The 72,089-nt window shown below is 37.4% G+C and overlaps 1 protein-coding gene across 1 annotated transcript; it reads right to left on the bottom strand.

Moving 5' to 3' along the window:
• Positions 1-40,967: 40,967 nt before the first annotated feature.
• On the bottom strand, positions 40,968-51,167 carry LOC139737436 (uncharacterized). The gene is made up of 6 exons (XM_071648112.1): positions 51,140-51,167; positions 48,467-48,639; positions 47,947-48,052; positions 43,512-43,612; positions 41,808-41,978; positions 40,968-41,021 (listed from the first exon to the last, which is right to left on the bottom strand). Exons 1-6 carry the CDS (start codon positions 51,165-51,167, stop codon positions 40,968-40,970), a joined length of 633 nt encoding a protein of 210 aa, XP_071504213.1.
• Between the last annotated feature and the right edge of the window lie 20,922 nt (positions 51,168-72,089).

A 72,089-nucleotide genomic window follows, 5' to 3' on the forward strand; every position in this document is an offset into this window, starting at 1 on the left:
AAATGGATTTAGCTTTGCAATCTTTTTAAAGATTGGGACATTTTCCAGAAAAAAAAAGGAGAGATTGAATATGTGAGTATTGAAAGTGGATTAGCATTTTGATGTCAAATACTATGTTTGGGAACTGATGTGCTTTTCTATCCCAGCAATTTGCGCTACTAGAATACAGATAACTCCTAATGTAAATTATTTCTGTCGATTTTTAGGCTTTAAAACTAATAATAGAGACATACGCTCAGGAAGGAATTTCAACAAAAAAAAAAACGCGTCATCAAATTCATTCGCCGTATACAAGGACCAACATTAATTAAGAAAAGACTTAAATGTATTAGCTACATATTCCCGATCAATACTAACCTCATTTATGCCGTAATTTGGTTATTGTTGTTTGGCTCTTCTTTTTCAAACAAATCATTTACAATTCCCCATGTTTCCTTTATACTTGATTTGACTTGTTCAAATTTTCAGATTGATAATTTCTTCGTGAATTTCTTATAAGAGTAGTTAATTCATGTACTTTCTCAAAATACACTCAGTAAACTCATTTATGCAAATCTCATAAAACTTATTTCTTGTTTGTATTGAGGGTAATATTGATTGTGTTATCCGTGGCATCTTCCCATTTTTTTTCTTGAGTTTTACCTGTGGATGATTTTCATCTTGATAATATCATACTTTCCTGCTGGCATTATCATACGAAATATTCACATCAAACTCAACATCAAACAACTGTTCAGGTATCGATATAAAGTTCAACATCTGGTGAATTCATATCTGCCAATAAACAAACAATCATTTTCCGAACATTTCAAGTATTTAATCACGCATGACGCATCATCTAATATATCTTGATGTATCTAATCACGTAGAACATTAAACTGGAGCCTTGGTAAGAAATTAGAGTCACTTCAGTCCTACTTCAAAGACACTTGATCCCAAAAGTATTACTTTTCAAAAGTTCAACGTTCTCCTGTATACGTTGGCAAGAAAGACTAAAAATTCCTGGGAAAAAAAAAAAATACTTACTTGAGATATCAGGGTTTCTGCTCGACATCCTCTGTTGACCGGTGCTCTATATTCAGCGTTGACTGTGCGAGGATATTTTTCGATTGCAAAGACCTGTGCTGCTTTTCGCAATCTGTTCTTCTTCCTTTGTGTAGAATTCGCTTATTATCCTGTTATTAACACGAGCTGTAAACGGAAATAACAGTGACACCTATATAAAAACAATATGGTTATCCCATTGGCTGGCTGATCATTAGGTGACATGACAGTAATTAAACGTACCATTTACACCTCATGAATGCTTTTTGTGGTTTTTTTTTTTTTTTTGTGGTTTTTTTTTTTTTGGTTTTTTGGAGCACAAATGGAAATTAGACTGGATGCCAAACGCTGAACCTTGGTTTTCCGTCAGCCCGATGTTTTTTGTTTAGTTTTATTTTTTAATAGTTTTACCCTCTTTCGAGGGTTTTGACTCCGAACCTGGATGATGCAAATGTTGCATCATTAACCGTTTTTTAGATACAATGTATTCAAAAATCGACCATAAGATATTGATTCCTAAACTTAGTTTGTATAGAGTACGAGGTCAAGCTCTGCTCTGGTTCACAAGTCTTTTTTTTTTTTTTGCAAAACCGTCAACAATATGTGATTTTTCAGTCTCAAGAGTAAAAGAAACTCAATATCAAAGGGATCGCATCGTTTTGGTTAAGACCTAATTTCACGTTTCTAACATTTTTGGTGAGATAACGTGAGACCGCTGATGAAATATGAACGAACATGTAATTCCCAGAGGAATTTTACCGTTTATTTGATGAAAATTGGTTTTGAAATGGCTGAGATGTCCAAAACAGGTCAATCCTAATAAAGGTGGGGTCCCTCTTTTATTACAATCGCTTTTATTTTACCTTGTTTTTATATGTCACAGCCATTCCAAAACCTATTTTCATCAAATAAACTTTGAATTCCTCGTAGAATCTCGCAAAAAGTTACAAGCCCAATCCTCTTCTCCATGCACCAATACTATACTTTCCCTTTAAATGTGGCGAACCTCAAGGTTCCATTTTAAGGGTCTCCGTTGTTTGATATTTAAAAAAAGAATATATATATATATATATATATATATATATCATAAATTCTTCTCCACCCTTAGATTTTATGCTTTTCACCGATGTATTCATTATTTCATCAAACCATGAATTATTTTATCATTTGAATCGTGAATTTTCAAAGATGTCGCACTGGTTTAAATCAAACAAATTATCTCTGAACGTCAATATTCCGACAAATTTTGATCATAAAAAAACACACCTCACAGGATCAATTCTCTTTGCGAAAAGCAGGCCATTAGATTTCTAGGTATTACAATTGATTCTTATTTAACATTGAAGGAACAAATATCTTGCCTACAAATGACCCTATCAAGGACCATAGGTGTACCCTGGAAGCTAAACGATCCTTTATCATATGTTTATCTCATACAGATCCTTTATTTCATCGCTTGAATACCTTGAATCTCCAAGACATCCACATTCTACAAACGTGCATATTACTCTGCAAGTACGCAACAAATCAACTCCCCTCATTATTCCATCAAATATTTCACTTAAACTTGAATACACATACATTTCCAACTCACCGCTCGACAGACCATCACCTTGTGAACCAAAAAAAAAAAAAATGTTTTAGCTCAGAAGTCAATCAGACATTACGGTCACGACGTTTGGAACAACCTACCTTTTTAATCAAAGCAGTGTACTTCACTTTTTTTTTTCCTTTAAGACTCATCTAAGAAAGTATCTATTATCGAAATATGTTTCGGGTTCCAATCCCGATAGGATTTTATTTTCTTTGCTCAATATTTTCCACTAATGAATTATATTCATTTCTGGTCAGTTTCCTTCTGTTTGCGTCTGTTACATATTCCTAAAAAGCTGCATCACTTCGGTGATCCCTCGCATTTATCCCAAAGTTTAATCATGATTCGGGTGTATGCCAGGTTCAAGTGTGTATGTGTGTGTCACACACAAACACACTACTATCTTCTGACCATTCGAGCATTGTTGGACGGATACTGAACTAGGGCTTTCATAGCTCGGTAGAGCACCGGGCTAGCAATCCGGAGGTTTCGGGTTCGAATCCCGAGGAATCCCATTTTCTTTGCTCAAATTTTCCACTAATAAATTATATTCATTTCTGGTCAGTTTCTTTCTGTTTGCATTTGTTTCAGTAAAGCGCATACGTTACACCTAGATATACGCGTATTAACATTCATACTCTCTTGCACTGTCACCTGCACACACGACGCACTGTCAATTGCACACACCTACACTTCTATTTACCAGTAGTCAATGGTGCTGCGTTTTGTTTTTTGTTTTCCTTCTTCTTCCTCTTCTTTAAAGCACCCAGTCACTGTTTTCTTTAGGGGGTGGGGGTGGGAAGGGGGAATTGGTATACAAGTTTAAGATAAAGAGTTCTTTGTGTAGGTTTATAGATGTTGTCTATTCGTATATATCAACGTCATCAACGTCAAGCTCGGCTTATGATGATGGTCACCTGCATTGATTTCTCCTGTTTTTTCGCATATAAAGTACTGAGTATGCCTGAACATGTTGCTTTGATTTATATATTGATAGAGATTGATGCCAAAAGATGGCCGCCAAAAAGTGAAATTCCTATGTTTCCCTGTAAATGATAAAAATGTTCAGAAATTTGATGGCTTTAACCTATTCAAAGGTGTTATAGAAAATCATACAAATCTGGATTAATCAACACTTGTATACACTTCGCTTTGGAGATATTCAAAATGGCCTCCAAATATTGAAATTCTAATATGAGTATTTCCTTGTAAAGTGTGAATAAATTGGAAATGAACTGATACTTAACCTTCGAGAATGCTGAATCCGAATCTGGTTTTCGCAAATCTTTCCTCGTTGAGTTAGTTGAAAAAAAGAAATAAAACATGACCGCCAAAATGGACATCAAAAACCCTGAATATCTCTAAACACTCAAATATTCCAGACTCGCATCAACCATATTCGGATGCAGCATCATCAAAATGGGTAATATAATCAATTTTGTATTGATTTATGCACTATTTATGATTGCCTTTTCACAAGGCCTCATGGCTGAAAAAGAGACTAACTACGAGGGAACGAGTGAACGCGGCGAGGCCCAGTGTCGTCTAGCTGGTGACGTTCTTTTAGCCTAAATCATTCCTTGATTGCTGGTCAATAGAGGGCGCGATTCTGGCGACCTGCTGGATGGTGTGGCAGTCGACTAAAAATAGTCTAGAAAGAAACCTCCGAAAAAAAAGGCGTGGAATAAAAATAGAATTTGCCCTGTCTCTTTCACGTTGTTGCGGTATTTTTTCTTCATTAATTGTGAAGTATTACGTCTTATCTTACTTTAAATATAACAAAAATGATAGAAGTCAATGGAACTAACTTCGATTGAAAATGATATTCATGAAGGTTTTCGCACATGGAAACTACTCCAACATTACTTCCGAATGCAAACAAATCACTATTGGTATTAAATTCTACGTGATATTTATTTTATTTTATTTGTCTGTTGTTGGTGGTGGGGTTTTTGTGTAATTAATGGCATTACTCTATTTATTTCATTTTTTTCCTTAAGAAACCCTATCAGTTCATATCAAATTTGGTAAGATATTTGCTTAACCTCAACAAAATTGCAGTCAAGATAACAATCTCTATCATGGACCACCATAGACTTTATACAGGTATATCCCGTCGTTTTCTCGCGTAATCACGCCGTCATAGAAGGATTCCAAAAAAACCCAAATGCCCAGGGAAATGTGGTGCATTCTTTGCACTCATGAAATTACAAGATGTCAGTCATACAGGTTTAATGACGTAACGACCGCGAACATGGAGGACGCATGAGTCTTGAGCTCTCCCACCACCACTGGTTCTTCGCCAACTTTAAGAAGCCAGCAACTACAAACGTATGTACTGAACGTACATACTGAACTGTCTTTACTTCAACTTCAGGCGTAAGAACATTTGAAACCAAATTTTTGCTCGCTTCTGATGGAAAACTCCTACAACTTGAGAAGTAAATCTCACCAAACAGCTATGCCGAACGATAACTAACGCCCTGCACAGCAACGCGCAGCTACCACTGCAGCAGCCGGTGACAAAGGCACGTTCACACTCGCTGATGTCATGAGCTCACTCAAGGATTCGGAAACCAGAGTGTGTGCCAAACTCGAGCAAATGCATGCGGACATAACTGCGGTCAACCAGAAGGTAAACGATCTACAAGTGGCTGTGCAAGACAACTCGGCAAGAGTCCTAGAGATTGAAAACGGCAAGATACCGGAGGTAGAAGCTAAGCTTCAAGCCAGAATTGCTGACCTGGAAAAGAAGATCATGGCTGCCGAGATTTACCAGCGGAAGGCCAATCTCCTCTTCTATGGTGTGCAGACCACGGCCAACGAGGATGTCGACATGGTTATTCGACACACGTTCACTCACCTCGGCATTCCCAAGGATGACGCCGATACCATCAGCCTTGTGAACGTCCATCGACTTCCGCAGCGCGAGGGAGACGACAGACCCCCACCGATCATCGCCAAATTCGTTTACATGTCTCAGCGTAACCGCGTCCTCACGGCATTCGAATCTGCTAGCAAGACGGGTGGAAACGCGCCTACCACCGGAAAGAGGATCACCGTCCGAACTGACCTCACCCCAGCCCTAAAAGCCAAACGGAGCAAGCTCGCCAACACTGCGTTCACACTTCGCAGGGAAAAAAACTGTCAACGAAGATAGCAGTCGTCGGCACCAACGTGGTCTTGTTTTCCAAGGAAAAAGGTACGAGGAAATGGGAACCATACAGAGATTAGTTCTCTTAAACTTGTCTAATGTGTATGGTAGTGAATAATACAAATCTGTTTTTTTCATCTGGTATAAATTCATTATGATCATCTAAATTCAGGTTCAGTATCATCCTTTTTATTATTATTTTTTGCTTGTTGGCATTGATAACCTCCTTTACGAGAGAAATTTTGTGAGTAAACCCATGCGTTTGTATATTTGGTTAAAATCCTGCTCCGAATTTGTCGTCTGAATATCATTGCCGACTTTTCTCTTTTCTCAATGTCAGAACATGTTTCATACGCACATATAGAACAAGCGGAAAGAATGTAAATCAATGCATTTCTCTGGTATGTGGTTTGGTCCCATGTCAATGAACGTGGTGGTGGCGGGATTTCATTCCAGCCCAACTCAGGTCCTGTAGTTCTGTTTACGTCATTATATCAGTCACACCAGATGTGCGCTCACAGTTCCATTATTCTGTAGCTCTTGCTTTCATCATATCGTTCCATTTATTCATAGCGTTAGTCAGTGTATACACAACACCGAGTCTGTTTCTCTGTAAACTGAGAATTCATGAAAGTTGTACGCCACATTTTTCTCATGCCTCCCTTTTTGTATCACGTCTTGTCGAGATCATTGTTCTTGAGCTTTGGTATTCCCAAGTCACCCGTGCGACGCATCATGCGACTTATCATGTACTAAGTATTCAATTGTATGCCATGTCTCCTCCGCACAAACCATATCCAGTCTTTTCCCCTTACATAGTGATTGTTGTCTTGTTAATGAACTGGATGGTGGTGGGGTTCTGTTCCATTTCCCCCCAAATCCAATGTTGTAGCTTTTTATCGGTCACACCAAACAAATGGTTACTATTCCTTAAAGGGAAGGTAAACCCAAAGAACAATGTGGATTGAGTGAAAGCAGCAGCATTAGTAGAACACATCAGTGAAAGTTTGAGGAAAATCGGACAATCGATGCAAAAGTTATGAATTTTTAAAGTTTTGGTGTTGGAACCGCTGGGTGAGGAGACTACTAGAGGATATGACGTATGAGTGGACAACAATACAAAGGAAATATAGAGGAAATTCAACAAAAATTCAAATTTCTAGAATCATGAAAGAGCAATGGACCAACCGCTTTCAGAAAGCAGGGGGAATAATTGCTACCCTTAACATATGTCAATATCAAGTTGATGGAATTTGTAATTTTCATGAAAAATTGATTTTTGCAGAATTTTCTTTATATTTTCTTGGTATTGTTGTCCACTCATACGTCATAACCTCTAGTAGTCTCCTCACCCAGCGGTTCCAACATCAAAACTTTAAAAATTCATATCTTTTTTATCGATTGTCCGATTTTCTTCAAACTTTCACTGATGTGTTCTACTAATGTTGCTGCTTTCACTCAACCCACATTGCTCTTAGGGTTTATCTTCCCTTTAATCTTGTCGCCTTCGGCTTCATTAAAAATTCCTATGTATTCACAGCTACTGTATTCTTAAAACTGAGTTTATGTTTATGGAAATCGAGTCGTCAGTTCAGTGATAGTTCAAAATTGCATTTTTCTCATGCTTTCTCTTTTGGAACATGTGCATACTGTCGTGTGCATTGCCCTACGGCTCTGATGGTGCCAAGTCACCCTTGCGATACTCCTACTATGTGCGTCTTCATATGCATTTCAGATTGTAACAAATTGGTTGAGCAAACTGAGATATCTGATGTTATTGTATTCTCTTCTGAGGATGATCCCAAGCAATGTTACACCACCTTATTACCTTACCCATGTATGTCTGTTAAAAATGTTAGGTAGTGTATCCAACGATATTGATGATAGCAATACTCTTAATGATGATATGCCTAATTTTGACCTCATTCATGATGACCATGACGCTTCATTCCATCCGAAACTAACATCTTGTTATATTCTACCGCAACACGTAGCACAGCTTAAGTCTTTCAGAGTGTAGTATACTTTCTCAGTTTTGCATTATAATATAAGGAGTTTGATTAAAAATTTTGACCAGTTACAATTATTTCTTGACACTTTGAATGTAAAACTGTCAGTTGTGGGATTATGTGAAACTTGGCTGACTGAAAATTTCACTTCCCTTGTACAATTAGATGGTTACACACTGGTAACAAATAACAGAGTTTGTAAACGAGGTGGAGGCGTGGCATTTTATGTGAAGAATAATTTGAAATTTGAAATGATAACCCAGTTAAATTATATGTCTGATTCAATTGAAAGTATTTTCATTGACATAAGTATGCCAGGTGGTAAAAAGGTATTGATAGGAGAAATTTACAAGCCCCCAAATTGTAATTATTCTGACTTCATCTCAAACGTACAAATTATTTTAGATTCGCCCTATCTCCGCAACAAACACGTGTACATAATGGGAGATTTTAATTTAGACTTACTTGATTATGGTAAGCCACAAACACGTGATTTTCTTGATACTATGGTATCATCCTCTTTCACTCCTTGTATCACCAAGCCTACAAGATTATTCGGAGCCTCCGCAACACTGATTGATAACATATTTTTAAACAGCCGTGATTATGATGATCAATGTATCGCTGTTACGGACATATCAGATCATTTTCCCGTTATAGTTTCTTCCATTTCTACTATACCTGAATCGCATAAACAAAAGGTGTGTAAAGATTTATCGCAATCACGAGTGTTCTCCGATCATAATATCCAGCTGTTCAAACAAAGTTTATCCGAAATTGATTGGAATGAGGTTTTAAACTCCACTGATCCGAATGATGCGTACGACAGATTTATGAATATTTTGGTACCTTTATATCACTTGCATTTCCCTTTGAGAAATCAAAGAGGAAACTACAAAACAGTTCCGCGCTCACCCTGGATAACAAAAGCTTTACTTAGATCCATAAACAGAAAAAATACTTTATTTCACAGATATAAATCACGTAATACAGCTTTGAATAAATCAAAGTACATTAAATATCGGAATGCTCTCACGTCCCTGTTACGTAAAGCAAAGAAAGATTATTTTTGTTCTCTGTTTGAACAGCACAAGTCAGATGCAAAATCTACCTGGCATGTAATAAATAGTGTTATTCATAAACGTGTAAATAAGGGTAGTATTGATAATATCCTTTGTGAAGGGAAGAATTTAACAGATGACGTGGAAATTGCGCAAGCATTCAACTCTTTTTTTGTTAATATTGGTCCGAATCTGGCCCGCAATATTTCATCTGTACACAGACCCTTTCATTCTTACCTTTTAAATTCCAATCCACAGTCCTTATTTTTTCTCCCAGTACTTGAAACAGAGGTCGTAGATATTGTCAATTCTTTTAGCCCCAAGAAGAGTACAGGTCATGATGGGATTTCTAATCACCTCATGAAATGTATTGTAAACGAAATACTATCACCCTTAGTTCACATTTTGAATTTATCTTTATTGACTGGTATTGTGCCCATTAAAATGAAAATTGCTAAAGTTATCCCAATCTATAAGAAAGGCAGAGAGGATGAGTTAGGAAATTATCGACCAATATCGCTTCTGTCATCCTTTTCTAAATTACTTGAGAAGGTGATTTATAATCGTTTAATCAAATTTCTAAACGATTGTGATATTTTAGCTGATAATCAATTCGGGTTCCGGCAAAAACATGCAACCACCCATGCTATATTACTACTGGTTGAGAAAGTTGTAAGAGCTATAGACACAAAGTTGCATACAGTCGGTCTGTTTCTGGACTACTCCAAGGCCTTTGACACAATAGATCACGAAATTCTTTTGTATAAACTAAATCTTTACGGTATTCGTGGAAAGGCCTTGGAGTGATTCAGAAGTTATCTTACCGGTCGATCTCAATTTGTTTCCGTAAATAATCATGAATCTGATATAAACTCGATTTGTTGTGGTGTTCCACAGGGCTCCCTCTTAGGTCCTCTTTTATTCATTTTATACATCAATGACTTCCGTAACTCATCCTGTCCTCTCTGCTGTCTTTTCTTCTGTTCGCAGATGATAAAAGTCTCTTTTATTCTCACTCAGATCCTTATGTTTTGCTCGATTCTCTGAATAATGAACTTAAGTTGGTGTTTGAGTGGATTCAGGCAAATAAATTGTCGCTTAACATAAATAAGACCAATTATATGGTTTTCAGTAACACAATAAAATCTCTTCCAGGTTTAGTTTTAATGAACGGTTTACAGTTAAATCAAATAGATTCAACAAAATTTTTAGGTACTTATATTGATAGTAACCTTTCATGGAAGGTACATGTTGATTATTTATGTAAATTGTTGTGCAAGAATGTTGGAATTATTCACAAATTGAAATATCTCTTCCCAAAGCCAATATTGCATTCTCTTTATACAACTTTATTATTACCTTACTTGAATTACGGAATATTAGCCTGGGGGAATTGCTCAAAGACTAAAATTGATTCGTTATTTTTGGTTCAGAAAAAGGCCTTGCGGATTATAAATCGAGCACAATTTTTTGATCATACTGATGAATTGTTTGTTTCAAGTAAATTGTTAAATATTTCTGATTTGTATTGATATCATGTTGGAATTTTCATGTATAAGTTGAATACTGGTGACCTTTCTAGTATATTTTTTTCATTGTTTGTGAAAAACAGTGATATTCATACTTACCCTACAAGACACAGTGAATTCTATCATTTTCTCCTGTTCGTACAGTTTTAGCCCTTAAGACAATTACATCTACCGGCCCTTCTTTCTGGAATGAGTTAGATTCGGTTCGGTTGCACTCAAGTTCTTTAAGCTCCTTTAAGAAAAATCTCAAAGCCAATTTTCTAAAATCCTATGTGTAATTATTTTGCCGTAATCACTTAATTTTTTATTTGCATATACTTAAATGATGCCTCGCTCGGATGACCTCACCAGTTTGATTAACTTGCTACTTTTTTAAGCATTTATACCATAAGTTAATCATAAAACATTATATACTATACTTTGTACATCCCGTAAACATTGTAATATTCTCGATATTTTGAATTTTGCATGTTACGTCACTTCTGACTTTGATATACTGTACTAAAACCCTATGTTATATTTTTGGAACCCACATCCTACAAGCTTTGCTTTTTAGTGGGTTCCTCATATTACACGTTAATTATATGTCCTTATACATTTGTGCATTATTGGTTCAAACTGACCATTGTGTGAAAAACTTCTGCTTCAAATCAAATGGAATATAAAACTTGTACGAAATGTGGAATATGGAACGTGAATAAAAAAATTTAAAAAATGATGATGGCACAGGTACTAGTAAAGAGAACTCGATACAATCTGATTAACATTTCAACACAAATGTAGATGAGGACATTCTCTTCTGGCTATTCTGAATGCATGCCTATGTATACAATTTGAAGCTATCATCGACAAGCTAACCAATGTGGATGATGTACAAAAACGACATGCAGTCAGTGTATTACGAAACTGAAGCACAACACTCAAATTCTATGACCGTGTCCAAATAGCCAGAAAAGACACGCGTTGCTCAACCAGAGCGTCTTACACTATTTTTGCCAGCAATATCTTGTTTGAAAGAAAGCCATTATTGATAGCGTAGATACTTATTTGTTTAGATCTGTCAGAAACAAACAATAGCACACTGGAGAAAATGCAATTCTAAGCAAAGTGATCTACCAGGTTGTTGCATTACCTAGACATATACTTCGGGAATGATGTCGTAACCGTTGACAAACCATATTTCCACCAAGAAAATCCTATTCAAATTCATGCTAGTCAAACTATTCCCTAGGGGAAGAGTAAATATCATATATATGTAAAATCGATGAGGTTGATTTTCCAAAGTGACCGAGCATGTCTGACTTTTTTTTTAGTTTACATATTCCTTTTTTAACAAAGAAAAATATCAATACAAAAACTTACTTTTGAAGATTACGAAATCTTATATCTATAACTATTGTCAAAGGAGTACACTCCCAACATATTAAACAGCTGGGATGATCCAAAATATACGTTATCGTAACACATCTGTATACGGATGAAACTTTCCATCGATGCACTAAAATTGATTTCGTATGATTCAACACTTTTTCCTCCAACTACAACTGCATACTGTTTTCTTCAGCGTGTTCATTATAACGCGATGATGTAAAGAATATGCGGAAAAATAGGGCTACTGTAGGATGCCATCAAAGGAATGGATTCTCTTACAGTACGGAGACTCACACCTTGAAGAAGGACCCTTGATGATACAAAAGCTAATAAGCATTTATGTCCATATTGGATATTTCTCGTATTCAAATGCAAGATGACAACCGCATTATGGTTATTAAGAGCTAATTAATGATATTCAACATGCCTCACTAATGCCATATACATCTAATACTAGTGCATAACAATGAATGTAATGATAGAAAACTTACCTCAGACGGGAAAACTTAAACCCTGTGGTGTTACCTAATGGCCTGGCATTTTCACACAAAGCGACCGCCCCAAGATACCAGTTAATTTGTAGTTTCATCAGAGAGGTGTTCCAGAATGGAGAAAGAAATACTGCTCCCCTCAGAAGTCATGCTTAATGCTGACAAGTTACAGGTGTGGTATCAAGGTGACTGACAGGGCTATCGTTCTTTAACCCCCTGTGTGCCACGTTAATCTCCGACTTGCCCACATAGGTTTGTGTGTGAAATATTTTGTGTACATTTTACTCATTGACATAGAAAGGCTTAATACAGCAGAAAAGACTTCCCCTGCTACAGTCTGCTCTCTCCTTTCTCTCTCTCTCTCTCTCTCTCTCTCTCTCTCTTGGAATGTACTGGTGGCGATGAATGTATGCGCTTTTGAAATTAAAGCATCGAATCATACTGCACTTTAAAGCATTTTTAATACTAAAAGCAGATAAATATTCTGGAACACGCTTTAATGGGGTACACAATTTTTAAGATTAGAAATACCCAATTAAAATAAAAGGTTGAAAAAAACTGACACGCACAAATGAAATGTGCGTATCAATGAGTTGTTGTTTTTTTTTGTTGTTGTTGTTGCTGGAAAGGGCATTTTTTAAATTTCATTTTGATTTACATATCAAGAGAAGCAAAAAACACGTGTTACTCATTTTGAATTCTTTTCAAAACATTTGAAAATAATTCGAACTGATATTCAAATTTAGTGTTGAAATGCAGCTTTTAATTGTATGAAATGTAAAACATTTTCTTCATTACTAATGGCGAGAGAGCGGTGCCGGGAATGACTTACAATTGTAGAGAAATGTTAGACATCCACTGTAATGCTTTCCAAACCAAACACGGGTTGGCATTGATAACGAAGAGTTCTCACTACATCTATAACATCTCTCTGGCTGAATGCACCTTGGAAATTATTACCTTTACAGTTTGCTTGCTTTCATATTCTAACCCTTTCTTGCACTACAGTAAGTCCATTTTTACGCTGATTTAAAGCTCACCATCTGCCGAATTCATATGTGCCAAAAACAACTGTTGTTCAGTCATGCTTTTAGTCATACATGGCTTATCACATAAGATATTTAATGCTTTAAAAAGTATGTACTTATCCGATTGGCTTATTGCTCAGTTGGTTAAATACAGCTATAAAACAAACAAACAAAAAACATCGCATGATCCGTTAATTGAGCGAGGTAATATTGTTCGGCTGAAGTCACTAATTCCCACTGACTCCCACGCTGACCTCAATAGTCGGGTAGAAATTTTCCAGACCCGGAAAGTTGTTAAGCACAAGGTTATTTGTTGATTCGTGTTCTACAAGGTCAATGCAGTAAATTTTGCTTGGTTGCTGCTTTGGCAACCTTGGGCAACATTTTGTTATTAGCCTATTAGCATAATTGTGTAAGTTGCATATGTACAATATGAAATATAGGCCCATATATGTAATACTAATCCAGAGAACTAGAAAATACTGATAATACAAATTTCAAAAATTTTATATGATCAGAAAGCAATTGTAAAAACAGTTTTCATATTACAATGATGTAAGTTATCTTAAACAGGCAAATTGGCGTAATAAGCTAATTTGCATATACACAAGTCTATTAACTGGACAGGCATCATGTTGACTACGTATAAGACGAGAAAAAGTTGTTTCGTAAATGTTGTTTGATCGTGCTTTGTTACATTACCATTGTAATGAATTAGGCTTGGTTGTCACCTTACCATCCTTGAACAATTATCTTCATAAGACTTTTTAGCAAACTCTGCTAATTAGCATAATATGCTATATAAACTTATAATACCATATTTTTTTCATGAATCCCGGGAACATGTTGAATACCATGGATACAACTTTTCCAAGGTTTCCTGTGAAGTGGGATTCACTCATACCTTCAACAGTTTCATTTTGAGCTGATGTGTGTGTCTTAAAGCTCATGCTTACCTTTGGATACAGTGATTTTACAAAAATCAAGATATCACATTTGATGCTTATATTATGTAGGTCTGTTGTATCACAAAACATCCTACCACATAAATTTTTTGCAATAAAGTCTAAAATAATAAGGAGATATCAATATTTTTCTCATTAAACAATAACTGTAGACGGTTTATTTCTGAAACATTTTTATGATAACTATTGATCACATTTTGTGCATTTAACAATACTTAACATTGATTATACTGATTCAAATTTTTACAGTGGTTGTTTCTTTCCCAAACTCACAGTTTAGAACTACTTTAAAGCACTAATGTTGGGCTTTTGTTTCATCTGCAAAGTGGTAAAATTATGCCTTTAAATGTCATATTTATCATAATGAGCTAATGTGCATATGTACACCGTTCTAGTAGATGGTATCTATTATGATAGAAATTTCTATTTTGAGATGATGCAAGTATCTTGAATTGGTAATTAGCGTAATGAGTTGATTTGCATATATATATAATAGTCCTGTTGATGGTACCATTACATAATGTTCGTAACGTGGAATTCAATAGAAAGGTTTTTGTGAATCGCGCTCTATAATTATTAAAGTATATTAGGTTTGGTTGCCACCCGAGCAGCCTTGGACATTCGGTACCTTTATTAGTCTAAACAGCGTATTTATATTCAGCTAATTAGTGTGATATGTAATATGTTGCTAATTGTAATCCAGAAAGCCTAAAAACGTGTTTAAGACAACTTTTCAAGGGTTTCCTACGAAGAGGGATCCACTTATTACTTCAACAGTTTCCATTTTAGGATGATGCCAGTGTCTGAAATGTCACAATATCATCCAAATGAGGTAATGTGTATAACTATGAACAACGGTCTAGTAGATGGTACATGAAGCCACATATATGACGTTGAAAAGTTGCTTAGGTCAAGTTTTTCGTTGTTGCTGTTTTTGATTTGTGTGTTAAATAGTAATTGAAGTAAATTAGGTTTAGTTGCCACCTTGTTAGCCTTGCAAATTTACTAGTTTAGTCAGCACAATCAGATCATTACCGTCATAAGTAACTTGTTGCTAAGTTTGATCAAGGACGGATTGGCTGTACGCGCAGCACTCGAAATTTAGCTCCTACAGCAAAATGTCTGAATGCGATGATCCCGCCGTGATTTACAAACATTAAGATCGTCAAGAATCACAACAGAGCAAAAAAAGACCCCTGCAGACATCACATGAAAAAGAAGCAATCTTGCACAATGAGGATCCCCTATAGAGAGATGCTATTGTGAACTATTATCATTCCATTTCTCATGGGTGGGCCTATTTGAAAGTAACGGCATGTAGCCCCATTTGCCCGAAACGTAGTGCGCCGTGGGTAGATACAAGATTCCTCATTAGCACCTTGACTGCCTTGGCAATTTTTTTGACAGTCTAAAAATCTGACACGGCATCCACGGCAGCCACGGCCTGTCGCGTTTGCCAATCCCGTCTCACCGCGTTATTCCAAGTACATCCCGTTTTGTCCACGGTGGTCTGAAACGGGACTGCAGCGGTTGCCGGGAACATGGTTATCGCGCTTGGTGTGCAGTGTACAGTAGGTGCATGTTTTGACGTGTACGAAGTGTATGGTTGTAGTTATATTGTACGGCTGTAAAGTAACCTTGCAGGAAGGCTGCTTTCCCGTCTTCGTGAACTGTCTGGAAGGCTTGTGAGTTGTGAGTGAGACAAATCCACTTCTTTTAAGCATAATCATAAGCATAATGTGAATATCACGAGGTTTCTTCTTAATGATAACACTATAATTAAGTCTCGAAGGATGAGACTATTTTCGAAATCATTGAGGAAAAATCAAACACTTCAAAAGGTTACAACCGTAATGCGTATCCGTACCAAGAGCAGTTTGTATAATTCAAGGAAACCGTAACACACAAACCCTTGTGGCAGTCGAACTGTGGCTTTCTGATCACAGTTTCAGTTTAGTTTAGCTTCCAATCTCATAAGTTTACTAATTGATGCTTATGTCACTGCTTTCTCTACCTGAGAATCTATCATCACCTTTATAATACATGCCTGTTTGGGTAAAAACAAATCGTGCACTTAGATCTATATGCAAGGAAGCAATAGAGCCTTCAAGTATACCCAGCTGCTCTTTCCAGCAACTCTAGCAAATCACTGTATATACCAGAATATGGGCACAGTACCTCAAGTTCTTTTGAAAAATGTTGTAGGGAATCTCATAGGAAATTTCTTACCAACAGCAAGTATAGGTAAATGATGCTAAACAGATATAAAGTCCATGCATGCTGCTAAAGATGTAATTATGTGGAGCTGCATGTCTATTCTCAACAAGTGACAGCATTACCTTGGAGTACCAGCCTTGCGTATCAGCTCATTACAAGGTTTTTAAATGATAATTGTTTTCATCACTTTGTCCTTAAGTCACGCCAGTTATTGATGCCATCATTAATTTTACTTGATAGAGGTGTATGATGCTATACTAAGGTCATCTCCCTCACAACCTCTATATGCGGTTTGAGATTGGATTCATATTGCAAGAGAATACTAGATTGATATTGTAGTCAATGTAGGCCTACATCAAAGGATGCCGTTATTTCAGGTGAAAATTGCATTTCAAAACTTTAAAAAAACACAAGCTATTTCCTATTGGTGACAAAGTTTTTAGAGACAAGTAATAATTCAACGGACAAACAAATGAGTATGAAAACATGACAGAGAAGAATGCTATTAAAGGTGTCATTATGACAGTGCAGCTGCAGGTCTGTTCTCAACAAGTCACAACCTTACCTTGGAGTACAAGCCTGGCGTATCAGCTCATTTCTATTCTAAGGTTTTTAAAATACTAAATGACACAATTTTCATCACTTTATACCCTTAAGTCATGCCAATTATGATGCTATCATCAATTCTACATGAAAGGGGTGTATAACGTACGTTCTCTGCCTCACAACCAACGTGGTTTGAGATTAGATTCGTAATATAGGCCTACATCCTTTAAGAATACCATTATTTCAGGTGGTAAGAAATCTTTATTAAGAAAAGCTTAAGAAATCTAGCGATTTTCATCGGTAACAGGGCGTTTAGATGTAGGTAATCATTCAAGAAACAAATATAATTTGGTTTATGCTCCCGTTTTGGTTTATTTGGTTTATGGTTATTTATGGTTATTTGGTTATTTGGTTTATGCTCTGGTTTATGCTCCCGTTATATAATCACTGCATCCGTATTTGTATTAACATTTTGAACTCATTATGAAGTTGATTGTAGATAATGTGCACGTATATACTTGTGTACCTATATATGCCATATTTTCACTCAGTTCTTATTCTTTGGATTCTTGTTTTTTGTTTTGTTTTTTCACTTTTTCTTTTTATTCTCTTATTTCTTTTTCCCTTTGTACTTTGATATTTTAGCATTCAAATCGTTTCGTAATTATTACTTTGTGTCCTATCTCCATTGATTGCATAGCAAATTTACACCGGTATTTTTTCATGGAACCTGCGTTTACAAGCTTTGCTTTTGTGGTTCCATCATATTTCACAAGTTATAGAGAATAGTCGTATGTACATTATGTATGCTGACACACTTTCTGTTCATGTCCCGACGTATGACATATTCTGTATCTGGCTTGGTTTGTATTCTTTTTTTTTTTTTGGATGTATTTTGATGTCAAGTGAAATATGAAAATAAACGTGCTGGAACTGTTCACTGTGTCTCGAGTGCAAGACCAGTGCAGTTTCAGTTATTCTATTCTATTCCATTCTATTCTATTCTATTCTATTCTATTCTATTCTATTCTATTCTATTCTATTCTATTCTATTCTATTCTATTCTATTCTATAATGAGTATGGAAATGTGAAGGGAAGAATGAGAAAATAGACACGGATTATATTCAAAGAATATTCTATAAGATATAAAATCAAAACACAGATTGAATAGGAAGTATTGCATATGATATACTCATTGAGGAAGGAATAGTGAGCATCAGAATAAAGCTTTTATTCCCATATTCCATTGTTTTGTAATAGCCTTCCTTGTAATAATGTGAAATCCTGTCATGTCTATACAATCCTGGGATACAAAAGAGTGCAAATACGTTTTTTTTTTTCTTTCTAACAGAATGTCTGTGTAAGGAGCTTTCTGTTGATCAAGGCACAAGATTTCAAGTTTGATATTGCCATGCCATCTAATCGCTTGGTGATATGCGACGAGCAAGAAATACATCCTTGAAATGATGCGTTGTATAGCTGATCAGTTCGTCTAATTCAGTTGGTGTCATCAGTACGCAAGTGCTATCGATCGCTTGATTGAAGTAAAGGAAAGTGAAATTAAATGAATAAAAAACGAAAACACGTGGCTTTTTTTCAATTACAAAATGTAAGCTTCGATAAATATAACTATGATGTAGTCATCATCGAAGTGAGCTGTCATTTTTAAATCATTTTTTTTTTCAGTTTTTGTCATTGTAAAAATACTTAGTGGATGGTTTGCACAAAAGTGAGAGGGGCTCGGTAACTGGGAAAAATATCAAGAATGTTTAACTCTTGATGGAAAGCTGTTTTAGGTGAATGAATAACAACATATTATAGATTGACCGTAGGTTGAACGGAAAGAGCAGGAGCGTCACCAGCTTTTTTTCAAGGGGGTGCGTTTTGACACTAAATATAACCTGTGAGATTTTTTTATTTGTTTTTGGCTCCTGTATCATCATGTATTTACGTATACACTATATGGGATTGTATACATACATTGCTAGTAGCATGTATTCATAAGCATAAGTTGTTTTCAAAGTATTTTTCTACATTACCTTTACAATGTACACATATTTTTGATGTGGAATTGTGCAATCTGGTGCACACTTGATAGAGTATCTTTTTAAATACCATACTTTGAGACATTTCTAGGGAATTTAACAGAGTAAAAAAAAATCGCCGTGAAGGACTATGATTATAACATACGGGGGTACATTATGTGACGGTGTGAGATCCTCGGCGAGGGAGGGTGTGGGAGAGGGATACCCCCTCCGACGGTAGGGACTTTTTGTAAAAAACAAGGGTGTAAAATTCGCGTTTATAGAGCTTTTAAATCAAATTTCTAAGGAATTAAAAATCACTGCAAAGGACTATGATCATAAGTTATGAAAACTATTCATTTTTACATAGTTGAAAAAAAATCACTTTTCCCCTAAAATCATATTTTCCCACTTAACATAGTAAAAAAAAAAAACCTCACCCTGATGGATACCAGGGACGTATTGTGCGATCCGTGAAGGAGTATAATTATAACATACGGGGGTACATTATGTGACGGTGTGTGATTCTCGGCGAAGGAGCGAAGCGACCGAGCGAAGGAGGGACTTTTTGTAAAAACCGAGTATAAAAGTCGCGTTTACAGAGCATTTTTAAATCAAATTTCTAGGGAATTAAACATAATAAAAAAATCACTGCGAAGGACTATGATCATAACTTATGGGGGAGCGAGCTACTTTTACTTTGCCATTCGTCTGATATGTATTCATTAAATTAATTAACTGTTCGAGCAATACAATTTGTTCTTATAATTATGCGCATAGAAGAATAGAAGAAAAGGACAAAAAAATGCAAGGTTCACCATAAGTATGTTCACTGGGCACACTCGAGGACGCGAGGCCACCATCTATACGCTAAATTTACTCATGATTAAATATTAGTGTATAGATGTGATAATGTATATTGTTAGTTTATTATTCGCCCTGTTATGTGCGAAAAATTTCGCATTTTCAGTTATGAAATTGACAACTTTTTGAAGAGAAAAATGCCTTTACTGTCATTTTGGTCTTTAAATGATCAATCAATTATTTGTTACAGGGGGCACTTGGGGGGGGGGGGGGCAAGTGCCCCTTCTGGAAGATTTTGCATTTTCAGACCTGAAAGTCAACGTTCTAGTGCACACTTCTGGTGAAATTTCTTTTTTTTTTTCCTATAAAAATAACGAAAAGAGGAAACAGATAACTGCTTGACTAACTCGTGGCATCTCAGCCCTTGCTTACAGGTGTGCAACATCACTGTGTAGGCATAGTAATACATGGAAGGTGACTGGGGGAGGGTGTTGGAGGGGTAGCCCCTTCCCACATAGTCTGAGAGCTGGCTGCTTGTCAATTTACCCCACCAATCCCAAAAGGTTTGACCCCTCAGAGTTGCTGGGGCCACCCTCCTCATTACAAAAATGCCCGTCAGCCTGGTCCTTGAGGGCGGGTTCGGCCCCCAAGGACCCCCCCCCCCCCCCCCCCCCCCCCCCGAAAAGGCCCTCCGGCGGGTGTAATTTACCCCATGGAGCCCATGGACCAAAGTTGGCGTAAATGAATGTCATATTGGTGTACATAATCAAAACATAAAAACTGACAAAATATCTGGTCGGGAAAGGGGTTACCAGACTGCTGTTTGCAGGCACAAAACCTTGTTTTTGGTCAAGGAGTCTGCGCCAAGACTACACTGTCCCATAGGCCCTGGACTGTATCGTCTCTCCACCTGTCCAGTCTGAGGGACAGTGCCAGTTAGCGCATGTAGTATTCTTTGCGCAGACTCCTTTATGCCCAACGAGGGTTTGTGCCTCCAAACTACCCGTTATACCCTGGGACCAAGGGTAGTTTGCATGCACAAATTGACCACACACACACACACACACATACTCACACACACACACACACACACACACACACACACACACATACATACACACACACACACATGTTCACACATGACTCTATGTATATACCATAACACTAAACATGTTATTTAGGTTTCTCAATAATACAGCCATGATTTCCTGCACATAATTAATTTCAGACCTATAAGATGTTCATACCTTTTGAATGTTTTACATTGATACTATCAGTTAACCTTCAAGCAGGACCTGGTACACTAAAGAGATTTTGAAATTTGTGTGAAATTGTATTGTGTTTTACTGGCCACAAAACCTGCTTACGCTTTGTTATGTATCCACCTTCTAAGTAAAAAAAAAAATGATATATATATTATACACATATATTTTTGGAAAATGCTGAAATAAACCCTTTGTTGTGAGAAGACTTCAGTTTATGCCTCAAATCATGCATCATAATACTGTATGATAGACTAATAGAATATTAAATTATGTTTGATGTTTGTATGAACAAATTCATGCCAAATACTGCTCAGTTCAGGAATCATAGCCTGCGGCTGAAACAGTCATGTGCAATGCTTATCAGGCCTACATTATGTAATTTATGTAAGCTTTAGTGTTCCATAGAGTGTGATGCACGGCTTGATGTGTAATTGCCACGGCTTTGAATGGCAAGTAAATCATAAACAGGAACTACATTGTAACTATTATGGTATGTGACACCCTGAAAGTATTATCTTTTTTTTTAGGGGGGGGGGGTAGACAAATTATCTCATAAATGAGGAGTTGAAAAAAATTCTGATATAAAAGAGAACACAAGAACACAACGTGTAAATGCTCTCAACGTGCATGCTATGTTAAAGAAAAGAAATTAAGCCAACATTTCATTCAGCTGGTAATTCTAAAACACATATGTTTCAACGTTGTATGTATATGTTCAGGGTTAATAGCACTCATACTATGATGCGCTGTTTGCAGTATGTGACACCATAGGTTGAGTCTTGTTTGGGTGGGGCTGGGGAACGGAAGATGAAGTATCTCCAGAAATAAGAAGTTGACAAACGTGCTGATATAAAGAGACCACAAGACCAAGTTAATACTCTCAGCCTATATGCTATATAAAAAGAGAGCTATTTCATTAAGCTGATGATTTGATGTTTCCCCTTGGTGTGTACTGGTAACGATCAATGGCAGTGTTTGCAGTATGTGACACCATTTGTGTGGGGCTGGGAACTATTATAAATAGAACGTAACTATCTCCAGAAATAAGAAGCTGACAAAAAAAAAAGTGCTGAAGAAATAAACAGAACACAATACCAAAGTAAATGCTCTCAGCCTGTTTATTTTCATTACAGAAAGTTAGCATTCTATTGTGAAGCCTGTTATTTGATGTTTCAAGGAAGTTCAGCAATACAAAATGTTGGCATGGATGCTGTAACCCTTGCCTATTTTATACATCAAAGGGTGGTTTTTATCAGCCAAACACACAAGAAGTTAGTAGTTTTAGGTTTTCAAAAGAATCTTATATGAGGATTGAGATTAGTTATTGGTATCTAAAAGAGGATATCAAGCAGGAGAAAGAGAAGTAATCCAAGCTAAGTCCGACTTCTTGACATAAACTTTATAAGAGGTATGTTTAATGCACTGCTGATGAAAATGTTTACTTAAATGTGTTATACAAGTGGCCTTTAGTGCTGTTGTGGTTGGTCTGAAACTGAAGTCTACTCTCAACAAAGGTTTTATTTCAGCAGTTTCTGAAAAGCTCTACTTGTGTCTCATAAGGTGAATACATCATGCAGAAAAAGTAGGATGTGTGGCCAGTAAAACATAATACAACTTCACACAAATTTCAAATTTCTTCAATGTTCTTTAAAGGTGTATTAATAGTATCCATGGAAAACATTCAAAAGGTATGAACATCTTATAGGACTGACATTGATTATGTGCAATATATTACAGCTGTATTATTGAGAAACCTATGTTTAGTGTTATGGTATATGCATAGAGTCATGTGTGAACATGTCTGTGTGTGTATGTGCGTGTGTGCGTGTGTGTGTGTGTGTGTGTGGTCAATTTGTGCATGCAAACTACCCTTGGTCCCAGGGTATAACGGGTAGTTTGCAGGCACAAACCCTTGTTGGGCGTAAAGGAGTCTGCGCCAAGACTACTACATGCGCTAACTGGCACTGTCCCTCAGACTGGTGGGACTACAGTACAGGGCCTATGGGACAGTGTAGTCTTGGCGCAGACTCCTTGACCAAAAACAAGGTTTTGTGCCTGTAAACAAGCGGTCTGGCAACCCCTTTCCCGACCAGATATTTTGTCAGTTTTTATGTTATGATTATGTACACTCATATGACATTCATTTAGGCCAAGTTTGGTCCATGGGCTCCATGGCTTTAAAAAGTATACCCGCCGGAGGGCCTTTTCGGGGGGTCCCTGGGGGTGGAACCCGCCCTCACGGACCAGGCTGACGGGCATTTCTTCTTTTTTTTTTAAGAGGAGGGTGGCCCCAGCAACTCTGAGGGGTCAAACCTTTTGGGCTTGGTGGGGTAAATTGACCAGCAGCCAGCTCTCACACTAACGCGGCAGAGCTTTTGCATTTTTAGAACTGAAACAGAACAATCTGATGCACACTTCTTTGAAATACTCCGAAAAATTTTTAGTCCCCAAATGTGCCTAGTCTTGTTAATCTGTGGGTAGGAACCGAGCGGGGAAAACATAGATTAAAGATAATGAGGGAACTTTTGAATATATTTGAATTCAGGTGACAGATATCAAACATGCTTTTTGATGAAATATTCTGAAATGTGTCTAGGTGTATGGAAGGAGACCTGATGGGGGAGGGTGTGGGAGGGTTATCCCCCTCCCACGCGACGGAGCTTTTGCATTTTCAGAATTGAAATTCAACAATCCGTTGCACAATGAGTGAAATACCGTACGGCTACAGTACGGTCGATAGATAGTAAACACTGTAAAATAGATATGTATAACATCAGTGCTGCCAGAGCCCGGGGTGCGTGCAAAATAAAAAAAAATAATAATAATAATCGTAACAAAAAAAAAAAAAAATTAGCGTCCGGCGTTGAGGTTGCTCGCAGACTGAAGTGGTATTTTTTCTTTAGCGTCAGAAGGGGGGTGCGTTCGCACCCAGCGCACCCCCCCCCCCCCCCCCCCCCCCTGGTGACGCCCATGAAGAGTAAGAAGATTAAATATAGATTGATATTTCAGGATTAGAAATGTTTGTCTGTATCATATTCATCTATCATTTCCATGCCTTTTTTTCTATCTTTCTTTCTCTCTCTTTCTCTCTTCTATTTCCACTTTCTCTCTTCACTTCCCTCTCTCTATCTCTCTCGTTCTCTGTCTTACTTTGTTTTTTATTACTTTCTGTTTTAGTTCTTTGACTACATAGTTTCTTTTTGTATTTCTGAATTTTAATGATCAGATCAAATAAAACATCGTGCTTTTTCATAAATCATATATGACACATACATTTTGACATCACAAAACAAACATTTGATAGCATTCAAGCAATGATAGTAAAATTACCAGGCCTCTTATCCTTTTTTGGACTATACTCTGTAACACATGTTAACACCAATAACTCTAGAATCGTATACACAGAAAACGAGGGAAAAGAAAAAAATAGCCTTCAATGGAAACACCAAATATTACCAAAGACGAGACAAAACAAACCAAAGGCGCAAGAACACACACTACAATTTTAAAAACAAAACAAAAAAAAAAAAAAAAAAACAAAGGTACTATTCACCTACTTATGCACTCTCCGTAACTTCCTCTCTACAATAACATAAGGGCTTTTTACACTTGTGTTTCTTAACCCCGGACTTTCTCTGACCCAGGACTATCGTTAGTCCCGTACCAATTTTTTCAGCTTTTTACACTCGCCAATTAGTCCCGTACTATCTCTTGTCCGGGGCTAAGGAGAAAACTGACCTTTTTACACTCGTATTTCTTAGCCCCGGACTTTCCAAACCACATGAATATTCATAATTACGCTGTGTACTGTACGCGTACACGCACGCACCGGCAGCACTTGATTACCTCGTTTCTGATTGGTCAGTGAGGGTCGGACTTCGCCTCCTTCGCTTAGCCCAGGATTATTTTTTCGTTCTGTTTACACTCACTTGCTTGGCACCGCAATTGCGGTGCTAGCACCGCAATTGCGGTGCTAACCCCTGCTATTTTGCAGGGCCAGATAGTACCGTACTATCGGTGGGGCTAGCCCACTTTGGCAAAAACGAGTGTAAACAGAAAGTGGGCTAAGGATAGTCCCGTACCAACGGTGGGGCTAAGGCCCCCCCCTTAGCCCCACCGTTGGTCCGGGGCTAAGCAAAAATTTACAAGTGTAAAAAGCCCTATATACACCCAGCCTGGGCTGAAGATGCCAAGTCTCCTGTCCCTTCTCCCGGCAGCCTGGGGGGGGGGGGGGGGGGTGGTATTCGACGCTACAATCTTTGGGATGATAACGCAGGACAGAACACTTGTTTTATAAACATAAACTGCAGTGAACGCCATGACAAGAGAGAGAGAGAGAGAGAGAGTGAGGGAGAGAGAGGGGGAGGGAGGGAATTAGAAAAAGGAGTATAAACCGCGGTGAGGAAGAAAGGACCATCTGAGCAAGGGAAAGGAAAAAGAAAGGGGGAAGGGCATTTGACTTCCTATAAAGATATAATTTGTTCTATTTTTCTCCATATTGCCCCATGCAAATCAAATTTATTTTTGCTTTTAGCTATTTCTTCTTAAATCAAACTATATTTTTTTGAATATTGCACAAAATGTCGCCTTTGAGGACATAAACTTTGATACTTACAGTTTAAAATAAATTGTTTACCTTATAATATCATTAAATTGAACAAAAAAACAAAATCGTTCCTCGGAAGTCTAACACCATATAACACCTTTTGACATGAAAACAGTTGCAAGGGATCAATTTTCCTTTTTTCCTCTTTAAACAATGATTCCCAGAATACTGACACCTTTCGGCATTCAAAAAACAAAGGTTCTGTTGTCTCCGGTTCACTTTTACAAAAGGAACATCTTGAGTCATTTTTTCTCCCTATTCGAACAAGCCACGAATTAACGGGGATCAAATTATTCAGTATCTTATATTGTTTTATTCTTTAATTTTGTGTCAATTGTCAAACTGGCAGGTAATTTGAAAAAAGGATTGAAAATCTTCAAATCTAATGTCATACATCACATCAAAACGATCAAAAACACTAGATTTTTCCAGGGTTATTCAAATGCACATGTGTATTATATAAATGCTTTGTTGTTACGTTATGTAATTCCAACCATCTACCCTTAATCCAAATTGAAGGAAAAATATTCGGGGGTTTAATAAAGGGGTGATAATCTTGACGAAGAAAAAAAGCTTCCTTTCACCTGGCATCTTCTTGAAGCAATCAAGAAGAGTGAAATACTGAGTAAACTGCAAACCTTTACCCTTACAATCCTTCCAACGCAGAGGTCGGCCGTATTCATCTAACATATCAGTTACCTTCAAAAAACCTTTCTCTACTCTATGTGTATTAAACATAGACTTCTCATGAAACGAAATGTATTTATTATTCCTGATTATTTGATTGGGTATGCTTAATTTTCTGTTCTGAAGGAGGGACCACGTTTCCAATACCTCTAGAAATCATCGTGAAACATTCATCTTTAACTTTGGAACATCAAAGTTGCAGAAGAACAAACATTCTCCTCCTACAGATGCTAACAATTTTAAACAAATGGATTTCCACCCTTTTGAACATGACCCAAATAACCTCTGCACCCATTTTATTTTTTGAGCTTCCATCATTGACTTTAAACAGCACATTTTCAAACCTCCCTCCTCATAATCTTTTACTAAAACATAACTTTATTCACGTCATGTATAAAAGAATCTGGCACTGAACTGAATTTTCCCGTAAAGGGATACATCTCTAAATCTCCACCTATGCAGTTGTGATTTAATACTCATCAACATTCTTTGAAGTTGTGCCTTCCGGTCATGAAAAGAGTACGAAACATCTATTCTTAAAACAGTGAGAGCAGATACAAATTCTACATTCCTAAATTGTTGCACGTCCGTCTTAGGTGCAGTAGTAAACACAGATGGACCAATTCGCATCACTTTTGTCTTGTCATAATTAATTGATAAAGACGAACAGACGGCAAAATCATTTAAAATATTTGCAAGATTAGGAAATCATTGATCATTTCTTTTAAAAACTGTGATATCATCAGCATACATAGAAAGTTTTATTTCCTCCTGTACACTTAACATTATTCCCATAATTTCTGGGCTAGATCCAATATGGAGTGCAAGTGTCTCTATGGCTAAAATGAACATATAAGGTGACGAAGGATTGCCTTGGCGGACGCCCCTCCCAATCCTAAAATACCCAGTTGACCTATCATTATTCAAAACACAACTTTCTATATCATTATAAAACACAAGCACAAATCTACAAAATTGTTCTCCAAATTTAAAAAAAAAAATTCAACACTTCATGATGATTGAGGGAATCAAAAGCTTTTTTAGAATCAAGGCTAACAATAAAACCAGAAATATTTTTCAATCTAGAATAAAAAAATGTCTCTGAAACGGCGCGGACCGCTTCACCTATATACCTATCTTTGATGAAGGCTACCTGGTCCGAATGAATGATATTAGGTAAAACCTTCTTTAACCTCATCGCTAACACTTTCGAACATATCTTGTAATCAACGTTTGATAAAGTAATTCTTAATAGATAATTTATCTTTCCCTTTTTTAGCTTTCAACGTTATCATTCCTTGTCGTTGCGACGAACATAATTTACCAGACATAAAACTGTAATTCATAATTCCTACGAAAAAAGCACCAAGTTTATCCCAAAATTTGATATGAAATTCTACCGTCAAACCATCATTTCCGGGGGATTTATTTTTAGTCATCATTTTCAGAGCCGCCGTGAATTCTCTCAAAGTCAGATCTGCATCACATATATCACATTTATACACAACCTCACATTTATACTTACACAGCCAACACCTTACTTCTAAGTAGTTTCTACCTTTCTCCCCACCCCACCCCCTTATCGCCAACAAGATAGAAATTAAACAATGAGGCACGGGTGCAGTAACCTCTCAGTCCAGACAATTTTGGACGTTATCTTGTTATAGTTGTGTGCACATGGACCTAAAGATGACAATGCCACCACACAAGTGCACTGCAAGAGTATCTCTCCCCACCTCCTTGGTATGACATTTTATTCCTACTTTTCTGTAGTTATCAGTACAGTTGTTGTTTATCATACCGCACGAAAGTAAGGTAACGAACGTTTTGCAACTCATAAGCATTTTAAGATATATTGAACATTTATTAGCATGCACATTGGCGCAGTGTGAAGGGTTCAACTCGGGTTGAACGAAAGTCATCATAATGTATAGCAGCTACGATGACAAGTTTGGAGTTAGAATAGTATGAAGCAAAGATATGGAGCCCACGTTGCTACGATACAGACAATGTTCGTACTGCAAAGTAAGGGGTTGAATTAATATTTAATCAAAATTATATCACAGGTATCGTTTTGAGAAATGATATTTGACGATCACATATCACTTCGTGAATGGTGAAGTGACAGAATTAAGACTCTCTTGAAATTAAAATAATCATTCAGGCATTACTGCAAGATTGTTCCTGCCTATTCCACTATTCCAAGGAAATGTCGAAATCGAATGTTACTCACCCCGTGACCTGACTCGTGACCAAGGCTCTTGAAACCCTTCTCTTTGATAAAAAAATAAATGCGCTTCAATATTGAAATACACCACACAGCTGTCCGTTCTTCATGTACAAAGGTGAAAATTAACGTGGTCATGCAGAGGCACTGTGTCGTCCTTTGCGTAGGGAATTATCGGGTTTGCTTTATATCAATAAATATGAGCGTCTTTTCTGAAAACATATTAGTCTTTTGAAACTTTGGCCAATAAATCCAACTACATGAGAGGATCAAAGTATACCATGAAGATTACATTGTGTGTTTAGTATGATCAATAACACTGCAACCGACCCTTCTGTTCAAATAAATTAAAAATGATTTTTTTTTAATGGAGCAACTTTGAATTAGTGTTTGTTTGTATTCTCCTGCTATTGAACGTGTGAAGATGGCGGTGTGGGTACTGGGATCCCATACCAGTGTGTGATAAATTAGGTATCAGTGAATGGTATATTTATTTCTACACTGAATATGAATGTTACCTTTTGTTATCCATATAACATTATTTCCTTTACTACTTTACATTTTAATCTAAGATAGTAATCAAGATCTCCGATTGAAAAATTTTAGTAACGTTGGATTAAATCTTAATATAAATCGAACAAAGATTAAGATTTATTATAAACGACTTTGATTTGTCACTTATTGTGCCTAACCTTAGAGTTGAAATTAAATCTTCTACTTTGATTTTCTTTTAAATTACTTCAAGGTATTTGCAGTGCGCTTTCAATCAGTGATTATGGACGTCGTTTCTGCATCATGCTTGTTTTTAGCAAGCGTCGAACTGTATAATAAACCCAAACTGTGTGAGAGATTCGAATGAATACTATTTCGTGAATGAGAGTCATAGAATTTGTTTCGAAAATCTTAAAAGAGTACTAAGTGTATATATGGTAGGAGACCTGAAGGGGAGGGTGTAGGAGAGAGACTACCCCCTCCCCGCATCGCGCGGACACACACGCATATACACACATGTGGGAGATTTTGATTTTCAGATTTGAAATTTAAGAGTCGTTGCACACTATACTTGATGAAATAATTGGACAGATTTTTTAAATCAAAAAGAAAGATAACTTTCCGCAACTCGGGAATTATTTGGGGACGAAGTGATATGTTTTCGACCAATCTATATCTTTTTCTTTATATCTCCCTATAGGATCGACGTCACTGCATACGAGGGAGCTTTTGCATTTTAATAACAACAATAATAGTCGTAGTAGTAGTAGTGGTAGTATTAATAATAATGATAATATCTTCTTTATTCAGAGTAGCCTCTTCAGTGTCGCCACTGCTCTACCAGAGGGCCCTGCCATTATCATTACCATAGCGTTGCCAGGTACCCAGTTATAAGTCTACACCTGGGTCGAGAGGGACGTGGTGGGTCAGGATGTAAGCACTGAGCTGGAATCGAACTCGGGTCTTCCGATTGGGAGTCGGGAGTCTTATCCACTGTGCCGCAGCGCCCGGCATTTTTTTTTTTTTTTTTTTTGATAGACAAGTGTAAATTTAGATGAAGATTATATCTTCTACACCTATGTTATTTTTGACGGAATTTGGAAATTGTCAATCACCAAAATGTACTATATCTGTGGAAGAAAACCAAGTGTAGAAAGGCTAATTCCTTCACAGCCAAAGGGAATTTGTCATTTTTTTAAACTGAAGTGACAGATCTCGTGCGCATTAAAAAAAAAAAAAAAAACTCAACAAATTTGTAAATCTGAATGTGTACTAGATCCATTGGAAAAGACCGAAAGGGGAGGGTGTGGGAGGGAGGGGGTATCTCCGTCACAAACTAAGGAGATTTTACATAATTATTCATAATTGCCGAACTTGAACAATCTGGCGAAAACTTATGGTAACGAAACTTTTTCAGTTTGTTTGTTTGTTTTTTGTAGAAAAAAAAAGGAAAATTTCAATTATTGGGCGACAAAATTATAACTGCAAAAAAAAAAAATGCAACTGCCCGCCCCCGCCCGTGCTACTCTTTCCCTACACTACGTGCTTTCCTATAATGGCATTGACAGAGTAGTAAATAAGCACTGAATCTAGGATTATGTGATATTATAAGGCATATGCAGATCATTTAGTCTCTGAGAAATTATAATACTCGATACATTATTTCGATAACCATGGTTGTATTTCTTCGGTTTTTATGCTTATTTTCAATATTTCATACATATTTCTTTTGAAAGTAATAACATATAAACAAGAGTTCTCTAGCCTGACGGTCCCTCTATATCAAAACTTCGCATGCTACATTTTTTTTTTTTGATTGAATCATTTCTTTATTCAAGAAAATGTTTATACATAACCAGGTCAATTATCTCTTTAGATAATTGCAGGTACACATTGAACATACAATACAAATAACATCCATGAGATTAATGTGCCAGTATCAACAATACTATTCAACACTAACAATCATTATAACATTTATATCAATTCTTTAAAATCGGACGTTTATAGAAACTTCACACTCCGGGCGGACCAATAATCAATCAATGTTCTGCTTTTTTGTTTTCTGATTTCGTTTTGTACAAACTCAAAAACTCCATTTACTTTCCCATTGAAAAAAAAAAAATCCGTGGTCCTAAAAACTGTAATGAGCCTTCTTTCGGTGTATCTAATTGCATATTACATATACAAATATGTGACCGTGCACCTCAAAACGAACATAAAGTCGCACATACTGATTTTGCGTGAGGACTGAAAATAAATGAAATGGGTCAACCTAGCCGAACTTGACTTTTTCATATTTTCTGAAAGAGCGGGTCTTCTTTTACATTATGCTAAAATTTGGTATCATAAAACGGGCAGGAAAGTGTGTTTTTTTAGGAGTTTATCTCGAACATTTTTGGTAGAAAAGTGTGATTATGTGTGTCTTTAGAATCCCTTTTTCATTTCTGAAAAATCTTGTCCACACTCTTCACTTTCAACTCTAATAACTTTTGAAAAGACAGTGCTACTGCTTTGAAAGTTGGCATTGATTATGGACAGAATGTGTTAATAAGGTGTATTTATTTTTAGTTTAATCTGATAATCCCTTCATTGTCGTTACTCTGGTGGTTTACTTCCTGTTTTTTGTCCCATTCATCGCACAGCCAGCACGGTTTGGTAAAGATTAAGCGCTTGAATAGACACTGTACTTCAGAGCCTCTTTTCTCAGTTCACACTTTTCCTGAGTTTGTGCTTTCTTTCCAATATTTAGATAGGTTAGGAGAGTCTATTTGATTTGAGTTATACACCATTTTTGTCTGCTCTTTCAGAATATGGTCTTAACCAAAAATTCATGTCTGGCGACTTTTTGTTTGTTTTGAGGTGCACAGTCACATATAGAATATTACACATATACTATATTAATCATCAAACTTTAACATTTGCATACTATAGAGATAAACCCATGAACTGAGAGTGAGAGTTGAATTCTGATAAAATATGTATCTATATATACGTTTTGTTTACTTTGTTAATGACGTTTAATTGTGTACATAAAGGGTATTAATAATATTTTGTCCGTTGAGGTCATAACCATGTTTACATTGAAAAATATATATACATGTATATATTCCAGGAGAGGGTTAAAACAATAAAAAATATAACTGGGGATGGATGGTCGCCGTCAAGAAAAGAAATGTTCCCACGAAGGGCCTGACACACATCTCTGAAGCCTGCTCTACAATCAATTGATGTAATCTACCAAGAGGGTGCCCTGAATCTACTAAACAACTGGGTACATTGTAGCAAAGAAAAAAAAACAATGAGATCGAACCTTCTGCCGCCAAATACCGCTTATCATTTTATATTTTTACATTTCACCTCACAGAATAGTTTCATCTACAAAAATTTAATGAAATTTTCTCACTTATACAAAATGTGAGGGAAATCAATCCAAAAAATTGTTAAAACAAACTTAAATCACCAGATTTATATATCAATACAACTTTTGAATTTGACCATATGTTGGACGGATTTAACTTTCCAACGTTTATGTGTAGGTGGTGTGTGCAAATACTACTAATATTGCCAAAATGATAATATCATACAATCAGAAAACGTTATATCAAACATACAATTCAGTTTCAAATAATTTACCTGTGTATACAATATATTATCACATAACATTTTCAACAATAACATAATATCAGCAATATGTTAAACTTTGATAACATATTGAATTGGGATTTGGTACTGTATACAAAACCTGATTATACCGACATATACGGTGCATCAGACCATGTTTGTTCGGGTCTGCTGTAAAATATAAGGACATTAAAGTTCACCTTCATAGACATGTGGATTGAGTGAAGACAGCATTATTTATAGAACAAATCAGAGGAGAGTTGGACAATCCGTTCAGAAGTTATGAATTTTTGAAGTTTCTGCTCAGTCACTGCTTTATAGGAAGACTACTACAGCCTGTTATGTCGACCTGATATGTGCAGAACGATATAACGAAAATATAACGAAAATTCTGTATTCTTGCATGATAAAACACTTAATTTGCCTTTTTTCAGAAGACAGGGGGAATAATATTACCCTAAACATAATTATTTTAGTGACTAGTAAAGGAAAGATGCATTAAAAAAATACAATTTTGTGAAATTCTCTTTGTTTTCCTTATATCGTTCTAAGCATGTGACGTCACAAGTTGTCTAGTATTCTTATCATCGGGCACTGACCATGCTGACTGAGCAGGAACTTCAAAAATTCATATCTTTTGAACGGCTTGTCCGATTTTCCCCAAACTTTCACTGATGTGCTCACCAATACTGCCGTATTCACTCAATTCACGTGTCTACGAAGGTGGACTTATTCTATGATTTCTTGTCCATAGGTATATGTGTGTTTGGAATTTGTGTACATTTGACTCATTGGCACAGAGAAGGTTTAAAGCATGCCAAATGAAGCTCTCACCCATATTCCCCACCCCCGCGTTTGTTTGTTACTTTTTTTTTCAGAGAGAGCAGCAAAAACAGTACCCTCCAGAAATCAAGACAGATGGCACATTACAAATAACATGCAGCTACATGCTCCTAAATGTCATGTAATGAGGGTTAATTTTGGTAAAACCCAGTTTCCTTCTGTACATTGTAGTCCAAATGGGCAGATTTTGAGTGAAGTTGAAGTGGGTAAAAATTTTAGGTGTATTGGTGCAATCTAACCTCAAGTGGGATAGCTATGTCAGTGCTATGCTGCCAAAGGTTAGTATTCAAAGAGATTGTTCAGGTTAAAGTCATTGAAATTTTTTAAACTTCCTGTGGAAGATTTGATGAAAGCATCGCACAGGTTACATCAGACCCCTGGTAGAATACACCGTCCCGATGTGGCATCCGGGTCTTACTCAACACCTGTCACTCCAAATTGAAAGGGTGCAAAAACGAGCCCTAAGAATGATCTCATGGGAATCCTACGGTACATATCTCAATGCTCTCGAGATAACACAACTTCAGCTTCTTCAGGCTCGCAGGCATGATGTATCCTGCAAATTCGGGAAGTCACTGCTAAAACAACAATTCCGTCACTGGCTACCGGCACCTCGACAGACCAGTATAGACCAGGTACTCTTCATCCTTAAGAAGGTCAACACAATATCCCACGGTGAGGTGTAGAGCAGAACGGTACAAGGGAAGTCCAATTCATTGCCTTATAGAGTTATTAAACGCTACACAACTTGGGGAAGGTTTTATGATTTCAAGGTTTAGTTACACAAGACACTCTTTGTGTTCGTACCCGACAAAACGTAACCATGGTAACTGCATTTTTTTCGCATATATATATTTTTTGGAAGCCATTTTGAAGTTATTGAGATCAAATTTGGTGGACACTGTGGCATTGAAATATGAATCTGGAAAATACGTTTATTGTGTCCGTCAGGAAAAGCAATGCCATGGTAAACACAAGTTTTAGAAATCTATTTCAAATTTGTTATGTATAATGATCTGAGGTGTAGTTATGCAATTTGTGTGTGTGTGTGTGTGTGTGTGTGTGTGTGTGTGTGTTTGCACCCGAGGAGGCGTTATGCATGTACTGCCTGACAGTGATTCTCTTGGGAATTTAAGTGTCATGACGTTAAAGGTCAAGGATCAAAGATCAAGATAGAATGTATACAATTTTTATTTGATATTGAATTCATGTTTTTATGTTTTGAAATTATTCAATGCATTTCTAAACTTATGAAAGGGTTAAAGGTTCAGTGAAAACTTTTAAATCCCCAATTATCTGGTTATATTATGAAAATAGACAATAATATAGTCATTAGTTCAATTAAACTCAGTTCAATGAAAATGAATGTTCAGTATATTTGTGACGAGTATGTCATTTTGATATTTTGTCAGTTTGTATGTGTGAAACTGGCATCACACATTGTTACGACGTATTATAGCTTTATCAGGACAAGTTTGCATCATGGCAGTCGCTAAAGTGACATTCCTAGTCTAGCTTTGTACATTATATATATATATATATATATATATATATATATATACATACTGACAATGAAATGTACCATTATACTTTTGTTTATGCTTATGATGTTTTTATATGTATCATATATCTTTAACAACTTTCGCATTTAATGTTTACTGAAATTAGAATTCTGCATTCTTTTGGACATATCTCCGTTGCTTTTCCTAGTTTATTCTATACAAACCGAATCGATAACAATTATCTATATCTTATCGATGCAATATTGAATTGTTCTTATTTTAGTAAAACTGTTTTGTATGAGCCTGTATGTTATCTTGATTGTGTAATTTTGCATTTTTATATCTATGTGATACGGTATATGTATTTTTTTCCATTTTTGTAAAATCATTTGTAATTTAGACTCTAGCTGCGATCTATGATTTGTTGAATAAAGATACCATTAATATATATGACAAACAAGAATTGCGTCATCACATGTTCTAATGTACGCAGCATGTATCGCCCTAATACGACGCTACAAACTGCTGATAAGTAGCTATGAATAATACAAAGATGCAGAGTGTCAAACGTACCTGTTGATTTTTTCCTAATCGTAATAAGAAGCATTGGAGAATAGCAATATCAATACTTAAAGGGATGGTATAGTATTGGTGAGGATAAGGATTAAGTTTTAAATTTTGCAAGATACAGGGAAACCACTAATGAGATGTTAAAGAGAATACCATTCTAAAAGGAATTCAAAGTTTACTGGATGAAAACTGGTTTTGAAATGGCTGGGATATCCAAAAACAAGGAAAATCGAAGAGATCCCAATAAAAGATAGGTATCACTTTTTTTTTCAATATTGCTTGTTTTGGATATCGCAGCCGTTTCAAAACCAATTTTCATCAAATAAACGTTGGCTTCCTTTTGCAATTACATGCTTTTTCCTACGTCAAAAGAGGTTTTTCGTCATCTCACAAAAAAGTAAGAAACCTGAAGCTAGGTCTCAACCAAAATTATACCATCCCTATAATTTGTGACCCTGCGTCACAAAACCGACAAAAAGTCGCCAGACATAAATTTTTAGTCAAGGCAGATTCTGAAAGAGCATACTCTAAGCTTTAAAATGATGTATAACTCAATTCAAATGGACTCCTCTTCCCTATATAAATACTGGAAAGAAAGAACACACTCTGGAAAAGTGTGAAGTGTATTCAAGGGCTTAATCTTTACCAAGTCGTGCTAGCTGTGGGATGAAAGTGACAAAACACAGGATGTAAACCACAGGAGCAACAACAATGAAGGAATTATTCGATTAAGCTGAAATTGAGCGTGTTCTATTACCACATTTTTCCATGATTAATGCCAACTTTCAAAGCAGCAGCGTTATCCCTTCAAAAGTTATTAGACTTGAAAGTGAAGAGTGTCCGAGGATTTCAAGAAATGAAAAGGGACCTTTAAGACACACTTGATCATATACTCTCCCCAAAAAAGGGTAGTAGAAAACTGCTGAAAACACACTTTCCCATTCATGTTATGATCCTCACGTAAAATCAAGCGGTGCGACTTTTTGTTGGTTTTGTGATGCACGGTTACATGTGGAAATCATTTGCCCTGTCAACCAAGGGTAAACTTTTCTTTGTTGGGTCTGTACCCATTCAACGGCTCGCATAGTCCACAGCCTGGAAAATGTCAACCCGAGTATACTCGGGACACGTCCTAACGGGTTAATTGCATTCAGCCATCGACGACAATCTATAAACCCTCTTGTTCCCGTTGCAAATTCCATGGGGATTTTTCAATCAAGGTAATAGAAATGTTAAGCTATTTCCCTTTAATAAGTTGACAATATTTGTGACATTGTCTCATAGATGACAACATCAACTTGACACCGTTTTGGTAGTACTAGGCAGCGTGTTTCCACATCCATTCAGTGTGAGTGCTATGAAGAATAGATAAAATGACCATCTTTCCAACAAGACTTCTGTTTGTTCGTATTTTTTTAATTATCTATATTTGTTAATGGATGCCACTATGGCCCGATATATTGTAATCAATGTGATCGAATATAACAATATGAATGTCTACGTCCAAAGAAAAAGCTACAGTATTTAAATTAACTACTTAAGCACTCCAGGCGTCGACGCTCGGCAACTTTGTATTATTTCTTTTTACCTTAGTAACTTTTATCACTAATTCTTCTTCCTCAAAATTAATAATTGCAGACGCGTTATAAGTATTGTTCATCTTAACCAAAAGCATACACATTTTATTTCATTTAATTCATTCCATTCAAGCAAAATGAAATTGCATGAAAACATTTTAAATGCTCGTTATTACACAAAAAAGAACAACATTCTGATGAACGAAAATATGATTACCTGTCCTACTGAATCAACTGAATCAAAATTATCAAAACGGAGATGACTGCTAAAAAGCCATCCATGTAGCTTTCTAGTCTCCTCATTAGATATAACTTTTTGCTGAACTAACAAAAACAGGAAAATCGCATACAAATACAAAAAAAAGAAAAACATACACACACAAATATAGTGCACCTCACTTCATCACTAAAAAATAAAATGTATGAAATAACAATAAGACACTAAAACGGACAGGGAAAACGCGATAAAAAAAGGAATTGAACTAAGGGTCAAACTAAGCCCAAACCAAGACAAACCAAACCAAACACGAGACACGAGATGCATGAGCTTACAGCTTACAGCTTTATAGAAAATAGTATATATACATATATATGATAATTCATTCACATTAATGACATCAAAATAATAATTTCTAATACGTAAGGAATACTCCAACAATACAACTACAGTCTCATCAGCTATGCCAGCGAGGTGATTTTGAAGATTTTTTTTTTAATTGTTGATAACAGAATGGCCCAGAAGTTGGACAGGAAGATTGCTGTAGAACAGGCACGTTTCCGAGCTGGAAGCCAAATTGTTAACATCAGTAACATTATCGAGAAGTGCAGAGGTCACAAAATGCCACTGTATCTTTGTTTCGTGATTGTAGCAAAGCTTTTGACTGTGTAGCCCACCAAGATCTGTGAAATGCAATGTTAAAAAGAAAGGGGGTTTCCAGCTCACATTGTGCTCCTCATTAGCAAGCTCTATCAAGACCAGGAATCAGTAACAAGTAAGAACTAGCAGGGGAGTTGTTCAAAATTGGTCGTGGCGTCAGACAAGTCTGCATTCTGTCACCGCAACTTTTCAAGATATATGCTGAAATGATAATGAGAGAAGAACTAGAAGATTTCCATAGAGGTATCAGGATTGGTGGTCAACGGATTACACATCTGAGATATGCAGATGACACTACCCTTGTATGCAGAAGTACAAAAGAGCTAATGGACCTCCTGGGAGTAGTGAAATCAGCAAGTGAGAGAAGGGTGCACTTGCTGAATACCAAGAAGACAAAAATAATGGTCATCGATGATGATAGGCCGTATCACGGTGAAGATTTCAAGTTGGATGGAGGTGTCATTGAGAAGACCACTGGCTTTGAGTTTCTCGGCTCTGTAAAACGTTAAATCAACGTTAAAGGTGACTGTACCAAAGACATAAAGAGGAGAACTGTCATCGCCCGAAACATGCTTCAAAGCATGTCAAAAATCTGGAGGAGCAAGGCACCAACAGCACTGATGATTCGACTTCATAAGTCAACAGCTTTTGTTGTTGCAACATATTGCTGCGAGTCATGGACATTGAAGAAAAGTGACAAAAAGACTTTTGATTCCTTTGAGCTTTGGTGTTACCGGAGATTTCTGGGAGTCTCTTGGACAGCGCATAAAACCAACACATGGCTCCTGGAACATATTGGGACTGAGAAGACACTGCTTTCTGACATCACACCAAGAAAACTAGCCTACTTTGGCCATGCCACAAAGCACGAATGCCTTGAGAAAAGAATCATTCAGGGGATGGTCGAAGGGAAGACAAGAAGGGGTAGGCCAGCAACAAGCTGGTTCGACGACACCAAGAAGTGCACAGGAACAAACATCGTTGGCGCTACTAGAATGGCAGCTGAACGCACCCGGTAGAGAATAATTCCTTTGCGGACCACACCAGCATATCATGTGTACGCAACGTGACGAAAAAGAAAACCACCAGACTAGAAGGTGAGCAGATTGTCAACATATTCTTCAACAGGAGACAAGGTCAATATCCTCACTGAATAACAACAAATGTATTATTCCTTCACTTTGCAGGGACATCACATATGCATACCTCATTCACATTATCTTTATCCTTTATTTCATTTCTTATCCATTAATATTATCATGGTTATCATTATCATTATTTTTATTGTTTATCATTGTGTATATGTATATCTAACTTTCACTAAAATCTGTTTAACATAAAATGATTGTGATCGAAAAATATATACACTAATATAATTATAATTATAGATTACATCTTACAATGGAAATTCCGTATGGGCAGTTCTTATATTTAGATCGTTGTCGACAAATGAAATTGAATCTGAATGATTGTCGATATGTGGCATCAGCTGAGTGAATATCTTATTCCTTATTGCCTTTCAATTGTGTGTGTCTGAATGTTTGGGTGTCTGCTACAGTCCTTCCCCTACACCAATGAAAGTGACGTATTGATTCTTTTTTGTCTGTTTTTTCTGTATACGTAGCTTTTTATTAGTCGAGGTGCAAACTTTCATTTTTTACATTGACATTCAATCTAATCCCTTCCTGATATGCGACGTGCAAGCAACACAATATTGTTATGATGTATTAAAGCTGAAGAGCTTGTCTGATTTAGTTGGTGTCATTACACAGTATGCAAGATCTATTGAAAGCTTGATTGAAGTAAAGACGGTCAAAAGGTACCAAATCTGATGTAGTGGTTGTTCAGATTCAAACACGTTTATGTAAAGTCAAAGATTGGTCTTTGCAAAACAGGCTGAACTTGAACATCGAGAAATATGAAATCTAGCATGTGAGATCTCTTGACAAAATTAATCTTCTACATCTTTTTCCGTCAATGATATTTCAGTTATGTCAATTCCTAAGGCACGTGAACATGGCGTAGTCATCAAGGATGATCTTAGTATGAAAACACACATGAATATCGGTAGCCCTATGTCTACACATGATTGGGAAAGTGAGAAACATTCTTGCTAGATCAAGTACCCATAAACTGGCCCAAGCGTTTATTTTATTCAAGCGGATAATAGTAATGACATGCCCATTAGATTTCCGCAATCTCATCTCAAAGAACACCAACCGACACAGAGTTCATGCAGCCGCAAGTCTTGTAACACATCAAAGTAAATATGCTCAAAAAACTCCTATCCTTTAGGGTCTTCGCTGGTTACCCATGAACAACATGATGAAGTTTAGGATTTAGACACTTGGATTCAAAATGTTTTCATAGATATGTCCCTGTCTATCTTATTGAAGTCAAAAAGCTATATCAGCTCGTTTTTATCCACGTTCAAAAGTCATGTCCAAGACACTTGCTGATAGAACCTTTGGAAAAATTGCACCATCCTGATGGAACAATCTCCCCCTAAACATCTGGCGTATTGGAGATTTCGATATTTTCAAATCAGTGTTAAAATCTCACCATGTTGATCATTGTTGCTTATGTTATGATGCATGAATACTGAAATGTTTTGATATATTTTCCGTCTTATGCTACTATGCGTTTCTAAGTGGTATGGTTATCTTTATTACTGTTACTTTTTTCTAATCAGGCTAACTTTTTACTGGTCTGCAATCTTCTTTTTAATGTTTGTCACTTTCCCTGGTACAATCAAACAATAAAGAAGAGATTACGTGTAGATTCCCTTCACACCCCATACCTAGCTACTTCACTGCAAGACGGATAACGACTTTTGATACGATGTCTTCATCAACTGTTCTATTCTCCGGCCCATCGAATGATCGTTAAACCATCCCTTACAGGTAGGACAACCTGGAGCAGGGAACAGAAAATTCAACATGTTAATAGATAGAAAATGTATGGAAACCACCACTTTGCAAAAATATGCAATCCACATTGTAGATAAAAATTGTCCCTATTAACCCAGAACAATAATGACGGAACCTAACATCCCGCACACTGACAATTCTTCAAAGTTGGTCCGTTTTTTAAGATCCAAAAAGACGAGATTGAAAGCCTGGCTAATCGTCTCCGGTCTTCAAAATTGGTCCGTTGTTCAAGATCCAAAAAGACGAGATTGAAAGCCTGGCTAATCGTCTCAGGTTTATATCTTGTACTATTTATCAAAAGCACTAAGGAACTTAAAGATCATTGAGTGTTTGAATGGTTTGGCTCTTTCCAAGATATCTCTCATTTCATTATGTTTTCACATAGACTTTATTGGGCTCATTTACTATAACGTCAGAATTTCAAAACAAACGAAAAAGAAATAATAAAATAATGAAGCCTCCACCAGATCCCCTTCCCCCAACATTGGGATCGTTTTGACGAGCTGATTATAATCATGTATGCGTCATCATTCAAGTAATGAAGCAATGAAGTAATAATTGCTACCAATTAATAGAAAATCATCTTTCGTCTTTACCATGTAGATAAAACTCAATTCAACAATACAGACTACAAATGTGCCACTTTAATGATACTACTACAGAGACAATAGCATACACGTGTCTTTGGTGATAGACGATACTGCTATCAATGTTGTTCATAACTGGAGTAGAATGAAATCATTTTGAAGAACTGCAATGAAGGCCTCACCTGTTCAATCCTCGGATCGTTCTTCACCATCAGGTTGAAGGCGTGAATAGCCCTCCCTTTTGGACTAGATTTTTTCTGCCAGAAATCGTCTATATATGTCGACCCCTTAAAAAAGGTATTGTCGAACAAAATGCTTCCTTTCGGTGCCAATATCTTATTGTCAAGAATGATCTGAATCAGAAAGACAAAATAAAAGGGCAGGTAGTATGATCATAGAGATAATTTTGGTATACTTGTTATTTTATAGGATAAAGCAACAAAAAATGCGTTTTTCTGATCGTGTCGCTTTTCCCAATGCACCGTTGTAGAACTCCAAAGCGCAGAAAACAGAAATGGCCCATGCGTTACCACTCGTAATCCTTTTAAAAGATTTCAGTTGTCATGGCGTCGCCTGCAGGCAACTCCAGATCAAACTGTTGTACGCTGTCTTGGGCAGTACAAATCTTACGTGCTCGTTGATAACAGCCAGGGACGAAAATGCTCTAATCCCATCGCGTGACAGCAGTGGAGGAACAAGTGTCGGGATTATAATGAGAAGCGTGAGAAAGCCTTGGATGTGGAAAGATTGATGTGGATTGATTCAGGAATAGTGTGTCTATTAATTAAGAAAAAAGAGTCATGGATCTATATCTTCGAGCATTTTGTGCGATGTTTCACAATGTGACTTGATAGGCCCAGGTATTTTATACTGTCTACCAATGCTCTCCAATGACTCGTCATAGGGTTTTTGTTTTATCTTTCTTGGAGCTGACTCTAACATCCTTTTTTTTTTCTTCTTCTTCTTCTTCTTTCTCTTCTTTTTCTTCTTCTTTAAATCGTGATCGTTTTAAAATCTCCCAGGAGGCTGTTAATGTCTTGTAAGTGGTTTCTTATATGAACTGCAACAACCATAACAGGCATATCAATAACATTTCTTTCCGTTCGTTCAGCAACATGTCTTCATCGTCTTATGTTATATAGGAGGGAAGGGCACGACAAAATGAAGAGGAATTTATCTTTTGTGTAGAGATGGGTTAAATTGATTTATATTTCTAGGGGCTTATACGAACAGTCACGTTTCAAGGATAACATTATGTCAACATGTTAAGATTTTTCACATTAAAGTTGACCCTACCAGCCTTCCATTTGTTGATTCAACGTTAGTAAAACACTGATAACGTGACGTATTTTTTGTAAGACTTATTTATCATAATTGCCAGCGCACTTTCAGACAAACTGTAAAATTACGACTCCATACAGTAGCAGCTCGACAATGGACGACGGTGTAACTTCAATAAAAAGTATCAAAATGTTTTGAATTAAATTTTCTTTCAGAAGTGTTAAAACTTTTCGGAAACAGCACACCACATGTGAGCTATGATCTAAAAACAAAGTGGTTAGTTTCTTTTTAATAGGAGGAGTGTTTATTTGTTTAGTTATCGTGAAGGAATATTTAACGTGACAGGGATCCTCACACCCCCCCCCCCCCTCATAAAACGATAAAGGTATAGTTTTTAGAAGAAGAAAAAAAATCTGTTTGGCATGCCACATGACAACTTTTACCAATGGATTTGATGGGCCAAATGGCTAAATTGGATTGAAGCATTTACCAAATATAGGGCGTACATTTACGCACATTTACCAATTATTACTCTTTCTACAATAAACTAGAGATTCAATTGACACTGCAATTCTCTTGACTTCTGTGCATACATGTCTACATACCTTCAAATAGTCCTTGTACTCAAACTTGGCTGCATCAACGAAAATGAAATCGTACTGTTCGCCTCTTTCACCGGCAGCTTCCAATTCATCGATTGCAGCACCTGTATTTTGGCAAGTAATTTCTGATATGACGTAAACTTATGCTCTACATGACAGCGCTCAACATCAGCGGCTGGCCCGCGGGTCCACAGAAAATATATGTAGGGCCACCAATCCTTCTGGTGGCATGATTGGAAAGCTAATGTTCAAATCAAATGTTTATGCTTCCCTTCATTGTGAGCCACATTATTATTATTTTTTTTTGGTCCACCAAAACTTAACATTAACATAGTGGCCCAAACAGGCCACCAGGAAAAAGAAAAAAGGTTAGTGTCGAGCCCTGCATATAGCTATATATATATATATATATATATATATATATATATATATATATATATATATATGTATATATACATATGTATATATGTATATATATATATATATGTATATATGTATACATAATGTCAGAATACACCAAAATCGAAAACAAAGCTGTCAAAACATCATAAAACCGTGTATGTAAAAGTGATGCTGCACACACTGTGCTTATAATTGATTACGCTTTACTAGAGGACTTTAAACACGAGATGAGCGTAAAACGGTTACAGAATACAAACATATTTATGTGTCAGAGAAAAAACGAATATAGACTTAAACGAAATGATGTTTGCATCTTTTCAATTTTCTGCAATGCAGATCAAACTAGTCATATATCAAAGGAGACCTTTAGATAATTTTCAGACTTTTACATTTGAACAACTATAAATTAGTTATACTGAGTTCAGAGTTTCAGAATGTATAGTTTTTGGGATGAGGAATAAGCATATTCTTAAAATTCAACGCAAATTGCAATGAACTATGATGATGACATGGCAGCCTCACCATAAAAAAATGCGTGAGTTGAGGTTCAAGGAATGAAGCAGAACAAGAGAAGAAGGTATGCATAGATCCTACACAGGTGAACTTGTTAAGTAAGCAGTATTGTAATGGAATTAAACTGCTGCATTTCTGAAATATGTGAGGCTCTATGTCATCAAATAACTCTCAGTGTATCAGATTCTTCACAGCACTGGTTTTTTCGCTCAAAGACCACAATATATTCCACAAGTCTGTACATGAGATGTCAATTTATGTACTACATGAAATTTTGAAAAATCGTCTGGAATTTTTCTTTAATTTTGACTGAGATTCCACCGGTCATGAGTTTTGTTCTGTTTTCTTTTGTTGTTCTTGCTGTTATTTGAAGTAGAAAAAAATAACTTACAGCCAACTAACTCTAATACTTTGTGGTTCATCAAATTGATCATGGTATTCATTCGAAGAAAAGTTGAAGATTTAACTGTAAATAACAACCCACAACACTTGCCTAAACTATGGAACAATCTCCCCATCAGCATCCGACAAGCCAATACACTTGAATCATTTAAGTCAAACCTCAAAACATATCTCTTTAGGCAGTGTTATCTGTGTCAGTATTAGTAGTAGTAGTATTTGTAATTGTTGCTATGTATATGATTGTTTACTGTACTTATATGTGGATTTCCTTATTGTTCTCTTCTTCACTCGTTCTCCATCTTTGTTTTCCCCCAGCGCTTAGTAATATGATATTAAGCGCTTTATAAATGTTATGTATTATTGTTATTATTCTAACTGTAAAATGATTGTTATACTATGTACATGGGTATTCATTGGATAGTATAACTGGCAATAAACAATTTTGAAGTGTTCTCCACTAAACGGTAAGGTCATAGGAGCTTTCAGAGGCCAGAGGAAAGATATTGGTTGTACCTCGAAATCTTAAACATCAGAAAACCGTGATTGATCGCGTAAGACACACATTAATTTATTATTGATTATAACCCTAACTCTCTTCAAAACCAGCATCTGTTAAATATGCTCGAATGTGTCATATTATATTCAAGGATTCAATCAACAAGCAGATAGAGGAAGTAGTAAAATGTCATTCATTTCAGATTACAAACAAATCCGAAAATTGAGTCTAGACAAATGTCCTTTACCGTTTGCACGCTTAGGAAAATGTGCGCTCAAAATTGAAAGACAATAGAAAGATATACCTCCAATTACACCAGACATTTCATACTAGTAACGTGAGTAATGAATACAATTCGTATAATCATTATTCCGATGCACAGTTATTACGCACTTACGTAACACATTTAGATTCATGACAAGACTTGTTAGTATGTTAAACTTATGCAATTCCTTGCATCTCAATTCCGTGACTTTATTTGTGTATGTGTGTGAATGTGAGTGTGCGAAAAATAAAAATGTGTGTACTGAGATACTCTTTGGCGCAAGAGTAACATCTGTAATCAAGCTTTTAGAAATTGCTTTGTACAAACTCTCTTATTTCTCTGGACAAAAATACAATAGTAACCAAAGAACCGTCTTTTGGTAAGGCCTCCGCCATGTTGAGGGCTGAAAAGCCTGTGAAGCATCCAACTTCCAGAACTTTCTTTGCGCTGCACATCCGGATGAACATCTTAAGAGTGCACGCTGAAATAATCAAAAAGTACTAGCAACTGCTATAGGGAATGCGATAAGTATAAAATGAATAATGGCGTAAGAAAATGCAAAATATGCATATATATATATATATATATATATGAAAAGCTTACTTCCAAAAGGCGCTAAATCCGTTGAAAAATTATATATTCAGCCCTTTTTGGAAGCAAGCTTATATATATGTATATAATAATGCATAATATACATATTCTTCTTCGGAAACACTTCTTTACCAGTACTTATGAAAATCCAAATGAGCGAGGCGATGATGTCATATGCCCTTACAATTTTTCATTTATGTCATTTATGAAATGCGAAAAAAAAAATGTTATTTGTAGCTAATACAGATAAAAGTATATTCCCATACTAAAATATATCACAGTTAAAATTTGTTCTTTTATATTTTTAGTAGTTTTGATACAAGTTTTATATCTATAAAACAGCTTAAATATGCTTTTTTTTTGGTCATTTTTGTATATGAAATAAATTAGATTTTTTTGACAGCCTGACGTCATCAAATTGCTGATTTGAATATCCATAACGACTGGTCAAGAAGTGCTTTCTGAAAAATTTTGACATTTCCGAATGTCATAACTTCCTTATTTCATATCAGATTTTGATCATCTTTTCCACTGTTCTGCAGGGAATTTTCTTTTCTTTTTCCCATGCAAGGTATAACAATTTGGAGATGCAGAATACATTACACACACACGCACACACACTCACACACACACACACACACACACACAGATATATATATATATATATATATATGAATATATGAAGGGTTTGTTAGCAAAAACCGATAAGTCCATATTTGCCAAATGGAGATATTTGCGATTAAGGTCAAGAAAAATAAAGAGAACAATAAGAAAATTTTTGCTTCTTTTGACCATAACTTCAAAAATGTACCTTTATATGTAGTGACCAATATATCATTTAAAAGGTATTATTTTGTACTTTATAACAGAGACCGTACTTCAAAATCTTCAAAAATGGACTTATCGGTTTTTGCAAACAAACTCTTCATATATATATATTTTTTTTTTGCACGATATCTTAACCATGTCCACAATTTTTTTGCCTCTGTTTTCGATTAGTTCTCTCCCCTATTTTATCGTAAAGCAAGCTGAATCAACTTATAAAGACATGTTGAGCTACGCATTAAGGTCATCCTAAGCGATGTCAGAAAGTGACGTAAGTCAGGCACCGGACTTTAAAGGACAAGTTCACCTTCATAAACATAAGGATTGAGAGAATGCAGCAATATTAGTATTACACATCAGTGAAAGTTTGAGGAAAATTGGACAATCGATGCAAAAGTTATGAATTTTTAAAATTTTTGTGTTGGAACCGCTGGATGAGGAGACTGCTACAGCTTGTGAGTCATATGCGTACAACAATATAAAGAAAATGTAAAGAAAATTCAACATATTTTCTTTTTTTTTCGCACAATAAAAGAGCACTTGACTTGCCTCTTCCTAAAGGCAGGGGGAATAATATTACCCATAACATTTGTCGGTAACGAGTCGGGGGAATGTGTACTTTTTTCAAAACATGACATTTTGTGAAATTCTCTTTATATTTTCCTTATATTGTTGTACGCATGTGACATCTAAGTTATTCACAGACTGCAGTAGTCTTCTAATCCAGCGGTTACTGCACAAAAACTTCAAAAATTCATAATTTTTGAACGGATTGTCCGATTTCCCTCAAACTTTCAATGATGTGGTCTACTGATATTGCTACATTCTCTCAATCCTTATGTTTATGAAGGTGAACTTGTCCTTTAAGGACATATGGATGAAGTAACAAACCTTATCTTCAAATTACGGAATTCTGTACGTAAACGTTGCTTGGTCTTTCTTACCTTCCAATACGTCTGAAGCCATTTCTTTGAAGAACTTACGGCTGCCAGTCATTCCTTCGCTAAAAAGTGTTTCATAGTCTACCTTCTCGGTTTTCTCTCTTGATAGCTAAAAGGACACATAAAAGTATCTATGCAGAATGGAGATTAACTTGATGCAAATGTGCTTCCTCATTTTACACACGATATGGGGTTCACTTTACAGGAAGGTAATATATTTTAATACACAACACTTTAATGTTTCTTTTGTGAAAATCCACAAAATCGTAACATTAATTCGGCATACGTCTTATGCAGCATCATATTGCTGCAGTAGTGACACTACTAGAAACGATGCAAATCGATAAATTGGTGACAAGTACAAGAAGAAAGAAAAAAATACACCTGTTCATAGTCAAATAATGACCTCCTCCCACGGCAACTAAGCAAAAACTCGCAAAACATACCTCCTCACTATCCAGAATAAACGAAACGAAGTGATGCTCACTCTTAAAAATCGGAATTTAGTCTCCACGATATCTACCTGTGCGGCTTTGCTGATACCAGTGCTCATTTCGACAGGGTACCGTCGGAGGCCTCTAACAAGCTCACAAGACCGATCGAGGAGCGTGTGCATAGATTCGGGCAGAGAGTCCAAAGCGACAGCCTCACGTTTCAGTTGCTCCAAGAACTCCATAACGAAGTCCAAGGGTGTGACTGCAGGCCAGAGAGAGAGGAAGCATGAATTAAAACAAGCATGTACATCAATTTTTGTTCAATTCATTTGTTTTATATTGGTTTGCTTTATTTTACTTCAAATTACGGAACTACCGCTAGGAGGGTACATGTTTCCAAGAAAACGAATCTGAACCAGTAACCAACGGAAATCAAAGTTGTCCAGTACATGTCTAAACAATCCCAAATAGAGGATGACATGCATAGTTTTTCTACTCACTTTAAAATATATTTAAATGAGCTCGTAACATTGTCTGTTGAACACAACACTTTTCTTAGCTGTCGTTTTGCTTTCCTTTGTTTCTTTGTTTTATTGTTCCATATTCCACGTTTCAAGAAATACCCCCCCCCCCTCAAAAAAAAAAAGAAACATAACAAAACGGTGATATGAGATGGTGATTATGAGATTCTTACTTGGTATTTACAACTAAAATGAATGACAGTTTATGGAGTAGGGAAGTATAGACGTGGAAGAATATCAAAAAAAAAAGAAAAAAAAATGTCCGCGACACAAAACTTCTAGAGAGTGGCTTGATCAACCGAATAAGGCACAAGACAGATACAATGACCGAAATACAAAGTATGCACAAAGAAGGTCAAAGAGGGTACAGAAAATTGCCATAGGTGTAAATAAAGCAACATAGTTTTAGTATATATGCTTAAATGGATTGAGAGATTGAAATTGGATTAATTCTCTATCCAGGTCTTTTCAGAATGTAGGTCCTGCAGTATTTATTGTTTTTAGAGCAGATACGGTCCGTGCTGGAGAAAGAATAAAAAGAATCGTTTTGTCTCGTAGGCTAAGAATGGACTTCAGTATTTTCAACGAGCATCGAAGAAAACACGTCGGGGAGACCACTTGTATTTAACTGATACATAAATGATCCAATATGGAAATAATACAAATCCTGGATCTTGAGTTTTTTGTTGAAAAAAAAATTCCGGAAATTTCGCGAAGTAGAATTATCCGTATGTTTTTTCCCGGTATCAATAGATCAAGTTCAAGTTGATTTATTTCACTTCCAAAAAACAAATAATTAGAAATACAAAGAAAGGTTCATATACACAGACGTCATGAAATCAGTACCACAATGCGATGAACAGAATAACATTGTAAAAGAGATACAGGTAAATTATCAACAGAGATACAAATAACTGTTACGTCACTGTGGTAAATGCATAAACAATATTGCTGGAAATGGAGGGGACTGCTAAAAAGCAGAGCTTGTAGAATAGTAAAGTATTACGTCTTGTTTTACAGCAGTTTCCCCATGCCAGGACTCAATATAACCTAAGTCAATAAAAGAGTAGAATACAATGAATTTGGAACAAGCTTAGGAAAATACTGCTTTAACTTATTATACAAAATACCTACATTTTTATAGTGAATCACAAAGGAAAAACAACATGAATTTTCATTATTAACTAACGATAAATATAAAAACCACAAAATTGTATAGATTCAACCTGATTTAATTCAACCCCGTTTACAAACAACTTGCCCAGTAAAGTATTGATTCTATTACTTAAAACTATAAATTGTGTTTCAATCAAAGTAAATGACAATTTATTAGTGTGAATCCACTTAAAGATTGTCTTAAAGTCCGTATTAATGGTATTCAGTAAAACCTGAGGGTTTCGTTCGAGTGAAAAAAAAATACTGTTGTCATCGGCGAAGAGTATATAAAATAGAACTATTTTATGGACATTTTTTTCTTTTTTCTTTTCTTTTTTTGTCGAATCTTGCCGAGTCTTTCTTTAGTTTAGAGACGGGCAACTTTATAATTGAAACTTTCTTCACTTTCAAATCTAATAACTTTTTAAAGAACGGCCCTATTATTTTTAAAGTTGGTACATGTAATAGTCATAACGAGAATGTGTTATTGTTGTTATGGTGTTTTACAAGTTGTTTCTTGCCCCAATAATTGCACAGCTAGCACAGTTTGATTAAGGATTATGAGCTTGACGTTACCCTATAATTCAAAACCTCTTATCTATTAAAGTACACACTTTTCCAGAGCGTATACAGTACATTCTTTCCTATGTTTGGATAGGATTGGAGTACTAATTGAATAGAATTGAATTATATATCATTCTAAAGCTTAGAGTCTGGTCCTTCAAAATTTCCTCTTATTATAACTAAAAATCCCTGTCTGGCGACTTTAGTTCAAATTGTTGTTCAATCAGTTAATTTCGGTTGTATTTTACGTATTTCTTTTCTTATATCTTTCTTACAGTTTCTTTTTATTCATTGTTGAGAAATCTCTCTATTTCATAAATTTCCAGATCCATAATTACATTTGATCAATTTACCTTGATCAATACCGAATGGTTAATACCCATTAGGCGCACATCAGCCTATAGAGGCTCCTAATTAAAAAAACACGTGATTTCCCGAAAACCATTTTCCCAAAGTTCAACGTAGTTCTCCTATATCAGTTGGAAAGAAAGAGTAAGAATTCAAAAAAAAGAAGACTCTTACCTGCGCTATCTGGGTTTCCCCTCGACATCTCTCTTCCCAAGATGGATAGGTCCTCTATATTCAGCTTTTGCTGTACAAGAATTTTCTTCGATTGTAAAGACCTCTGCTGCTTCTCACACTCTGTTCTCCTTCCTTTAGGTATGTTTCTTTTGGCTGGAATTCACTATTGTCTTTTATACACACGAGCTGTAAACTGGAAATAGGAGTAAAACACCTAAAACAAATGTAGTTATTCCTATCATTTGATTAATCATCGGATGACATACATTGAAACGAATTATTGCATGATATGTTGAGCGGTGCAATTTTGATTGAACTGAAATGGATGTTAGTCTGTGTGCCATAGGCTGAACCTTTAATTGCTTTACTGATTTTTTTTTTCTTTTTTTATGGTTTTACCCTCTGTCGATTAGGTGTGTTGAATCCCAACCTGGATGAAGCGAATCTTGCACCCTTGACAGTTTTTGAAATATTAAAAATGGCCGCTACAATGGCCTCCAAAATCGGAAATTCCTATAAAAATTCATTTGTAAATACTGATAAAAGGAGACAAAAGAAAATTTCTAATTTTCTTTGTAATATTCCAAGGGTGACAAATATACATGATACAACTTTTGGAATATGGAATGAACCTATTTCGAGGGTGTTAGATACAAATCTGGATGAATCCTTGTTGCAGCCATTTCGTTTTTGAGATACTAAAATTCAAATTCAAACTTTATTTTCACTTTTTTTTCAACAGAATGTACAAGAAACAATATTATGAATTTGACATGCGAGTCGTTGAAAATATACATAACCAGACAGGAATATCAACATGTTCATGTCTACATGATCAGTACAAAAAAAGATACATACACTCTATATACACTCTGCGAAAAAAAAAAAAAAAGTGGAGGTACCCACTCAAAAGACTACGCTTGTATCACGTGGGTACCTCTAAGGGAAAGGGTGAAAAGGGGTGAAAAACTTACAACTACAAAGAGTGCGGGAAACTGCGAAAGTGGGGAATAGAAACAAAAAAGAAAGAAGGCAAAAATGGGAAAAGGAAATAAAACACAGACAAAAGAGATAGAGACAGATATTGAAAAGGGTCGCCCAAAATTGACATGTTATTGTATCTTTTTTTTTTTTAATTGAAAATGAACTGAAATCAATTTGACGGTTAACCTTATTTCTAGGATGCTGAATCCGAATTTGGTTGACGCAACTCTTTCATCATTGAAGTTATTTGAAAAATTAAAAGATTGCTGCCAAAATGGATATCAAACACCTTGAATATCTCAAGAACCTCAAATATTCAAGAATTGCATCAACCATATTCGGATTCAGCACCATCCAAAAAAAGGGGGGGTAACATCATCATTTTTTAAATTATTCATCCACTATTTATGATACCTTTTGACAAGGCCTCGTACCTGAAAAAGAGACTAACTGTGAAGGAACGAGTGAACGCGAGGCAGAGTGTATCTAGCGAGGCAGAGTGTATCTAGCTGGCAACGTATTTTAGCCTATCAACATGACCTTGATTGCTGGTCAATAGAGGGCGCGATTCTGGCGAGCTGGTGACCGGTGTGGTAGTCGACAAAGATATATACGTCTAAAAAAAAAAAAAAAAAAACCTCCGAATAAAGGCGCTGAACCGGCGTTGAAAGATAGTTGCCTGTAGTCAAATCTCGAAGTTTCATTGGCTGAGCACCGATGTCAATCAAGACACATCGCAGAGTCCAACAGCTATGATAGCTACGCTCCTAAAGGTGTACTACAAATTGTCTTTCAATAAAGATATAGTTTGCCTTGCCGCTTTCACATTGTTGCAGTATTTCTTTTTCATTCTTACCAATTCATTTTTAGGTGTATTACATCTTACCTTCAAATGAAAAAAGGAATTGATAGAAGTCAATGCATTTAACGTCATATGAAAATTCATCGAGGTTTTTGCACTTGAAAACTACTCCAAAATTTCAAAATTACTTCAGAAGCAAATCTTTCATTATTTGGATAAACTCTACTTGGTATTCAATTTAATATTGTCTTTTTTTTAAATATATGTGACATTGCTCTGTTTATTATATGTCGCTTTAAGGTACTCTGTAGATTGATATTAAATTTATTAAGATATTTATTTATCATCAAACACAAAAAATAACGGGTGCTGTTCGTTATTCCGAAAGTTCGCTATTCTGAAGGTTCGTTATTCCGAAGGGTCGTTAATCCAAAACACGCAAATTCCCTATACCTAGAGGTTCGTTAATCCGAAAATTTGTGGCGTTATTCCGAAGGTTAATGAACAATGGACCTTCGGAATAACGAGCTGTAACCAAGATAACGATCTCTAGCACGGACACCTTAGACTGTAAGGTCACGGACACCTTAGACTGTAAAATTTCCCGTCGTTTCTCCTGTGATCACACTGTCATGGAAGGATGCCTGCAAAGCCAAATGCCCAGGGAAATATAGTGCATTCTTTGCAATCCTGAAATTACGAGATGCCAGTCATACAGAAGGTTTAATGATGGTGGTACAAGTACAATTTACTATTGTTAAAGATAACTCGATTCAACCTGATTAACATTTTCCACACAAATGTAGATAAGGACATCTCTTTTTGTCATTCGGAATGCATGCCTATGCAGACAATGTAAAGCTATCATCAACAAGATAACCAATAATTCAAATCAAATCAAATCAAAATCAAATCAATGTGGATGATGCATAGAAACGATGTATAACGAAAATGAGTCACAATCTATGATAGTGTCAGAATCGCCAGAAATAAACATGTGGTTTAACTATTGCGTCTGACACCATTTTTACCAATAACATCTCGTTAAAAGAAAGCAAATAATCATTATTGACAATATAGATACTTGAAGAGTTTTTTCGCAAAAAACGATAAGTCCATATTTGCCAAATGGAGATATTTGTGATTAAAGGTCACGAAAAACAAAGAGAATAATAAGAAAATGTTTGCTTCTTTTGACCATAACTTCAAAAATGTACCTTTATATGTAGTGACTAATATATCATTTAAAAGATATTATTTTGTACTTTATGACAGAGACCGTACTTCAAAATCTTCAAAAATTGACTTATCGGTTTTTGCAAACAAACTCTTCACTTGTTTGTTTAGATCTGTCAGAAATAAACCTTACCCGTTTTCAATGACAGAATTCCTTTAATATTTCTGTTCTTCCTTTCCGAAGCTGTTTGCAGGATTGTTATTAATCCGAAGATGAGAAGTGACAAAATATGGGGATGTATAAAAAGTAGGATTTTACGCCTCGAAAATTAAACAAAAAACACGGCACATATACACAGACACATGTACAAACACAGACACGTATATGAAAACACAAAAACACTACGGATACACACACTCACTGGCGAACTGGAATACAATAGTACAATACATAAATTGTATTTTTGATAGAAACATAATTGCTGCGTCTCCTCTGTATGCTCCAATACTCCTCTATTATTATTAGGATGAGCCATGCATGACATATAGAAAGAATTATTCCACCAAGAGGCCACCTTAAGGCAAAAAGGGGGAAAACATATTATATGGTTTTGCTTTAATCATCCCCTTGGTAGCGCGTGCAATGTGCAACCCTGTCTCAGTTTCATCCAGAATATTGACACTTGTGTCACCAGAATTGCACCCGTCTCAATGTGTGATGGTAATAAATAAACTCTACCTGACATCTATGATGCAGTTCTGAACATACGTTTCAAGCACAAGAAACAGTTGTAAATGAAATTATACGGTGAAAAAGAAACAATTCTACCTTGAATGTGCCTATAGGATATGCATTAACTTGTTATTCCACGTTTCTCACTGTGTTATATCAGGAGTTTCTTCTAAGAGATAATAAACTTATGTATAGTTTTGGTTAGACTTTAGAGCTAAATTTCCAACGAATTAAGTTTCCCGAAGATATGGCGTAGCAAAGCATTAAATTGTCGTTATAGCTCCATGAATGTACGTTTAAAATAAACAATATACCTAGAGATAATCTCCATTTCATAGAAAAAAAACCACCTGTGATTAATATGCCGAATAGGCATTTACATTATGAAAGCCAAAGGACAACTTTAGACTTTCGACAGCAGGTGGCAAGGATGATGAAAGCAGTGTCGCCCATGACATTGGTGCAATAATATTCAGATTGGATTTGCGCTCTTCCTAATGGGCTATGGTAACATAATCTAACCTCTTATCTAAATGAGATTTATGTTACGGTTTTGAATATCACCGTTGTCGCCTTTTCTTTCGTCACCCTTTATTTACAACTATCTCACGTACTTTGTACTTGATTCCTGTAACCATAAAACTCATGTCTTATAATAAAAATGTCTTGATATCGCACATTCAGAAACGTGCAATTCTAAACTGGTAGGACCAATTGATGTAGTACCTCAGCATATCCTCCAAAACTTTACTAAAAAAAGATAAATTTGAAATTGGACGGTAAGTTTTTTAGACACTCTTGATCTATGCAATACTATTCTTAACCAAAGATGTTGGGATTGGATCAAGTTCACATGATTTTGTTTGGTAAGTTCCTAATAAGCTTTTCAGAATGAAACTCGTTCAATTCTGACGTGACTTCACAGACAATGTCATCTGGCTGTTCACAACAAGTTGGGAAGCACAATTTTATCAACATGGTTAGTTTGGTATGGGAGATCGCCGTTTTCGGTGAAGTAAAGCATTACCAACTTTGTAGCGTTTCTTTGTGTCTTTCCCACAATCCGTAACCTCTTTTGAATGTAACTTAGCATTCATAATCACGTTATTCATACATCGCGTTTTTTGTGATTGATGCGTCATGCTTGTGGATCTGCAGTTTTGTAGACCTTGACTTTCAACTGTATGCGAAGCAGTTTCGTTTGAGCTGTTTCTGAGGTATACCATTTACTATTGGGGTGAATAAAGAGGCCGAAAGCCTGCGTGCAGAATCAACCATGATTTTATGGGCATTGTGACGTTGAGTCGTTTCTCAGGTGCCAATTTATCAAGGATTGCAGTGAGTAAGGTGTTATACAAATTTGCCGCTTCATCACAATTATTAACATGAGAACCAGCTGATATAACAGACTTAACGTAAGAGACTTCATGAGTTGAAGGCTTACAAATGTCAAATTCAATGCAATAACAAAGGATTTCTTGATACAATGTTTGGGAAGGTTCAATTCACACGTTAATTGCTAAATGATCAGATATACCTTCCACAACAGTTTCTACACAGTGCTACAAAGTTGTACTGTGTTATCTTTATGAGGTATAAGCAGATCTGATACATGGCTTCGATTATATTTTGGCACATTACTATGTTTAATTATATCAAAGGCTGACAATAATTCCTGCAATCAGCAAGGCAGAAGAACAGAAAAGCTGTATATCAGGAACATTCAAAAACTCTTCTAAGAAAATCTGCTTTGTGGACGATGATAAAATGCAACGTTTTCTGCTTATAATTCAGAGTCATCTGAATCGTTTCAAATGATGTTACATTTGGGGAATCTAAAATTCTGACATCTAATTGACATTAAAAAAAAACACGGCAATTCCTCTTCCTCGTTTACCAACTCTGGAAAATGTGTTTAATTTACGTGAGGCCATGTGATGTCAATTGACCAATTGGAGCAGCGTCGTAAGGTGTATATATAAGCCACGTTTCACAGTGTTTAATGATAATATCTAATTAATGATCAAGAATGTAATAGATTCCGCGTTTTGTTCATCAGTGATCTTGCATTTAAAGGTCCTATTTACTTTTGGGAGCAGTGATTTTAAAAATGTTCAAGATATATTTGATGCAAATGTGTAGGTCAGTTGTATAACAAAACATCCTACCACATAAAATTTTCGCAATAAATCCTAAAATATACCGAGATATCACTGTTTTTCTCAATGAACCGTAACTGTAGACGGTTTAGTCAGGAAATATTTTTATTACAACTATTGTTCATATTTTGTACATTTGAAAATACTTTATACGGATTCAAATTTTTACAGTGGCTGTTTCTATCCCTAACTCACATTTTCAAACTATTCAAAGCACTAATGCTGGGTTTTTGTTTTATCTGCAAATGGTAAATTATGCTTTTAACATAGCAAGTTTCAGATTCATACATGAGAAATCAGATTTCACATAATTTCTTTCATGACTTATTTGTAACAATTTCACAGCTTGATCCCTATGTTGTCTAACAGCTCTTTTGCCCCTGTGAGTCTTTCTCACTCTGTTAATCAGCAGTGCAGTAATTTGATGCCATGATTGCCACTTCATCAATCCGAAGACTTTTACGGGAAGGTGTTGTTGAGTAAGCATTTTTAGGATTCAGGTGTAAAAGGTTGGAAATAATATATACACGTTTTGTATTGCAGCCTGGTCCTTGGTAGTTGACACACTACATGATGAACCTGGTTTGATTTTAACGTCCCTGCTGGTAAGCAGTCAACCAGTGACATGTGAAAAATGGTGTTGCTTTGTTATACCACAAAATACATGTTTTTGACTCTTATTGACTCTTATGACTCTATAGCCGTTTACTCTTATAGACATGTTCTTACCATTCTTCACACTAGGAAGCATACCACAAGTATAATGCGGCTGTACAGCAGCAATACATGGCAAAAGAGTTAGTATTAGACTCACAATAAACAAGCACCTCATTCCTTTCATGATAGCGTCATTATCACCGAGTAGTGAGTACAAACATGAAGAGCTTACAGCTCTTTCAAGTGCAACAGTGTGTAAAATACCAAGCAATATTCAGATTGATTCACAGTAAAACAGCACCTGAGCGCCCGAACAAACACGCGACGCGTACGCATGCCATTGAGGATGCAGTGTGGCTTCTACGCGCTTGACAGCTCTTTCACATGTAAAATGATTAAGTTCACAAATTCATACCTGAATATACATGACGGCTGTAGTATGACTCCTGTACAATCAGAATATCAATCAGAAGGTGATACAAACCCCCAAATCCAATTTTCAGGTTTTCAACGAAATCCCTGAATTACTCAACACAAAAATGAGGATTCACAAAGCACATACAATACAGTTGGCACAGTGACACAAGAATGATATCCCAGAACAACACAAAAATGTGACCGGAACGTATAGAGCACATAGACGCAACCACGCACGGCGCGCTCTCTCTACTGGGACTACTGGAATGAAAACATCATTTTTATTCCAATATTCCAATATTCCATTGTTTTGTAATAGCCTTCTTTGTAATTATGTCAAATCCTGTCATGTTTATAGAATCATGGGATATAAAAGAGTGGAAATACGCCTTTTTATTTCAAGCACATGACGCAAATCTCTCGTTTGAAGAGGCTACACCCCCGTAAATAATGCCAGTGTATATCTTGGCAATCAATGACTTAAAAACCAAAGATACAAAACACCTGTTTCTTGACCCTGGCCTAATCTAAGCATCAGTCATCGCCACAGCGCCAGGGGGGTGGGGGGGGGGGGCACCCGCGAGAGGAGGAGATTGTTTTGGTTTTGGCATGGGCTATGTAGCTCCATGGTGTGTGTGTGTGTGTCGACAAACTTCTACAATGCTCTCCTTCTTATTCCTGTATTTTCGTTATTTATGGGTCAATTTTTTTCGTTCGAAATGTAAAATGGATGACCATAGAATTTCTCAATAGAATATAAAATTGAAAACTTTAGAAAGGATAGAGAAGATTGAGTTCACTTTGAATGGTCTGCCACAGCAGATATCCTTATCATGCTCTTACGTAATACCTTAGCTGCTATGGAGTCATTAAACCCTGGCTTGGCCTCCAGGTTTGTCACGCCTGAGCAGAAAGTTAATTTTAATACAATGGACAAATACTTCGACTCCCAACTCCCAAACGAAAAATCTTTAGCGAGGTATAGCGCCCCATCAGCTTCGTGAAAGTGGGGTCTCGCCTCAAACGAGGGATTGACGGCATGCAGATGTCTGTTTGGATCAATCCCGTTGCCGGAGAAGGACGTGCTGACATTAAAGATCAGTGGCGGATCCAGGAGGGAGTACACCGGATTCCCCTCCCCCTTTAATTCTATTTTTTTTATTTCTTAATAAAATAAATAAAGAGAAAACATTGAAAGGGGGCGCGAGCGCCGCACCAACTTAATATATATATATATATATATATACATATAATATATATTTTTTTTAAAGGAACCATCCTTGTCAGCCGATTGCGCTAAAGTCTTTTTTTTTATGCTTGTCAGCTGAAACTCGGAAGTGATAACTAAACTGTCTTCATCCCCCCCCCCTTTACCCGCCCCTGTAAGATGGCACGTCATTGTGTACGACGTTCTATTACATAGAGAAAGAGGCAGCAATGAAGATGGACCTGAAAACACTTGATCTTTCAGGACGAATTTCAAGGTACTTTAGTAGCAACTACAGTTTTTGACTGCCATTCAAAAGCTCTGGTATTCTATATTCTGCAAGTCACCGTGTGGAAAGAATTAGAGAAAACCATATTTGATAGGCACATAGATCTTCTTGGAGCATTGGGTTTTTCTCTTGCAGCTGTTCTCCATTTTGACATACAGTTTACAGCAAAATACCCTTGCTACTGTTTTGGAACTTTTGCAGATCTCTCACAAATAAAAGATGGCCTTGTAAAATTGTGAAATAGTTCTTATAATTTGATATTCTAAATTTGTGCATGTACAAGCAGCAATTTACCACTTTTAACTACTGATTGTCGTTGCAAGGCATCGGTGGTAGTAATTTTTTATTTTGTATCCCTTGTTGCTTTTCCTTAGAGTGTGATTTGATTTGTGTGTGTCTGCTATTGTATTTCTCCTACACCAGTGAAAGCGACTTGTTGATTTTTTTTTAATTCTGTAGACGTCTATACGAAGTACCTTTCTATTGATCGAGGCGCAAAGTTTCAATTTTGATACTGACATCCTGTCTAATCGCTTGTTATTATGTGTCGAGTAAGCAATACAGCTTCGAAATGATGCATTGTATAGCCGATGATTGCCTTATTTCATTGGTGTCAGTATATAGTATGCAAGTGGTATTGAACGCTTGATTGAAAGAAAGAACACAAGGCTTTCTTCAATTACAAAATGTAGATGATTATAATTGTTATTAATTCATCATCTAAAAGTGAACTGTAATTATTCTGTCAGTTTCTCAGTTTTCGTCATAGTAAAAATACTTATTGGATGGTTTGCACAGTAACATAGCTAGAGGGGCTTGGAATTTGGAACTGTGAAAAATATAATAAGTGTTTAATTCTTGATGAAAAGCTGTTTCAGGTGAATAAATAACCACACATTATAGACTAACCGTTAAATGGAAAGAGTTAGAAGATTAAACATAGTTTGATATTTCAAGATTAGAAAATATTTGTTTATATCATATTCTTCTATCATTTCCATGTCTGTTTTCTATCTCTCTCTCTCTCTCTCTCTCTCTCTATTATGTGTTTTCACTTTCTCGCTGTACTATCCCCTCTTTATCTCTCTCGCTCTCTGTCTTACTTTGTGTTTTTTTCTTGTATGTTTTAATTTTGTGCCTAATAGTCTCTGCGTTTCTCCCCACCACCCCCTCCCCTCCCCCCCCCCCCTTATCGCCAACATGATAACAGTTAAACCATGAAGCACGGTTGCAGTAACCTCTCAGTCCAAACAATTTTCGACTTTATCTTGTTATAGTTGTTTCGACATGAACCTATCGATGACAATGTCAACACAAGTACACTGCTAGGGTATGACATTCTATTCCTACTTTTCTGCACTTATCAGTACAGTTGTATTTATCAAAGCGCAGGAAGTAAGGTAACGAACGTCTTTCAACTCTTAAGCATCTTTAAATATACAGTGTATTTGAACATTTATTAGCACGTATAGTCTGAAGGGTTCAACTTGGGTTGAACGAATGTCATCATCATGTAGCAGCTTCGATGACAAGTTTGGAGTTAGACTAGTCTGAAGCAGAGCCATGTAGCTTACGTTGCTGCGATACAGACAATGTATGCACGAACTAAAAGACACTATTCGCCATGACTGCGATGACGAGGAGGTGGTGGTCGCACCACAACACGACTACGCAGGAAAGATGGACGTACAGCTGCCACAACAAGATTCATTCGACGGATCGAGGCCGTGGAGCAGTTTTGTGGCCTCGTTTACTAATTTAGCTGCCGCCTGTGGTTGGGATGACCACGAAAAACGATTTAAACTGTTGGCGTGTCTGCGAGGCGACGCAGCAGACTACGCTTATCAGCAGCTACCCGACGACGTTGTCAATGACTATGGGAGGTTGACAAACGCATTGGCTGACCGATTTGCAGCGAGAAGGACCCCGGCAACGTTCATCGCGCAGCTCGAGTCGCGACGGTTGGCACCACGGGAGTCGCTCGTCGATTTCGCAGCCGACATAAAGAAACTGACCACGTTTGGATACCCAACCGCCGACGTCGCGACAATAGAGAGCATCGCGACCAGGCACTTCTTACGCGGCCTGGGGGATAACCAAATGACTTTGACAATTGGTATGCAGGAGCCGCAAACGCTACAAGAGGCACGAGACATTACCGAGAGGTACCTCAGCCTCAGGGAGGAAACGGCCAGGAGGCCTATTCGTTCGATCTCCACTTCGAATTCGGCATCAGACGTGGTCACCGAAGATCGTTTGAAAAGCGAGTGATGGAAACGATTGAGAGGAGAGTGAATGCCCTCACGGAAAAGGGAGGCTCAGATCGTGATCGCAATGGTGGCCAAAGGAGCAATCGGGATCGTAGTAGCGGTGGACGTTGCTATGAATGTAACAAAGAGGGACACTTCGCGAGGCAATGCCCGACTAGATACCAGCGGTTTCAAAGACAGGCGCAACAATCGCGGTCGGAATATCAACAGTGGCTGCCTCCTAATACCTCATTTCAACAGTGGCAGCAACCCCAGCAACAACAATCCTGGCAACATCACTGGCAACCACCTCAACAACAACAACAATGGCACCCACAGCCGCCACCACGACCTCAGCTGTCAGAACAACGGGACATGCCACCATCGAACGCTCAGGATCAACCGACATTGAATCGTGCTTCTCAATCGGGAAACTAAGCGGGGCCGAAACCGTCGACCAGGGACCGGCCCTCCCGTATCCACCAATTGAAATTATTAGGATAAGCGAACGCACAGGAGTGTCTGCTAGCATTAATTCAATTTTAAATGGTGCAAATACACGATTACTGGTCGATTCAGGAGCCGCCGCCACTGTAATTTCCCCAAAATTACTGAAGAAACTCGCCCGAAGTTGCGACAATTGACAGAAAATGTACAACTCCAGGCAGCAGACAGCGGACTGCTCACTGTGTATGGGGAAGTTGACATTGATATTAGTTTAGAATCTGATGTTTTTCCATGGTATGCATATGTCGCCGATATCCCTGACGATGGATTGATAGGCTTTGATTTTCTCCATCACTATGACTGTGTTCTCGAAGCTCGGCGAGGACTTCGCATTGGCCAACGACTGTATGAAACTGCTGTAAATAGAGAATTTAACATGTGTACTGTGTATGTTAAGTCTGATACCATAATACCTGCGAACTGCGAATACATCGTTTGTGGAACTGCGGAAAACTTCGAGTTTGATTGTGACAACCCGTTTGGAGTGATTGAGCCTATTCAAGTTGATGCGCTGCCACTCCATGTTGCCCATTCCGTGGTCGATGTCGCCCGTATGCGCGCTGGTAGTGGTATTCCAGTAAGAGTTGCGAATATAAACGATGATCAATCACGGTCGCACTTCGATCGTTCGACATGCAATAGATACTGGTGATGCAGCACCCATCAAACAACGACCGCGACGACCACCACGGGCCTTCGAAGGGGAGGAAGAGCAGATTATCGCGGACCAGTTGAAATCAGGAGTTATTCGTGAGTCATCGAGCCCGTGGTCGAGTCCACTGGTGTATGTGAAAAAGAAAGACGGGACTACGAGGCAGTGCGTAGATTACCGGAAACTAAACGAAGTCACAAAGAAAGACGCATACCCGTTACCTCGAATGGAAGACTGTTTAGATTGTCTTGGTGGTTCTCATGTTTTCTCGACACTCGATCTCCAGTCTGGTTTTTGGCAGATCGAGATCGAGGAAGAGGATCGCCAGAAAACAGCATTCAGCACCCGAAACGGACACTACGAATATGTGACAATGCCATTTGGCTTGTGTAACGCGCCAAGTACATTTGAACGAGCAATGGAATTACTCATGAAAGGCCTCCAGTGGAAGACGCTGATATTGTATCTCGATGACATCATTGTCATGGCCCCATCCTTCGACGACCACCTGATTCGACTAGATGAAGTTTTGTCGCGATTATCAGCAGCAGGCCTTAAACTGAAGCCCAGCAAGTGCAGTTTATTTCGCCAAGAGGTTGCTTACCTGGGACATATAGTGAGCAAAAATGGAATCAGACCCGACCCTGACAAAATTCGTCGAATCAAAAGCTGGGCGACGCCGACGTCGATCACGGACGTCAGGTCGTTTCTCGGACTGTGCTCCTATTATCGGCGATTTATTCGCGGATTTTCATCAATAGCGGCCCCTTTAAACAAATTGCTTGAGAAATCGAACAGATTTGAATGGGACGACGATTGTGATCGGGCCTTCAACGATCTCAAGACGACACTCGTCAGTGATAGCGTGATGGCCTACCCCCGGGATAGCGGATTATTCATTCTGGACACAGATGCTTCCGCGACCGGCATTGGTGCTGTTTTGTCCCAAATGCAGTGGGATGAAACGAGCCAAAAGGAAGTCGAGCGGCCTATTGCCTACGCTAGTCGAACTCTTACCCGATCCCAACGACGATATTGTACTTCACGGAGAGAATTGCTTGCAGTGGTGTCATTTGTTCGTCATTTTCGCCACTATCTGCTCGGACGCAAATTTCTTATTCGAACAGACCACTCATCATTGCGGTGGATAATGTCGTTTAGAGAGCCCACAGATCAGATGGCGCGCTGGTTAGAGATCCTGTCACAGTTCGACTTCGACATCGAACACCGAGCGGGCAAGAAACACGGAAATGCGGACTCATTATCTCGTATGCCGTGTGACCCTGATTCATGCGACTGTTACGACGGGTCTACTATCTTGTCAGATTTGCCATGCGGAGGCTGCACAACATGTCATCGACGACATCGAGAATGGTCCGACTTCTTTAGTGTTGATGACGTCATCCCGTTGTCATCAAAGAGTGTGAAGACCATTCACACGAATAAACCCGGAAGTGATAATGTAAATCGAACCTACTCTGCCAAAGTTAACTGTTGTGCCGACATGATTTTTTATGCCGGCTCCGTCATCGTTTTTCTTCTTGGACTGTTATCATATAATTTGAATAACTTGCGCATTGGATTGTGTAGTGCTATTGTGTGCCTAATTTTGAGCCTCGCAGTTGTGATTAGGGGAACGAGTGATGCATTTTCGTTTTTGAGCAGGGGACATTGGCCTACCCCGGGATTTCTGAGTTTACGTGTGAAGAAATGTGCATCGATATCGCGAGTGAAGGCACGAATAAAGCGCAAGAACGCTGTCGACATCGCAAAGAATGACTCTCTGTCCTGCGTCTCCGAAACAGGCGCCGTCGCTGGAGATTTCTCCGGGCCGCAGGGACAATTTCTATGCAATATCGAACGCTGTGAAATGACAACCAAGCAGAAGAACGATCCCGACATCGGAATTATCTACGAGTGGCTGGTCGAGTCAGCAGACAGACCTGATCGAAGCCGGGTTCACGACAAAAGTCCAGCAGTGCGTAATTTGTGGTTACTGTGGAAACAACTACAGATAATTGATGGAGTACTGTACAAGAGGAATTATACAAACAACAGGCTGACAACGAGTTTACAGCTCGTCGTCCCGGCAAGTCTTCGTGATGAAGTCATGAAGGCCAACCATTCCTCAAAAATGTCTGGCCACCTGGGAATTAAGAAAACTTTGAGCAAAACATCACGAGGTTTCTACTGGTTTAACATGAAGCAGTCAGTGAAATTATATTTGGCTAACTGCGTATCGTGTGGAGCTAGGAAGAAGCCGACGACCAAACCACGAGCTCCACTCGGTGAATACACGCCTGGGTCGCCGATGGATCGCGTCGCAATGGACATATTAGGCCCATTTCCGACTAGTGCGAAAGGGAACCGATACGTACTCGTCATTGGTGATATGTTTACCAAGTGGACAGAGGCCTACGCCATCGCGGACCAGACAGCCCCGACAATCGCGAACGTGATCGTACATGAGTTTATAGCTAGATTTGGAACGCCCTTAGAGATCCACACGGACCAAGGGAGAAACTTCGAATCCGACCTCATGCACGAGCTTTGCCGACTTCTCGAGATTACCAAAACACGCACTAGCCCTTACAGACCTAATTCGAACGGGATGATCGAACGGTTTAACAAGACGCTTGTCGACATGATTACGGCGTTCGTCGACAAGAAACAGACGAATTGGGACGAAAACCTATCCCTCCTTACGTCGGCGTATCGCAGCACCGAGCACGAATCAACCAGATTTTCTCCGAATTTTCTTATGCTCGGTCGCGAGGTCCGAACGCCAATCGAGGTCGCCATGGGGATAGGACAGCCAGAAGACGACAACGGTGGTCATCTCCCCAACGAACACGCAGCTGGATTAGTCTCCGCGATGACCGACGCATCTAAATTGGCTAGGGACCATCTCGGTAAAGCACGGGAACGACAGAAAAACGACTATGATGCCAGGATTTCTATCAATAACTTCAAGGTTGGTGATTTTGTTTATTATGTGGATTCTACACGAAAGAAAGGACTGTCGCCTAAACTTAATCCACATAAATTTGTTGGTCCATGTGTCGTTGTCCGAATTCATAACGACGTCAACTTCGAAATTCGGACAAGTGCCAAATGTAAGGGGAAAATGTTGCATCATGACAGACTTAAACCATACATTAACAACGACATACCACAGTGGGCCATGAATTTGTCGCAAAGAGTGAAAATTTTGGATCCAAACATGCGACAGACTGGAACTCAGACTAATGTGAAGGACATAATGACCCCAAGAAGATCAACTCGAACCCGCTGCCCCCCTGACCGTTTTGGTCACTCTTGATAATGCCACAGCCGGAATAAGTCAGAAAATCGTTCGCTCTCGCTCTCTCTCTTTCTCAACGCAATCAGCTACTGTTTTGTATTTTAACCAGCCCATTCATTTCTGGAATCTTTTATTCCATCACCGTTTTGGGCACGAATGTGTTGAAGCTTTCTTTTTTTTAAAGCCATAATGGATGTGAGCGAATTCATCTCTAAACTAGTCTCCTCCGAGATGCCGTCGACACCACTAGCTCCATCAAGACCGGCTGCGACGCCCCCATCGAACTTAAGAACACCAGCGGCGACCTCCACAACGGCTTTCTCGCCGATTTCGGAAGCAGGCGATGATGCCATCGGGTACGATTTTAATCCAGACCCCCTTCCTGACCCACCCCCACCGGTTTCAGCTTTTGTACCCACCGCCCCCAATAGACATGTCTCCCAACGGCCCCAGCCAAATCTAAGCCATGTCATGGAACCCATCGCCGAAATGGAAAGTAAAATAACGCGGCGAATAGAGAAAGTGGCAGCCGATGTCGACGATCTCCGTCGGAACTTCGAGGTCCTAGGCGCCACCGTCCATCGGTGCTCGCTCGAGTCAAGGCTCTGCGCTGAAAAGCTAAACAGCAACCTTCGGTCCGGATTTAGCCACGTCTCCGGTTTGGTGGTAAACGAGAAGCGAGCCATCAAAAGAGCAGCCTCTAGCTTCAGTGTCTTCTTGACCCACCCCCCGAGAAGGCTATGATGACATCCATGACGACAGCGGTCCCGACGACAACTCCCCCTTCGATGACGGTTCCAGTCACGGCAACCGCCGGGACGCCATTGCTTGACGAAATGGAGTAATTCAAATCATCGGACTCATGTGCGATTTTTTTTTCTTTTAATATCCACGAGGAAGCTCTAAAGGGAAAATATAATTATAACCATCGTTTGTTTGTTCTACTCTGATGTTCGAAGTTGGATTATACTTCATTCGAGAACTGACTCGTGATCATGATCCCAATTGGTTCGGAACATTGAATTTGTTTCGAGTGAGAAACATCACTTTTGGACAATGAACTCATGCATGTTGACCAAAAGGGACAAATAATGACTTTGTGCATTTTATCATGTTTACCTGAAACGTGGAATGTTTATGCACTCATTTTGGAGATTAACATGTTTGTTTTAATGATTATACGTTGTTCGCCCACACATTGCAGATGTTATTTTCTATCGTATGCACTATGTCTTTATGTTGATTTGCATGTAGTAACGGTTATTTGCTCAAGATTTTATCAGTGCCTATAATATTTTGCTGCAAGTGACAGATCTACATACTTTTTCTTGTCATTTTTTTTTGTTTCCGAAAACCGAAAGAAGAAACGATTCAATTGGCTTTCTCGTATGCATTTTCAGCAAAACTGTGCTCTGCTGCATCTGCCGAAATCTTGCGGAAAGGGAAAATCTAAAATCATCCAGTTATAGTGTGGATGGAAACGGTATTTTCGTCCATCGATGTTGCGCTTGTTATAATAAGTTGAATATTTCTTCTCCCCCCCCCCCCCCCCTCTCCAATCTTCTGCCCCTTTGCTGTTCTCTCTTCTCTCCTCTCCACTATAATCTATAATCCTACTATATTTCATATACCTATGCGGGGTTTTACGAATTGTTTGTTTTGTTTAAAAATTTGTTTTGCTGTCATCGCTTTTGATTGTCGAATCATGATAAGTGATTAATTTTGCATTATGAACGAAACCAATCATTTTTTAACCTATGTATTCTGCCTTTTGTGTTTACATGTTTTTGTTGCTGTTACTGATGTTAGTCCGTTAGTCAAGATTTTAATGTGGAAAAAAAATGGTAATCGCTAAAAAAAAAACCAAAAAAAAACGGACAAATCGCAGATTGGTTCAAATCGTTAATGGTTGGTTTTGCTCGAGTTTCTTAATGTTTTCGAGCACATTTATTTTTGTTTGTTAACTACAAAATGAACATAGTTTTATATGTGTCGTCATGTGTTCATTTGACTTTGTATTTTGTCCGTTATACATATTTGATTTTGCGTTGAAACTTTCGTGGTGGAAACTTTCATTTTTGTTCACTTCCAGAGGCGAAATTCATGTGTGTCCTTACTACGTTGTCTTGACCACGTATTTTTTTTTTTTCTCTCTTTCAGACACCCATGATTTATCGCCCCACGCCATTACACAGGTGGCCCGGGTTGGGTGAAGTATAGGCAACGTTATGTCATTTGCGAGAGGCTGAGCCTTGAATCGCACTCCCAACACTTGAGATAGGCTAAAACGCAGAGTCCGACATTCCTTAAAATGTATCGCATGTGCCCGATTTTATTTCGGTCAGTTTCCTCCGCTTTCTTCTCAAAAATAAAAAAAAAGTTGACCAAGGACACAATGTTTTGCCTCTGCAGTGATACAAGTTTGCTGACTGGCATGTTCTCGTTTTATTTCGCGTATGCCACGTTGTCCCCACCTTGCGGAGGGCAGTGGTGCCTTTGTATTTTATGACTCGATGACGTGTTATGACTTTCTCATTTTTATTCTTATTTCAACATAACGATTGTTTCTTATAATCTTTGTTGTAGATTTTGTACATACAGTTACACTTGTTCGTTTTTTTACGTTGTATATCGATGCATTTCGTGTATATCAAAATGTTGGTACCCGCCATTATAATGTATATATATTTTTCAGTTTCAACTTAATTCTTTCGTTATGTATTCACCGCGGTTTTTTTTATCTAAATTTTCTCAAATACCATTTTCTTTTTGTTTATTCAAATCTCGCTCTGATTTAGGAGTTCTGATTCAATTGGCGACAAAAACAAACAATTATACAAAAAAAAAAACAAGTGCATCAGAATTTTACATTGCAATTCAGACGTGTTCATCTAAATTGACAATGATATGTTAATATTACTTAGTTTTCAGCATAGAACCTACATCTACCGAAAAAAATACTCTTCCAAAGTTATTTTTGATATTCGAACCTTTCATCTTAATCCATGATCGGGGACGATCATTTTTTTTTAGAGGGAAGCATTGTGACGGTTTTTTAAATAAGAATAATGCTGCATACGAGTATGTTGTACGTGTACCACTATTCACCTATATTCGTCATGCGTATTCACGAACCATGTTTGACCCCTTCGATGTAATTGTTAAATGCTGACACCATCATGTTTCGAACTGCTACAGTTTCATCTAATAATGCATCCCTGATCTGATTCTCCATCCATAGAACTAGTCCAGCCCGATACCAAATAGCTGGTCCAGTTGCATGCTCACTAGATCGGTCCGCCCTGATTCTAAAACTGCCCTTTCTCGACCAAGCATACCGACTTGATCTCAGAAAGATATAGGTCATGACCCAGTTTTACATCCACGCGCCTCTGCCTTCTTTGAGAAACTGGATGACCCAGTTACACATTGTTCGCATGGTAACTGGATCGCCCAGCTTCACGGCACGCGACATCCCAGATCGTATATAAACGTCTGCTTTGGCAATTATGGAAAGAGAAGAGAGGAGAAAAGAATTCCCTTTACGCCCTGCTTTTACGAGACTGGACTAGGAGTTAGTAGTTCGAGAACGCATGATGTGTTAGCCCTTTTTAATGTCTCGCTGTTACATGTGTGATGTTGTTTTGACGCTCGTCTTTTCAGTACGTGATGTCTCAGTCACAGCGGACGGGTGCAATTAACTCACTGTTTTCATTTTGACCTGACCTCGCTTTCCTCTTGAATGAACACGTTTCGCACGAAAACCGCTAGGAAAGTGTCGCAGCAAAACTGCCGTAACTTTACTATTTATTCATATTTTTTGATAATTCAAACGGTTACGAAAAGTAAAAACCTCATTTCAATCTACCATTATGTTAACTTTTTTAAATAACGACGAGAAAATATTCCAAAATGGGGCATAACTTCACTCTCAAAACGGAAAATAATTGTCAGAAATCGTTGCTAAAATTTCACATTTTGACTTCGTGAACAACAAAAAACTTTCAAGCATGTTACTAAGTATGTATTTCTTTCCGGAATTCTAAAATATCACATTCGAGAAGTCATGCGTCCGGATATGTCTGGAAATAATCGAAAGTGGTGCACTTTCTACCTTCGTTCCGAGCACGAAATTTCATAGTCATTCGCATACGGGAAGACAGGGTACAGTCCCACGTACCCACATTTTTGTCGCTCTAACGTCACCTGTACTTCAGTGCCGTACGGCACTGCTGTACTCTGATCGTAACTCGTACCGGGAATTCGTAGTTGTAATGTTACTTACTATAGTGCAGTAAAACCTGCGTTAAGTCCGAATAATCCAATGTCAAGAATTTGCAACTGCATAAATGGTTTCATAGCCGAATATATATTCAAATTTTTGCTACATTCTTTTTAAAGGACAGTTCTGATAACGTAAGTGCTTGTCTTTGAGGTATATAGCGAGGTCCCCAGCACACTGCTGTACATTGTACTTATCGACACACCGCGTCCCACTCTCATAGCATGCATGTGCAGTTTACTAGGCATCCGCAGCAGCCACCTCGCATCGCACAGTAACAGTACGCTGCAATGCATCGACCAATCAGCTCGCTGGATCGAAGCAGCATGGGAAAGTTCATTCATTGCGCAAGCGCAAATCAGTTTTTCTTAGAATATGACGTCATTATTCTGGTTTGCTGCTCCAAGATTTCTGACAAGATACCTCATTCATTTTCACTTGTAACTTCAAAAATAGGTCTTCGGCAAAGCGAACAGGGCTACATTTACGTCCGCACATGTCTTATGAATATGTATGTCAAGTTTCATGAATATTAAGTGGTGCGTCCAGATGTGTCTGGAAATAATCGGACGGTAGTTTTCCGAGACAGAGAAACACGAAATATTGAATAACTTTAAAAATCCTTGATCGTTTCTCGTGATTTTTCGTATGTAGATAGAAATCATGATTTTGCATTGATACTGAAAGTTTGAGCGATTTTGGTCAATGTATAGTGGAGATATGAGAAGGTGAAATTTTGGTGAAAATGAGAACGCCCGATTCGCACTGCCTCGGTGACGGTTGAAAATTCAAAACGTTTCGTGGGTTTCGGGGGAGTTAATTATAGTCGTCCGCTGCGACTGGTCTTCTTTTAATAAAATAAGATAAAGTGAACTCGATACTTCTCTTGTAATTTATTGAACTCTCCTCTACGACAAATTGTATGGGATATATGCGTGTGCGTGAAAACATAATTTGAACTCTCGCCATCCATGACATGCATCCACAACTCTCATCACGAACGCACCCAGAAAATACGTCGCACTATTTTGCTTTCTTTTTTTTTCTATTCCCGATTTTCACAGTTTCCCGCACTCTATGTAGTTGTAACCTTTTCACCCCCCCCCCCCATTTCCCCCTTTCCCTCAGAGGTACCCACACAATACAAGCATCGTCTTTTGAGTGGGTACCTCCACTTTTTTCGCAGAGTGTATATAGAGGGTATGTTTCTTTTTTGTACTGATCATGTTGACATGAACATGTTGTTATCCCTGGCTGGCTATGTATATTCTCAGCGACTCGCATGTCAAATCTATTTTTTGTACATTCTATTGAAAAAAAAAAAGTGGAAATAAAGTTTGCGTTGAATTGAAATGAATTGAATCTAAGAGAAATCTAACAAACATTAAGAAATTTTAATCTTATGCTTGGATTCATTCATAAACAACTTCATTTTGTCCCTAATTGTGGCTAAACTTAAAGATAAAATTAAATCTTCTACATCGATTCATTTTTTTACTTCACCGTATTTAGAGTCTGTTTTTTTATCAGTG

The sequence above is a fragment of the Diadema antillarum genome, unplaced genomic scaffold, assembly GCF_040938485.1.
Source record: "Diadema antillarum isolate AM-2024a unplaced genomic scaffold, OU_Dant_1.0 seq00000693_RagTag, whole genome shotgun sequence".
Taxonomy (NCBI): Eukaryota; Metazoa; Echinodermata; class Echinoidea; order Diadematoida; family Diadematidae; genus Diadema; species Diadema antillarum.

Excerpts from the sequence above, each read along its gene's own strand:
- LOC139737436 (XM_071648112.1), bottom strand. The coding sequence starts at position 51,167 with ATGTCGAGGGGAAACCCAGATAGCGCAG. Across the intron at positions 48,053-48,466 it reads GTATCAGCAAAGCCGCACAG|CTATCAAGAGAGAAAACCGA; the intron begins GTAGATATCGTG and ends GTGTCCTTTTAG. Across the intron at positions 41,022-41,807 it reads ACGATCCGAGGATTGAACAG|GTTGTCCTACCTGTAAGGGA; the intron begins GTGAGGCCTTCA and ends TCCCTGCTCCAG.